This window comes from Podarcis erhardii (genome assembly GCF_964252035.2).
Source record: "Podarcis erhardii genome assembly, chromosome: 18".
Taxonomy (NCBI): Eukaryota; Metazoa; Chordata; class Lepidosauria; order Squamata; family Lacertidae; genus Podarcis; species Podarcis erhardii.
In genome coordinates this window covers 1,366,507-1,427,454 of record NC_138516.1, presented here as the reverse complement: position 1 = coordinate 1,427,454, position 60,948 = coordinate 1,366,507, and the positions used below count along the sequence as shown (strand labels likewise).

At 49.4% G+C, this 60,948-nt stretch overlaps 4 protein-coding genes across 8 annotated transcripts in view; 1 reads left to right on the top strand and 3 right to left on the bottom strand.

The window, feature by feature from the left end:
- Positions 1-287: 287 nt before the first annotated feature.
- Positions 288-26,045, bottom strand: TMEM259 (transmembrane protein 259). 3 transcript variants are annotated; one of them, XM_081846139.1, is made up of 12 exons: positions 25,797-26,045; positions 24,285-24,630; positions 20,162-20,434; positions 16,168-16,339; positions 15,147-15,257; positions 13,851-13,973; positions 13,526-13,626; positions 11,534-11,591; positions 10,175-10,258; positions 8,803-8,935; positions 7,042-7,141; positions 288-3,314 (listed from the first exon to the last, which is right to left on the bottom strand). In XM_081846139.1, the coding sequence occupies exons 2-12, from the start codon at positions 24,507-24,509 to the stop codon at positions 2,538-2,540; spliced, it is 2,157 nt and encodes a 718-aa protein (XP_081702265.1). In that variant the 5' UTR covers positions 24,510-24,630; positions 25,797-26,045; the 3' UTR covers positions 288-2,537. The 3 variants fall into 3 exon arrangements, with proteins under 3 accessions (XP_081702265.1, XP_081702264.1, XP_081702266.1); XM_081846138.1 differs by having other exon boundaries at positions 24,285-26,044; XM_081846140.1 differs by having other exon boundaries at positions 16,222-16,339; positions 24,285-26,043.
- Positions 26,046-29,750: 3,705 nt separating this feature from the next.
- Positions 29,751-33,145, top strand: LOC309332973 (uncharacterized protein). The gene is made up of 4 exons (XM_081846379.1): positions 29,751-30,707; positions 30,979-31,640; positions 32,351-32,504; positions 32,636-33,145. The coding sequence occupies exons 1-4, from the start codon at positions 30,605-30,607 to the stop codon at positions 32,707-32,709; spliced, it is 993 nt and encodes a 330-aa protein (XP_081702505.1). The 5' UTR covers positions 29,751-30,604; the 3' UTR covers positions 32,710-33,145.
- Positions 33,146-34,165: 1,020 nt separating this feature from the next.
- NDUFA13 (NADH:ubiquinone oxidoreductase subunit A13) lies at positions 34,166-42,543 on the bottom strand. Its single transcript, XM_081846495.1, has 5 exons — positions 42,385-42,543; positions 40,008-40,086; positions 38,748-38,819; positions 35,092-35,161; positions 34,166-34,372 (listed from the first exon to the last, which is right to left on the bottom strand). Exons 1-5 carry the CDS (start codon positions 42,482-42,484, stop codon positions 34,253-34,255), a joined length of 441 nt encoding a protein of 146 aa, XP_081702621.1. The 5' UTR covers positions 42,485-42,543; the 3' UTR covers positions 34,166-34,252.
- Positions 42,544-49,658: 7,115 nt separating this feature from the next.
- The window catches only part of GATAD2A (GATA zinc finger domain containing 2A), an 18,383-nt gene continuing 7,093 nt past the window's right edge, over positions 49,659-60,948 (bottom strand). The window contains exons 5-9 of one of the 3 annotated variants that reach the window (XM_081846274.1): positions 60,597-60,764; positions 56,970-57,255; positions 55,502-55,794; positions 52,660-52,846; positions 49,659-51,420 (exon numbers count right to left, since the gene is read on the bottom strand). In XM_081846274.1, coding sequence (XP_081702400.1) covers positions 51,287-51,420; positions 52,660-52,846; positions 55,502-55,794; positions 56,970-57,255; positions 60,597-60,764 — 1,068 coding nt within the window. In that variant the 3' untranslated portion in view covers positions 49,659-51,286. Of the gene's footprint in view, positions 51,421-52,659; positions 52,847-55,501; positions 55,795-56,969; positions 57,256-60,596; positions 60,786-60,948 lie in introns of all 3 variants that reach the window. The other 2 variants (XM_081846272.1, XM_081846273.1) reach the window with 2 other exon arrangements.

Here is a 60,948-nt window from a genome sequence, read left to right as displayed (position 1 = left end):
AGCATCACATTTGTTTAATTCTGGGATTTTGCGGGGTGCAGAGCAAGTATTTGTGGAGCAGAAGACAACTGGTTTGATTTTGGGACTATTGTGGTGTGTAAAATGGAGATTTGGTTTTTCAGCCCTCCCTGAACGGAGTGTTTCTCTGGAACAGAAGCTGCTTTGCAGACATGACTGGATTTTGCACAGCTTGGGGGGCGGGCAAAGTTCTCCCTCTCTGCCCCGGCCCCAAATCGTACTCTGTTCCACCCCAAAGTTAAGGGAAAAAAGGAGCACGGAAGCAATGCTGTTAGATATAGTATTTATTATATATATAATATATATAATATATACATACTTTTTTGTACATTAAATAGAATGAACTCTACTCTTCATTCCTGGTATAGTTTGGTGTGATTCTTCTCTTTTTCTCAACCCCTCAATCCTTTCTGCCTGACGACTACAACATAAAAACCCTAATGTCCGGTTATCTACAAGCACTCCGTTGCCAAGCAGAGGTGGGCGGGCGGGCAGCGAATGATCCCACCAACATATTGCACATGAATGGGGGTCGGGGGGGGGGAATACCACCACTATGCTTGTTGTCGGCCAACCCACCCTCCACCCCAAACTACTTACACGTCACCCATCTAAGGGATTCTCCCTTCCCTGGCTTTAGGGTAGAGCACAGCAGCCAAAGGTGATTTTGACTGCAAAATCAGAGCATCTCACAGGCGCTCCTGGGCTCCAGTCTTGAAAAAGGCTGCTGCTTGCTTAAGGGGGTACCTGCCTACTGCACTTTGCACCTCATGGCAGAACTAAAAAAATAAGAATTAAGATTCCCAGGGTCCTTGGCTCCTGCCTGCTCCCAAGGACCATGTGGCAGGGTTTCCTTAGGTCCAGCCGCGCTACCCCCTGAACCTTCCAGCCTCGGAATTCCCCTTGCTATTGCTAGATCACCCGAGTACAAAGGCACTCAAAAGTTTGGAGCCAGCTGCGTTCTACGATGCTTCCTATTCCCAGCTAGTGCACACACACATACACCCCACAATTTAAGGGGTACAGCTCTGCTCCAGAAAGGGATGGGCAAAGACTCCTTTTTGGGGAGGGGTGCCCCCTGCCCCCACCCCACTCTCTTCCTTATGTTTCCAGGAAATTAGGTGGCATTTTTTGACGTGCACACTCTTCAAAACACATCCTGCTTACGAGATAAGGCACTGGGCTGGGAAACTTTTTAGGGTGGGGGAGTGGAGAATAATCCTAAATGACCCCACTGCATAAAACAAGAACTGAGTTCACCTGTCAACATCTGTGCAAGGGCATAAGAGAGAGGGAGCTGCAAGGGTTCTCACCAAATGACAGCTTAAAAAAAACACACCACCCAATTTTTAAAGCCCCCCCAAACCCCCCTCATTTAAGAAAGGGTGTTGCGAGCGACCCGGTCCTCTGTCATCAAGCCCATGTCAGACTGAAAATCAGGACCTGCTCCCTCTCACAGTCGCTAAGGCTGCACCGTTAAGATGCAACTTGCTAGAACCTAGGAGCTCTGGGAACAAAATAACCGCTGGGCTTTCCTATGTAGAGGTTAAAAACAGGGAGGTGGGGGGACGACGACACACAGTCCAGCGACCAGGCAAGCCACTGCAAAGTCAGCCAAACCTTTGGGGGGGGTGGCTTTCTGAGGACCCCCTTCCCCAGTGGCCAAAAAGGGCTTCCTTGTCAAGAAATAGAATCCACCTCCAGATCTTCCCATTCACGTTAATTTTTAAAAGCACCCTTCTAACAAAAAAGATCTATTGCTGTTTTACTCTGAAAGAGGCTGCGTATATGCATCTATAAACGCGGCTTCTTTCAGAGTTAAATGCAGTCTGTCCCCCATGCTAAAAAGAAAAAAAGGAAAGGAAAAAGCCAGGCAGACGTTTCTATGACTCCAGCGCTTCTGGGGTGACAGATCTTCGAGAGCGGTGGCTGCCAGGAACCCCAAATTTAAAGGGGGTTTGTCTCAGGGCCCCCTTCCGTACAAGGGTCTCAAGTCCTTCTCCAGCAGCCACCAGTTTCCGCCCCTCCCCGGACGCAGAGTTCGCCATGATACCCGTTTCGTTCACCTCCCCAGTGCCCCCTCCTGACAAAAGCAGAGAAGCACACGCAGAAAAACAGCAGTAATTCCAGGGCAAAATTAAGTCCACATCTCCGGCAGACACCAAAGGCGGAGGGGCAAGGAGTCCCATGATTTGAAAAAAGCTTGGTGGGGTGGGGAGCAGAGAGACTGGCGGGGGGGCGGTGGCTCCATACGCCCAACAGGAAGGAACCAGAGGACTCTCTTCAGATGTGGGGGGCTAACTGGCTATGGGTGTGAGCCCCTTTTTTTTTATTCACATTTTTCCCTTCCTTTCCTGGCTTTGGCGGAAGAAGGGGTGGGAGAGAGAGAGAAGGGGGGGGCAGGTTCTCTCCCTCTCCCTCTGGCCTTTCAAGCTCTGCACCTCCTCAACGGAGGAATTGCAGGTGAGCCCAGGGAGAATGGACGGTCGAACTGACAAGCATCCCGTCCGCCAGGAAGCTCAGGAGAGGCGGTGGGAATCTGGGCCTGCATCAGCCGCGCTGTCCAAAGGCGCCGGCGCCGAGGAGTCCGCATGCGCGAGTCCCTCCTCGGAGACCTCGCCCGGGGCCCCGCTTGCAGCAGAGCCGAGTGGACAGCGGCCTGCGAGGCAGTCTGTGTCCGGGGGTTTGCCGCGGCCAGCTGAGCTCTCTGGAGACTGTGGGATGTCCTCGCAGGCTGGACTGAGGGGGGTAGTGGCAGCAGCAGCAGCAGCAGCAAAGGCCGATCCGCCTGGTGAGGGAACCCCAGCGGTGGACGTGACCTCGATGGCAATGGACCCTACAGGAGCCTCTGCGCGGTCGCTGCTGACCAGAAGGCGGGTCATGACGCTCGAAGCAGATGCCACGTCCTGGAGGTCCCTGCTGGGCCCGGCGGCTTCTGGCGCGACGCTGGGGTCCAGGAGGGAGCCGCTCAGGTTGGACATGAAGGAGGCTTCCGCGATGACGGCGGTCTCCGCCACCCAGTTGAAGTTGTCGCCCAGAGAGGCCACCGTGGCGGCTACGACGGCTGCTGTGTGGGCATCCTCCGGTGCCAGGGGGCCGTCCCCAGCGGGGCCCCCGTCCAGGTGGGGCCGCGGGCCGGCTGGGTCAGCGGGGGCAACGGTGTTGTTGTTGTTGAGGTTGTCCTGCAGGGTGGTCTGGGCCCCACCCTGCTGGTTCTGGAGCAACATCTCCTGGATCCGGATTTGCTGCAGGATGGCCGGCAGCTCGTAGTGGTGGAAAAAGTAGATCATGGAATGCTGTGGGAAAGGCAAGGGGCAGAGGGGGTGAGCTGGGGGCAAAGACAGCTGACATCCACACTGGCCAAGCCTTCTGAATCGTGGCCCATTCCGCTGCCTGCTTCCCCCTCCCAGCCCCTTGGGCAAAACTGGGTGTTTTAAAAAGAAAGCTTACACACCAAAATAACCCAGGCCCAGCACTGAAGAATGCAGAATTCTGTGCCCCTTTTTTGAACTTTTTTATTGATGTTTTCACAACACAGTAAAAGAAACTAACTGAACTACATCTGAAGGTAGCATGTTCATCATGATTGATGTTTTACTGTGTTTTTATTATTTTGTTGGGAGCCAACCAAAGTGGCTGGCGAAACCCAGTCAAATGAACAGCACATGAATAATAAAATGATGATGATGATGATGATGAAACATTTTTATGTCTAGGCTCCAAATGGCTCCTTAAACTAAGGTTACAGTTGCCGAAAAGGGAACGCCTAGTTGCCATTTTTGAGCCAGATGGCTCAAATTTTTCAACACGGCTTTTCAGTTCCTGAAATTTGTTTTATCTGATCGTGCAGATAAAATAGAACGGACAGAATTCCGCAGTGTGTGAAAACAGTCAATATAATAATAATAATAATAATAATAATAATTTATTATTTGTACCCCGTCCATCTGGCTGGGTTTCCCCAGCCACTCTGGGCGGCTTCCAACAAAGATGAAAAATACACTAAAATGTCACAAATTAAAAACTTCCCTGAACAGGGCTGCCTTCAGATGTCTTCTGAATGTCAGGTAGTTGTTTATCGCTTTGACATCTGATGGGAGGGCATTCCACAGGGCGGGCGCCACTACCGAGAAGGCCCTCTGCCTGGTTCCCTGTAACTTGGCCTCTCGCAGTGAGGGAACCGCCAGAAGGCCCTCGGAGCTGGACCTCAGTGTCTGGGCAGAACGATGGGGGAGGAGACGCTCCTTCAGATATACTGGACCGAGGCCATTTAGGGCTTTAAAGGTCAACACCAACACTTTGAATTGTGCTCGGAAACGTACTGGGAGCCAATGTAGGTCTTTCAAGACCGGTGTTATATGGTCTCGGCAGCCGCTCCCAGTCACCAGTCTAGCTGCCGCATTCTGGATTAGTTGTAGTTTCCGGGTCACCTTCAAAGGTAGCCCCACGTAGAGCGCATTGCAGTAGTCCAAGCGGGAGATAACCAGAGCATGCACCACTCTGGCGAGACAGTCCGCAGGCAGATAGGGTCTCAGCCTACGTACCAGATGGAGCTGGTAAACAGCTGCCCTGGACACAGATTTGACCTGTGCCTCCATGGACAGCTGTGAGTCCAAAATGACTCCCAGGCTGCGCACCTGGTCCTTCAGGGGCACAGTTACCCCATTCAGGACCAGGGAATCCTCCACACCTGCCCGCCTCCTGTCCCCCAAAAACAGTACTTCTGTCTTGTCAGGATTCAACCTCAATCTGTTAGCCGCCATCCATCCTCCAACCGCTTCCAGGCACTCACACAGGACCTTCACCGCCTTCACTGGTTCTGATTTGAAAGAGAGGTAGAGCTGGGTATCATCTGCATATTGATGGACACCCAGTCCAAACCCCCTGATGATCTCTCCCAGCGGCTTCATATAGATGTTAAAAAGCATGGGGGAGAGGATGGAACCCTGAGGCACCCCACAAGTGAGGGCCCAGGGGTCTGAACACTCATCCCCCACCACCACTTTCTGAACACGGCCCAGGAGGAAGGAGCGGAACCACTGTATAACAGTGCCCCCAGCTCCCAGCCCCTCTAGACGGTCCAGAAGGATGTTATGGTCGATGGTATCAAAGGCCGCTGAGAGATCCAGCAGAACTAGGAAACAGCTCTCACCTTTGTCCCTAGCCCGCCGGAGATCATCAACCAGTGCGACCAAGGCAGTTTCAGTCCCATGATGAGGCCTGAATCCCAACTGGAAGGGATCCAAATGGTCCGCTTCTTCCAGGCGTGCCTGGAGTTGTTCAGCAACCACTCGCTCAATCACCTTGCCCAAGAATGGAAGGTTTGAGACTGGGCGATAATTGGCCATCGTGGCCGCATCTAAAGATGGTTTTTTAAGAAGCGGTTTAATAACCGCCTCTTTCAGCGGGTCTGGGAAGGCTCCCTCACGGAGGGAAGCATTCACCACCCCACGAAGCCCATCGCCCAGTCCTTCCCGGCTAGCTTTTATAAGCCAGGATGGGCAAGGATCCAGAAGGCAGGTGGTTGGCTTCACTCGTCCAAGCAGCCTGTCCACATCCTCGGAGGTAACAGATTGGAATTGATCCCACACAACTTGACCAGACAGGACTCTAGCACTCTCCCACCCCGGCCCTGCTCCCACGGTGGAGTCTACTTCTTCCCGAATCTGAGCGATTTTATCTGCAAAAAAATTTGCAAAATCATTGCAGGAGAACATGTGGCCCGTACTGGGCCCCGATGTTACAGGTGGTTCCGCTAAATTGTGAACCACCTGAAAGAGTCTCCTGCTGCTGTTTTCTGCAGATGCAATAGAGGCGGTGAAGAAAGTCTTCTTCGCCGTCGCTATCGCCACTTGGTAGGCTCGACGTTGAGCTCTAACCTGTGTCCGGTCAGATTCGGAATGAGTTATCCGCCACCGGCGCTCTAGCCGTCTCAACGATTGTTTCATTGCCCTCAGATCCGTGGAAAACCACGGGGCTCTCCGGGCTCCATGCAATCGGAGAGGGCGCTTCGGAGCCAAACAGTCAATAGCCCTGGTTAACTCCACATTCCAGCGGGCCACCAGGGAATCGGCTGAAAGGCCATCAACATGGGATAAAGCATCCCCTACCACTCTCTGGAAACCATTTGGATCCATTAAGTGGCGGGGGCGGACCATCCGAATCGGTCCCACCTCCCTGCAGAGGGGATGGGTCACAGAGAAGTCCAGTTGCACCAGGAAGTGATCTGACCATGGCACTTCTTTCGTTTCACTTTTACTTAGTGTCAGATCACCAACATCCATAGAGGTAAACACCAGGTCCAAGGCATGTCCGCGGCTATGGGTTGGGCCAGACTTATTCAGGGACAGCCCCATGGAGGCCATGCTTTCCACGAAGTCCCGAGCGGCCCCTTATAAGGTCGTGTCGGCATGGATGTTAAAATCCCCTAGGACAACTAAGCTAGGTGTCTCCAGGAGAACATCCGCCACGACCTGAAGCAGCTCGGGCAGGGAATCCTTGGTGCAGCGGGGAGGTCGGTACACCAAGAGGAATCCTGTACTGCCCCTATTGCCCAACTTCCAGAACATGCACTCGGAAAATTGGGTCTTCCCAATAGGACGCCTGGTGCAAACTAATGACTTCCTAAAAATCACTGCAACCCCCCCTCCCCGCCCACATGACCTGGGTTGCTGTGCGTAAGAGAAACCTGGTGGACAAGCAGCGGCAAGGACAGGCCCATCTGCTTCATCCAACCAAGTCTCTGTTACACATGCCAGGTCAAGTCCTCCATCCATGATCAAGTCAAGGATCCAAGGATCTCCAGGCAAATACCTCCAGATGGTGGAGATTTCAGAGGCCATCCTGGTGGTCAATAGCCGCTGGTTCCAGGCTAAAAGCACCCAGCTCCCCCTACTGTTCCACAAAGTCCTGCTGAGTTCTACATCATCCTGCTTCCTTGCTATGGCTAGTTCTACATCCTGAACGGTTAACCCTGTGGATTTTCCTGCACTCCAGACAAACATGGTGAAACTGCCAACGTACCTGTATGAAAAGCCACGATGTGACCAATGCCAAGCTGCTGTATTGCCCATTGAAGCGGTAATGGTAGGCATAAAAGGCAAAATGGTACAAGTAGAAAAACCTGGAGAGGAACAGAGACATGGGGGAAAGGGGGTCAAAGCACATATATCAATACTGGATTGCGGCAGCACACACTCCGTAGGGCTTCAATCACACTTGATCTGAAGCTGCAGTTAGTGCAGAATAATGGGTACTGACCTCTTGGATCAGCTGAACTAGCCCTGTTACAGACTCCACATAAAGACCGTTTCCACATTTATAAGAACTCGGCCTTTTATCATGGCAGCACCTGTGGAACTCCCGGTCTACTGATGCCAGGTGCCTTCGCTGTGCTCTTTCCGGTGCTTGCTAAAAACATGCCTGTTTAAAAAGGGCCTTCTGAACATGCTGTGGAGGGAAGGGAGCCCACCTGGGAGAAGGAATCTGATCCTAAACCTCCACTGCCTCGAGGAATATATTTGGGAGAAGAAAAGGCTCAGGAATAAACCCTACACAAATCCAGAGTCCCTAAAGCAGTTGGAGGGTGCCTTGCATGCCTCCTTCTGGCAACTCCTGCAGTCAAGCTGGTGCCAAAGGTCTTGCTCTGCTTTCCTTTGGACACCAGCAAGGCTGAAAGGCAGGTCTTGCCTTCTGGGCAGCCCAGGACCTCCAGACACATGGCCCAGGCCTGCGCCCCAGGGAGGTCACATTGGTGCTGCAAACACAGGAGTTTGGCTTCACCCCCAGAGGCACGCTCCGTTGTCTCTCGAGACAGACAGATGCCAACAAACCAGAAAGTTGATGTGTGTTTCTAGTCTATTGCTATTTTAACTTTCTGAAAGTTTTAAGTTATTGTTGCTAGTTCTTTTCTTACAATCGAACAGTGTAAATACAGTGAAATAAATAAATTCTCTCTCTCTCTCTCTCTCAAATCCATTCTCTCCCCTGCCATACAACTGAAAGATGAGAATGGAAACATTGTGGAAGAAGGGTGGGAAGTCAACCAAATAAGGACCATTGGAAACAGACAGGGCTGAGTTCAGTGGTCAGATCTGGCACAGAAGAGAGCCAATGTGGTGCAGCCGTTACTGAGCTGTGAGTGGCGTTAGAAACTCAGAAATAAAAGCTGGGTTCCAAATGGCTTCTTAAACCAGGGTTACAGTTGCCGAAACAGAATGCCTAGTTGCCATTTTGGTGCGGGAAAGCTGGAAAATCATATTTTTCAGTAAGACTTTTTGGTTCCTGAAATTCATTCTGATTTTGCAGTTAAAATAAAACGGATAGAATTCCACAGGATGTGTTGCTAGTGTGTGAAAACAGACAGATCCAGGGACCCCCCAGGCAGGCACCTCCAGATAGTGGAGACATCAGGCGCCATCCTGGCACCCAGGCATCTTCACGTGGTCACAAGTGGACAACAGGCAGGTGCAAAATGTTCCTGGTTCCTGGCTAATTTTGACCGGGAGACCATGCTTCAAGTCCCACACTTGGCGATGAAGCTCACTGCGTGTGACCCTGGGGCCTGTCCCTTGCCTCTCATAGAATCAAAGAATTGCAGAGCTGCAACGGACCCCAGGGTCACTCAGCCCAACCCCACCGCAATGCAGGAACCACAACCTATCTCACAGAGCCATTGCATGAATAAAGCAGGGATGGAAGGAGGACGTCACAGGCCACCTCAAGCGGGCTGGGAGAAAAGGAGGCCCATAAACACCAGGAATGAGAAGCTCTGTGTGCCCTTACCTCAGCCAATGCCTCTTGCTGGTGTTGGTGTGGCAGCAGATGGCGTCGTACTGGTCTGCCAGCCACACGATGAGGATGATGTAGAAGGCTGTGGTGGTGTCGTTGAAGAACTCCGACATGATCGCCTCCATGCCTGCCGCAGGATGGGGGAGAGGAGGGGAGAGAGAAGGGCAGCAAGTCATCAGGGAGCTCAGCACCCCAAGAGAGATGTATGAAGAGCCGGCTGGATCAGGCCAAGGGCCTCCTAGTCCAGCACCCTCTCCTCACAGTGGCCAATCAGATGCCCCAGATGAGAATTATTATCCTTATTATATACATGATGCCCATCTGACCGGGCTGCCCCATCCACTCTGAGCGGCTCCCAACAAAATACTAAAAACACAGTAAAACAACAACCATGAAAATCTTTCCCATACAGGGTTGCCTCCAGATATCTTTGGAAAGTTGTACAGTTCTTTATCTCCATGGCATCTGACGGGAGGGCGTTCCACAGGGTGGGCGCCACCACTGAGAAGGCCCTCTGCCTGGTTCCCCGTAGCCTTCCTTCTCACAAGGAGGGAATGAGGGAACTGCCAGAAGGCCCTTGGAGCTGGACCTCAGTGTCTGGGCTGAATGATGGGGAGATGCTCCTTTGGGTCTACAGGGCCGAGGCCATTTACGCCTTTCAAGGTCAGCAGCAACACTGTGAATTGTGCTCGGAAACATACTGGGAGCCAATGCAGGTCTTTAGGACCAGTGTTATATAGTCCCGGCAGCCACATTCTGGATTAGTTGTAGTTTCTGAGTCACCTTCAAAGGTAGCCCCACAGACAGCACATTGCAGTAGTCCAAGCAGGAAATAACCAGAGAATGGACCACCCTAGCGAGACAGTGTGCAGGCAGGGTGGGTCTCAGATAGAGCTGGCAGACAGTCGCCCTGGATGCAGAATTGACCTGCGCCTCCACAGACAGCTGTGAGTCAAAAATGACCCCCAAGCTGCATACCTGGTCCTTCAGGGGCACAGTTACCCCATTCAGGACCAGGGAATCCCCCACACCCACCCGCCCCTGAGGGCCTGAGCACAACAGAAGCAACTCTCCCCCCTTGTGATTCCCAGGAACTGGTGCTCAGGACCTAAGGTTGAGCTATGACCCGGTTCAGATCCCCACTGAAGCTCACCGGGTGACCAGGGGCCAGTAGCCACTGACTCTTTTCCAGCCTAGCCTCCCTCACAGGGCTGCTGGGGGGATAAAACGGGGAGGGGAAAGAATCGTGCCCATCACCTTGAGCTCTTTGGGAGGAAAAGGTGGTGTGCAAGATGTAAGAGACAGAATGAATGGGCCTGGTACATCAAAGGCAGTTCCTGGCATTCCTGCGAGGCGGTCTCCTTACCCACGAGAGCCAGGATGACGGTCAGCAGCGGGGCTGCCGGGAAGGCAATGGTCATGTTCATCTCCAGCATTTGCAGAAGGTCCACTGTGAGAGGGAGGAGGAAAAAACATTCAAGAGGAGAGGAGGCAGTTGCAGCCCAGGGTGGGGGAAGAGGAACCCCTCAACACAGATGACCCCAGGTTTGGTCTCCAATTAGAAGGAATGCGAAAAGCAGAGGCAAGAGAGAGGCTGCAAATTTTGCCAAATTTTGTTTAGCACATCTTGGTCGACAAACTGTAGTTAGTGCTAACTACAACTTGGCTTCAAAATATTATTTTCAACTTTGTAAATAAATTAAGTTAAATTAGCATTCCACTGCATCTCTCTCTCTCTCTTTTCAAAAAAAGTATCAAAGCAGTTTCAGCAATGAAACCATTAAAAAGTTAGACACCAATTAACCATTCTTAATCGCCTGTATAGGCTGGGCGGAATAGAAAAGTTTCCAGCAGGTGTTTAAAAACTGGCACAGAAGGCACCTGCTAAATCTCTAGTGCAGTGGTTGTCAAACTTTTTTTCTCTGAGTCACACTTTCAGAATAAAAATTTGCTCACACCACACGCAATTTTTTTATTGATAAGAAATACATTGGAAAACAAAAAGAAACAACTAGCAGTGCTTGTTTTATAATATAGAACACATCGACTTTCTAATATGATCCAGAAAGTATAAAACAACACAGTTACATAAAAACTGTTCAAAATTTATTCGACTGCCCTTCAATCTTCCTGCCACACTTGCCATCCTCTCTTCTGACACCCTTTGACAACCATGCTCTAGTGGGTGGGAGTTCCACAGGACTGGGCCAGTTGCAACAATGGCTCTGTTTCTTGTTGTTGTCAAACCAGCCTCACCGACTTGGGGAATGACCAGCGACACTCCTGCAGGTGGTGTCAGTGATGGAAGGGCTCAGGAGGCCCCTGAGGAACCCTGGGCCTAAGTTGTTCAGGGCTTTTAAAATTAAGACAAGAACCCTGAACCTGGATTGGCAGTAAAGTGGGCAGCCAGAGCAGCCGCTTCAACAATGGCCTCACATTCTCTAACTGTTATATACAAGGTCTCTCTCAGGAGGTTGTCAAGGTTTTTAAGCAGAGGTTGGGCTGTCATGGATGCTTTAGTTGAGATTCCTGCATTGCAAGAATGATGACCCTCGGGTTCCCTTCAAACTGCGGACCTTCTGATGCTGACTGATCCGAAGTGGCAAGTTTTGTTTGAACCCTCTACCCAGGGGGTTGGGGAAAGAAGAAAACTGCTGTCTTTGTCCTCCAGCAAACAGACCATTTGGGCTCTCGGAAAGCCAGCAAGACCGGATGAAATACTTACCGATAAAAACGAAGATCTGGTGGTGCGAGTATCGCAGAAGCATGGAGACAGAGAGAGTCTGGAAAAGAGAAGGGGTGGGCAAGTGTTAGAGCCCCAGCTCCCTATGAATGTAGGGCAGTGTCACCCCCCCCAAAAAAACACCCCCAACCAACCAAAATTCTAATAGTTGCAGACACCTGCCCTTTTGCCTGAATTAAATACCGAAGGCACTGTACACATGAGCTCCCAAATAATTAGCTTTTAATAATCTTATCTCCAGTGCTATTTAATAGTCAGTGCTTATTTAATCATCTTCTTCCTTGGAGGTTTCTAAGCAGAGGATGGATGGACACCTGACATGGATGCTTGAGCCGAGATTCCTGCCTTGCAGGGGGTTGGACTAGATGACCCTTGGGGTCCCCTTCCGACTCTGTGATCCAGGGGTGGCTCAACTAGGAAACTAATGAACCTTAAGCTTCAGCGCCTCCAATTCCAGAGGGACCGCAGAAGCGAATTTAGTCCACACTGCCTAAAATTTTTGAAATCGCACGACTCAGATCGATTAATTTGTTGTTGTATATACAATATTTCAACATTCCCAAAGTTTGAATGTCAGTAGTGCAGATGTTTTAAAGGTGTGGTGATCTGTCATGGAACAACCCTCTCCCCTTGAAGAAGATGATTTCAGTAATTATCCAGGCCTCATTACTGGTTGTGAAGGCCTCTGAGCTGAATCCCTCAATATCACCCAGCCAGGAACTTCACTGGGTTCTCAGTCAATTATTTTAACAACAGACCACTCAGGGAGCTTTGGCTGGCTTCTTCATTATACACCTTTAGGCACCTGGTGAAGTTGTTCGTCTTCAACCAGGCCTTTGGCTGATGATATTACTATTATTATTATTATTATTATTATTATTATTATTATTATTATTATTATTATTCTGCTGTCCATCTGACTGGGTTGTCCCAGTCACTCTGGGTAGTTCCCAGCAGAATAAAACATTAAGCATTGAAAACTTCCCTGAACAGGGCTGCTTTCAGATTTCTTCTGAAAGTCAGATACTTGTTTATTTCCATTATTTCCTTGACATTTGATGGGAGGGCATTCCACAGGGTGGGTGCCACTACCGAGAAGGCCCTCTGCCTGGTTCCCTGTAACCTCACTTCTCGCAGTGAGGGAATTGCCAGAAGACCCTCGGAGCTGGACCTCAGTGTCCTGGATGGACAATGTGGGTGGAGACGCTCCTTCAGGTCTACAGGCCCGAGGCTGTTAAAAGGGTATTCACTTCCAATATCCTTTTAAATGTGTTGTGGGAGGGGGGGTTATTGATTTGTTGTTGCTTTTATTTTTATTATTTTTATTTTATTATTTTTATCATGTAACACCGGTCTTGAAAGACCTACATTGGCTCCCAGTACGTTTCCGAGCACAATTCAAAGTGTTGGTGTTGACCTTTAAAGCCCTAAATGGCCTCGGTCCAGTATATCTGAAGGAGCGTCTCCACCCCCATCGTTTTACCCGGACACTGAGGTCCAGCACCGAGGGCCTTCTGGCGTTTCCCTTACTGCGAGAAGCCAAGTTACAGGGAACCAGGCAGAGGGCCTTCTCGGTAGTGGCACCCTCCCTGTGGAACACCCTCCCACCAGATGTCAAAGAGAAAAATAACTACCAGACTTTTAGAAGACATCTGAAGGCAGCCCTGCTTAGGGAAGCTTTTAATGTTTGATGTATTACAGTATTTTAATATTTTTTGGAAGCCGCCCAGAGTGGCTGGGGAAGCCCAGCCAGATGGGTGGGGTATAAATAATAAATTATTATTATTAATTATTATTACTATTATTATTATTGCAATTTTATGTTGTGGACTGCCCCGAGATCTAAGGGTGAATGGTGGGATACAAATTTAATAGAAAATATAATAATAATAATGATAATAATAATTGTTCAAGAACTCTCCTGGGATCTACTGGGGCTGAAAAGCAGCCCACGAGCTGACACAGAATACTCACGAATATGACCATGATGACGAATGCTGCCAGGTACGAGGTCCGCGCCATCCACATGCTGATGAATCGGTAGTGTTCCCCAGATACCACATTGCGGAGGAATCCTGAGCAAGGACAGAAGGGAAGGGAAGGTAGCAGTGGTGGGGATGGACAGGAGGAAAAAACAAGGACATTTCAGCAACAAAGATCTCCCAAAGTGGACTTAGTCCAATTAGCTGGCTCTGGCACCATCTAGTGTTGGACTTCTGCCCCACCAGAGATTGCAACAGCCCAGTCCAGATCTGTAACTGAGTGAGAACAGAGACCAATTATATACATAAGCTTAAACCTTTGTTCTCTTCGTTCTCAGCCAAGGCTTTCACGCTGGACATGAGGATGTCGTCGTAGCCAAGGAACTCATCCAGGAGCAGGCGGCTGAACCGGTCTCCAAAGCACTGGTCTCGAGTGGGGTCTGGGGAGGATATGGAGAAGAGGGATTGTGAAAAACCAGAAAACTGGCTGTGCTGACAGCAGCAGAAAGAAGCAAGCCGAGGGGTGTCATGGGATGCTCAGAAATATTCCAACTTCTGGAGGGGAAGGAGTGGGCGTTTTGTGATTTGGGAGGGAGGCACCATGGCACAGGGAAAAGAAAAAGCGGGGTCAAGTAGTGGCCAACGCAGGCCTAAATGCAACAAGGAGCAACCCCGGGTTCAAATCTTGCCACCACCCCTTCACTAGGTGGAGTTTAGAGCAAGGCAGTTTCCCGTCTGCAACATGGGAATCAATCTTTCAGGGTGGCAACACATCCCCTTTGCTGCACCTTTGTACTTTTGTACCTCCAGGCTGTGATACTTAATTATTTACCGTATTTTTCGCTCTATAAGACGCACCAGACCACAAAACGCGCCTAGTTTTTGGAGGAGGAAAACAAGAAAAAAAATATTCTGAATCTCAGAAGCCAGAACGGCAAGAGGGATCACTGCGCAGCGAAAGCAGCAATCCCTCTTGCTGTTCTGGCTTCTGGGATAGCTGCGCAGCCTGCATTCACTCCATAAGACGCACACACATTTCCCCTTACTTTTTAGGAGGGAAAAAGTGAGTCTTATAGAGCAAAAAATACGGTAAATTGTTGATTCTTTCTTTCATTATGTTTGCCGCTATTTTTTCCGTTAACAAATCATATAGATGATAGATAGATTAAAGATAATAACAACATAAGAAGGATGCTAGATTATAAAAAATTGGCCACCACTAAATTAGATTTTGAATTTGATGATAAGTGAGATTAAAGAAAACATAAATTTTATGGAGAATTGTTAGATTATACTTGATTGAGTGGATATAAGATCGTAAACAAGTTGATAATTTGCTTGGAAAAATCTTTTAACGATGTAAATGGGAGCGGGAGACGTGAGGGAGTCCAAAGAAGTGATGAAACTACGTTGTGATAGAAGTAAGATTGTTTATTATTGGTGCATTTGTATTTAAAAACTCTAATAAATATTTATATATATATATAAAAATAAAGATAATAACAACAACATTTGTACCCTGCTGCTCAACCCCCCTCCGCCCCCACCCCAACCAGGCTCAGCAAATGAACAAACCTCCACCCTGAGCTGAACGGAAAAGCAACCCTTCTTACCCAGCGTCACAACCATGACAGGGATGCTGAGGCGCTGGCGGGTGCTGTGCGACAAGCGAAGGAACCCGTATTCAAAGGAGTATTCCACGATGTACTCTTCCTGGGGCCAGACTGGAAGAAAATGGTATTTTTGAAAAGGCCAAGAGGATGGAAAACCAGAGGTGCCCCCAGGGGTACTGCCTCAGCCTAGTTCACCACAGCACGACCGTCGATTAAAAGAAGCCTCGCTGGGTGCTCCAAGGAGCTGGGGAAAGTTCCGAAAAGGACAGGGAAAATGACTCTGCTATGAGGAAAGCTTGCAGTGTTTGGGTGTTCTTAGTTAAGGAAATAAGAGGCGACATGCTAGAAGCCTGTAAAATTAATGCAGGGCATGGAAAAAGAGAAAGGTTTTCCTCGCTCTCTCATAACATTAGGAGTTGTGGACGTCCAATGAAACTGAACGTTGAGAGATTCAGCACACTCCCCCGCCCCCCAATAATTTTTTTACTGAATTTCCAATTTTTTACAAATTGACTTTAAATCAAATGCTTACATTCGTTTCCTGATAGACTTCCCACTTCCACCTCCCGTGTTTTTGTATATATATCAAACTCTCGCCTATTTCAAAAATACCTCTAATACAATTACTTTATCATTTTCCTTCTGCTGCTCCTTTCCTGCCTGCAATTTAACTTGTTTGTAGTGCTTTTCCAACTAGTCCCCACCCCCCAATGCCTCCATTCTTCTATAAAAAGTGCATTTTTTTGACCTCTTAATATCGCTGCCCGCCCCTCTCCATGGCATTAAGGTCATTGAGAGCGGGTCAGTTTCAAAGGCTGCATGCCCCGAGAGTGCGCAGGCAGCGGGGCCTTCTCTGCTGTGGCCCCACTCCCATCAAAAAGGAACCTCTCCCACACACAAGGAGAGGAGGCAAACACAAGGAGAGGAAGAAAAGAAGTGGCAGGTGCAAAGGGAAGGGTGTGGCAAAGGTGAGGAGTGGGAAGGAGGGTTATTTAAAGGGTCTGCAATGTCGTCTCTTTACCTGCTTTGGCTAGCATCTCAAACTGGGACACCGTCTCGCTGAGGGGCTGCATACCTTTAGACGCCGGCTCGCGGCTGAAGGAGAACTCTTGGCTCTCGTTGGGGGCTGGCACCTTGGCGCCGCCCAGGCGGGAGGGCTTGAGGAAGACCTTGGGCTCGATATCCAGCTCAAACTGGGATCAGCGGAAACAGAGGAGAAGAGTTCAGGGAAACGCAGAAGCTGCCTTCTACCAAGCATCAGATCCACTGGTCCTTCTAACTCAGCGGTTTCCAAAGTGGGCATTACCTGCGGGGATGCTAAGGGGCAAGGGGGCAGCAGGGGGGCAGCGGGAGGTGTAAATGGCCACCAGACTGTGAAAAGCTGGCATCACTGGATCAAGTTCATCCATTGTGTTGAATTAATTCAGCTAAATAATAGGACTGGGCAATATATTGATGTACTGTATTGTCCAAAACTGGTCTGAAGTCCCAATCACGATGTTGGTTGCATAGTTTTTGACCTGGCAATATATCATGAATCATGATGTGTGTGGGGGGTGCTATGCAAAAATTACAACATGAAGCCAGCCAATGCCTCTACATAGCTCCATCCTCATTTCAGACACTGTGAAATATCAGTAGATTGCAATGTTTAGCTGGCGATATATCACAATGTTGAAACCAGGTATCGCCCAGTCCTATTAAATAGCTTAAACAGGATTGGGGGGGGGGGCCGAAACGTGCAATTAACTGTTACTGTTTTGAATTTTAGGGTTTTTTATAGGGTAGGGTAAGGGATGCGAGTGGTGCTGTGGGATAAACCACTGAGCCTTGGGCTTGCCGATCAGAAGGTTGGAGGTTCGAATCTCCGCGACGGGGTGAGCTCCCATTGCTCGGTCCCTGCTCCTGCCCACCTAGCAGTTCGAAAGCACGTCAAAGTGGAAGTAGATAAATAGGTACCGCTCCGGCGAGAAGGTAACCGGCGTTTCGTGCGCTGCTCTGGTTCGCCAGAAGCGGCTTAGTCATGCTGTACGCCGGCTCCCTTGGCCAGTAAAGCGAGATGAGCGCCGCAACCCCAGAGTCGGCCACAACTGGACCTAATGGTCAGGGGCCCCTTTACCTTTTTATAGGGTAGGAGGCACTGGGGATGGAACCAAGGGGGCAGTGACCCAGTATTTTTGGGAACCACCGATCTAACTCATTGGCTTCTATTATTATTATTTGTCCGCCATAAGGTTGCAGGACACATGGCAGCAATTTAAAAGAAGCAACATCCAAAACCATTAAAACCATTTACAGTCTGAAGAAGAGGGTGAGTCCTGACACACACACACACACACACACACGCCTTCATCTCCCCCGGATGCAATAAAGTGCGTCTCTCCCGCTTCAGTCTCTGCAGCCACAGCAGGTTGATTCCACCCGCTAAGGCACACTCTTCCATTGTCTCCCAAGACTGACGGATGCCAACCAACCACATATATCAGGTGTCAAAGATCATGTGCACTATAAGCAACAAGGCATTTCTCTCAGGGGGCGATAAAGAATCTAGTTGTTTATGCTGCGTTTGACAGCTCCTCTCAGGAAAAACATTTGTTGTGGCACAGAGAAATAGCGCGTCATCGTTAAGGATCCAAAATTACTTTTATAACATGCAGCAACCTTTAAACAGCCATACGGAGGAGCTAGACACACACACAAGCCCCCGCAGCCTCCTGCCAACCTCCCCCAAGGCAAAATAATCTCTAAACAGAGAAATGAAATAGTCCCCCAGCCCTGAAAGGCTAGATGAGGTCTAATACGAAGCACAACTGCGGTGGCAGACAGCAAATGGTAGCTTTCAGCTGGTTTATTTAATCCCCGTTCTGGGTTGCACTCAACGCAAATGGAAATATATATATATGTAAAAGAGGAGCCATATTGGAGAAAATTAAATGAAATTAAGGAGTAAATTGAGTGAGTTAAATCAGCTGCGTTGCCACCCGGGGACTCCTGGCAATTTGTTCACACAAGGCATTAATTTGGTTTAACAAACCTTTAATGTACTACATGCTGGTTCGATCGCAAGGGAGGAAAGGAAATTACTGTTTGGTGGGTGGGGAAGAGGACCCGTTAATTATTGCCGGCTCTGTAGGGCTTGGAAGAAATGAAACAAAAACCCAGCCCAGCAAGACCACATAATGTTTTTCTGCACTAGTGAGAAACAGACCTTTCAATGTGGCAGCAGCTGCCCTCTGGAACTCACTGCCTCTTGATATGAGGCAGGCGCCTTCACTGTACTGTTTCAGACACCTGCCAAAAACTTGCATACATTTACTATATGGGCTGGCGCTGTGGGTTAGGACTTGCCGACCAGAAGGTTGGCGGTTCGAATCCCTGCGACGGGGTGAGCTCCCATTGCTCGGTCCCTGCTCCTGCCAACCTAGCAGTTCGAAAGCTCCTCAAAGTGCAAGTAGATAAATAGGTACCCGGCGGGAAGGTAAACGGCATTTCCGTGCGCTGCTCTGGTTCGCCAGAAGCGGCTTAGTCCTGCTGGCCACATGACCCGGAAGCTGGACGCCGGCTCCCTCGGCCAGTAAAGCGAGATGAGTGCCGTAACCCCAGAGTCAGCCACGACTGGACCTAATGGTCAGGGGTCCCTTTACCTTACTATATGGGCTTCATCCAACAAAGTTCTACTCAAGGGTACACCCACTAAAATTAATAGGCTGTAATGTCACACCTTTTAATTTCAATGAGTCTACTCTGAGTAGGACTAAAGGCAGAGACAAACCCTATGTATTTTTGGAAAGCTGTTTGTTCGCAATGTTATTTGGAACCTCTTTATAATATCGAACCATATTTTGCATGAAGGTTCCCAAGATCAAGAAGCATGTTTTCGTCCAAGTAGGGATACAACTGGACCCAATTCTGAATCAAGAATATAGGGCTGAACCTTTCAAAGCTGTGCTGATAGATCATTCATTACTCGACGGCTTCCTAGAAGCAACTGTCTAGCTCTGGGACTAGATGGGAGTGAAATCTGACGGTTTTAAAAGACAATGAGCATCTTGGAGGCTGAGTTTTGTCAGAATCAAGTACACACTTCCGGAGTTGGCACAAAATACATTACCTCTAGTAGATGAGCCACCAGAGTCAGTGGAGGGCTGTGAAAATTTGTGCCCAGGGATTTTTAGACTGGTTTACTCATGTACTAACTGAAACCAAAGGGGCGCATGGGTTGCCAGATGTGAAATATATTGGCATTATTTTCAGCTCTCCTGCTCCACTATCTAGGGAAGTAAGAGTCACGATCATAGTGCAAGGACACATAATGCTCAAGGAGGGTGTGGAGCAGGGCTGGTGAGGATGCGTGGCCTAGGGAAAAAGTCCCCAATGCTAAACAGAGAGGCCCAGAAGGTCCACATTTAGGGTTTTCCAGCTGTTGGTGTTGCTTACGCAGTGCCTTGTAACTGAGGCTGCTCTCAAACAGTTCCTTGGGGCCTCGATTAGCCACTGAGAAGCCCTCTCTCTAAAAAGCATCCAGATTTTGCATTTCCAGCAGGGAGAAGCAGTGATGACGGATCGTACCCAAGAGGATCTCCACAGCAAGGAGATGGAAAAAGAATGCAGAACTCTGGAGTTGGAAGAGACCCCTTTAGGCTCATACATCCCAACCCCCTGAAATGAAAGAATCAAAGCTAAAGAATCCCTTGCAGGCGGCTGTCCAACAGGTGACACAAACTGAGACATGAAAGCTAGGAGCCAAAGGCACCTTAAACCTAGGTCATGGGCGCTGCAACCGAGCGTCTAAGCAGGCTTTTTTTATAACAAGAATACAAAGCTTAAAATGAATGAACGGCAGCTAAAATCTTATGTTCGTTTTTCACATGTTCTAGTCCTCATCTGAAGACTGCAAAAAGCAAAGCCATACTTCCCATGCACCAAGAACAATGGGAGTTTTGAAAGCTGCGTCCAACCTCTGTTTAGAAACTGCTAATGAAGGAGAGAGTCCACCCTGCTGTGCTCCACCCTACCTTGATGGAGCTGTTCTCAAACATCTCCACGCTCATTTCCTCCTCTTCTTCTTCCTCCTCCTCCTCCCCGCCAGCTGCCTCAACCACCATACCCGGGAAGCGGTCGCTCTCGCAGAACTGGAGGAAGATGGGGGCGCGGCTGGAGTTGCGCTGGATCTCCACCCGCAGGATCCCGTCGCGCGGCCACTTGTCTCGGACGTGCTCCAGGCAGTTGATGGGGGAGCGGGAGAAGGCGATGTGGATATACGCCAGGATGAAGAGCACAAACAGGGCCTGGAAGAGGGAGGAGAGAGGCGGAAAAATTAGAAGCAGGAGAAACAGGAATCAAGGACCGCATTCCCTTCTTAGAGTAGTGCCACAGGCTAGTTTCTGCACACTCGCACCCGTCTCTCTCTCCTCCATCTAAACAAGCAAGTGGCATTATCAGAGGTCAACCTTCCTGGGGTCACATGACTGTGCTGGCTGGGGCCAGATGCAAAAGTGGGCGGGGCAATAGAGGCAGATGCCAATAGAGGCAATAGATGGCAAGCTGGTTTCTAGACATACTGACAGGAGCTTGTTGTTGTTGTTGTTTAGTCGTTTAGTTGTGTCCGACTCTTCGTGACCCCCTGGACCAGAGCACGCCAGGCACTCCTGTCTTCCACTGCCTCCCGCAGTTTGGTCAGACTCATGTTTGTAGCTTCGAAAACACTGTCCAACGATCTCGTCCTCTGTTGTCCCCTTCTCCTTGTGCCCTCCATCTTTCCCAACATCAGGGTCTTTTCCAGGGAGTCTTCTCTTCTCATGAGGTGGCCAAAGTCTTGGAGCCTCAGCTTCAGGATCTGTCCTTCCAGTGAGCACTCAGGGCTGATTTCCTTCAGAATGGAGAGGTTTGATCTTCTTGCAGTCCATGGGACTCTCAAGAGTCTCCTCCAGCACCATAATTCAAAAGCATCCATTCTTCGGCGATCAGCCTTCTTTATGGTCCAGCTCTCACTTCCATACATCACTACTGGGACAGGAGCTAGCCAGCAATAAATCACACCCTGCACACTGGAGTTAACTCTTTATTAGAACAGGATCTGCACAGACCTGGTGGAGGGTCAGGTGCAATGGGCACAGGAACTCATGCCCAATAGGCACCCATGGATCAGTTGCCAAGACTGAAAGTCCCTGCCTCCCCACAGCCATTTAAGTCCCCTCCTCTCCAAGCAATCAGAAACTGCAACAGAGAGAAGGCAACCTCTCCTCCACCCTTTCATGCCTCTCCTGGTTCTGGGAGACAAGGGGGAAGGGGAGACTGTCACAGCAGGAGGGGGAGACACCCGTGACTTCACCAGCTGGACTCATAATCTTGGCCTCCCTCCTCTCCTGCTGCAGCTTCCACCTCTGATTCTGGACTGCTCTCTGCCACATTCTCTCCCTGCTCACTAAGCCCTATTACCCCTTCAGCTTCCGACTCTAACTCTTCTCATTCTTCTCCCTCTGAACAAGGTTGGAGTTGGTTAGAGTGCAGGGCTGATAACGCCAAGGTTACAGGTTCAATCCCCATAAGGGACAGCTGTATATGTCTGTATTGCAGGGGGTTGGACTAGATGATCCTCAGGGTCCCTTCCAACGCTATGATTCTACGAGAATCACTGTCCCACCACCAATCCCCAGGCTCTGAGCCTTCTTCCTTTGGGGGTTCCTCTGCTGGTACCTCCCACCATCCCTCTGCATCCAACCAATGCCTGACGTCCACACACTTACACACCCCACTCTGTCCTATAGAGGCATTAGCAGAGTTCATGGACACATACCAGACCACACAAAGATGAGAGAACATTTCTTGGACACCCCCCCCCAAAAAAAAGCTGTTGACTGAGAATTTTTGTAGGCTAGTTAGCTTCTGTGTATTGATTTGCAAGGCTGAATGAACAGGAAACTTCCTCAAATGTTTACAATAGGGATAGGGACCCCCGGGGCCTCCCAGAAGTCATTGCACTCTAACTCTGGTCATCCTTGAGTCTTGGCCAAGTGGGTTGAGTAGAGCCAAAGGAGTTACAGGATGGTAGACTTTGGCTGACTGTTTGGAGGAGCTTCCAGAGAATGTTCTCTCCCGAGTCATCACCACCCTAAAACTCTGAGGGCAGTGGAACTACCAAGAGGGACCCCTCCAGTGAGAGACCCCTCCTGAGAGTGTCTGAAGGGAAGCGGCCAAAGTCAACTTAGATATTTGATACCTGAGTCATGAATACTAATATCAGCACCACCTTGAACTGGACCCAGGAATGAACCATCAACCAATGTAGCTGTTATATAACAAGGGTCACGAGAGTCCAAAACGGAGGCCAGCCAGTCAACAGGCAGCTGCATTTTGGATGAGTTGACGTTTTTTAGGTAGTCTTCAAGGGCAGCCCCACACAAAGTGACGTAGCACCTGTCAGGATTTCGTGCCTGAAGCGAGAAGCTTGAATAAATAACCTACAAGATCCCCTCTGCAATTCTATGAGCCTGGATTTGCAAAACTGTCCATGCAAGTTGACAGCTCTCAGTAAGTTCTGCTAGGGGGGCTGTTTTTGTGGGGTTAACAGAGAAGAAACTTCCTTTCACCTGGCCTGACCATCCAAACCCAGAACTGCAACGCAATGACAGGCACAGGATCTCCAGCCAAGAGCCTTTCTCAGCTCTATCCAAAGATGCCAGAGATCAAACGAGGAGCTTTTGCAAGCTCAACAACCAAGCTACAGCCTATATCAACATTAGCATTCCTAACACTTCTGTGTGTGTGTGCTTAAGCCACGGAAAAACCCCACCTTCCTATTTCTTAAGAGCTGTAATGTTGCAAGGTACCCCAGGGGTCATCCTGTTAAACCCCCTGCAATGCAGCAGGCTACTTCCAATGATAAAAACTGGAATAGAAAAGCTAGGAGCCAAATGGCTCCTGCGACCTGGGCTGTGGGCGCCAAAACAGAATGTCTAGTCGCCATTTTGGGGGGGTCGGCAACACGTTTTATTTGTTATTTTGATAAGCATGAACTAATACGTATTTCACATGAGACACATTGCTAATATCACGTTTTTATCAGAAATTGTTAATACACGTTAATTTGTTGTTTACAATAAAAATATTGGTACCATACTTCAGTTTTCAAAACTACTCTTTATTATTAAACTCCTTAACATATTGCCTATCTTTAACATGTACTTTGAGGCTTCAAAGCACATACATTACAGTAATCCTTGAGCATCAGCTAGGCGCAAGAAATGGCACCCAGACTTTTTGAGGTGCTTGCAAATGGATAATATTTCGGCGCAAAATGCACCTGACACCCTGCTAATTTCGAACCCTGCTAGTCGCCTGTGGCGATTAAATGTTGCAACCGGCCAACCAGGAAGAATCCTGTAAAAGCTTAAGAGAGGAGTGAGGAGGGAAAGTGTTTCCAACTCAAAATTTAATGTGCAACAAATTATTTCCATGTGACGGTGCGCAAATGCTGTGTTAAATGTATGTTTGAAGCTGGAAGTATTTAGGATTCAGCAGGTGGAAAGTAAAGGCTTCCTTGATATATAAGGGGAGCCTTTCTCAGGCAGAGGAGCACATTGAGAAACCTTCAGGAGGGACCAGTGCTGGGTGGGGCCAGGGGCAAAAGTGGGCAGAGCAAGAAATGTATTTTTTACTTTGCGTAGACTAGTTCCTACACACCTTGTCTCTGCTCCGCCCAGGCAAGGAGGAGGCCTGATCTGAGTTAAAGGTCCCTGCAGCACAACGTATTTGACTTTTATTTATCCATTTATTTAATCTATATACCACCCTTCCTCAAAAGATCTCAGTGCAGTTCACATAACAAAATACAAGATAACTGAACCAAATAATTGAACCCAAACAACCCCCACCCCTTCCCACAGATACATTTAAAAGGCTGAGGATATTAATCAGCCAAATGCCTAGTTGAAGAGGAGTGTTTTCATATGGTGCCTAAAAATATATAGTGAAGGCACCAGGCAAACTTCCTTGGGGAGAGTATTCCACAAACAAGGAGCCACTGCAGAAAAGGCCCTGTTCTCATGTTGCCACCCTCATGTGGAGGAGGTACACAAAGAAGGGCCTCAGATGTTGAACACAGTCAACCTCCCCCCCCCCAAAAAAAAACCACTTTACCTTGAGAAGTACAAAGAATTCAAATATACGACGGAAGGAAGGTGGGAAGAGGCGGGCGTAGGTGACGGCCATCTTGAAGAAAAGGGCATGGAACAAGCGGTCACGTACGTTGATGAGGGGGTTCTGGTTGAGGTTGCGGACCCCACGGTTGTTTCCGGCAGGGGCCCTACCACCCACATTATTGTTCATTGGGTGGTGGTGGTGGTTGGCTTGGTTCTCTGACATCCTTTTCCAAGACAGGTGTTAGCTTTCCACGGGTGAATTCAGATTTGGTGAGCAGCCCAACTTTGCATGGATAAGAGAAAGTGCTCAGGAAGCGGCCTGTGGGGTCGTCTTGGTAAGGTTTCTCCAGGGGGTGGGGGAAAGCGGCCGAGGGGGAGGCGAAAAACAAACAAACAAACAAAAACAAATAAGAGTCACTCCTTCCCCACAAGGGAAAAAGAAAAATCCACGCACAGCAGGATAAAGAGAAATTGTCTTTTAAATGGGCTGATGCAAAAGTTTCAGTAACTTTGTAAACCGGTGGGAAATTTTTTGGGGGGGCGGAGAGGCATCTCAGATACTGGTTTGAAAAGTCACCCAAAGAAAGTAAGGGAGGGGGAATGTTAAGCTTCGTAGGTTGCAATTTATATAATGTTGGAAGGTAGCAGGCGGGGGGGGGGGGAGGAGAGACTGAATCCTATGGGACTTTTGGGTCGGAGGGGTGCAACACCAATAGTCCCCAGAAAAAAGAGGGGCTACCCCAAGACAACAGAGCAAAAGGGAGTCTGGGGGGTCCAACACGGTAGGGTTCCGAGGGGGGAGGCAGAGAGAGATCCTAAAGAGTTCAAGTTGTGGGTTTTCTTAAGGGGGGAGAGCCAAATCTGCGTGGTGAGGAGAGGTGGTGAAGCCCTTCTTTAAATTGGGGAAAGGGGTCAGACAAAGAAGAGACTATGCTAGAAAAATAATTAGGGGGGGATGCCTAAGTTTAGAACACCCCAAGTCGGGCTGGGGAGAGGAAAAGAAAAAGGGGTTGGGGGTGTTAAAACCTTTGATTTAGATGTTGAGGGCTGCCAAATCCCACCGTTGTGGGAAGAGGATCAGGTTGAATTGGGGGGGGGGAGGAAATGCCAGCCTCAAAAAGGGGAGAAAGAGAAAAGGAGTCTTAAAGCCTCTTCCTTTTTTTGGGGGGGGGGTTGGCTGGAATGCTAAGCAGACCCCAAAATCGAAGGGTGGGGGTGAAAGATAGTTATAAGGAAGATATTAAAGGGAGGAGGAATATGCCTATTTTAAAACACCCCAATCTAAGGGGGGGGGAGGAAGATGGATGTGGGGCGATTGCGGGGGACCCCAAACCCTTCAGAACTCGGGGGTGGGGGAACAGACACCTTTCCCCCCCAAAAAGAAATACAAGGGAGGGGGCGAGGGAGGAAGGAGGACTAACTCCCCCCCAAAAAATGGGCCCACCCCCCCAAAAAAGAGAGAGCCGCCCCACAGATGTCAATAGGAGTGGGGAGGGGGGTGACAGGATACCAGGCTGGGGTGGGAGCGAGGCCCTACGGGGAGGGAGGCTCGAGCTGGGCCGGCTTCTCCCCTCCTTTTCGGGGCGCCTCCTCTGAGGGGGGGCCGGCGAAGAAGCGCCCCGCCGCCGAGCTGCCTCCTCTCAGTCCCCCTTCGCGTCCGCGCCGGCCGCCGCCATCTTGTTTGGTTCTCTTCCCTCCCATCTCCTCTTCCTCCTCCTCCTCCTCCTCCTCGCCCCGCCCACCACGCCGGGCGCGGTGACGTCAGCGGGAAGAGGAGGCGGGGCGAGAGAGAAGCGCCGAGCCGGGAGAATGGGAGGGACGGAGAGGATTCTGGGAAAGCACGCAAGGACGCAAACCCTCTAGTAGAACGTCATGTCTAAACTGCGGAAGAGGAGGAGGAGGAACTCCAAAGGGGATGCGGTGAAGATGGAGAGGCTGTAACACAACGCTTCCGGCTCTGAATTAACATGTGGCCTAGAGGGTGGAGATGAGATGAGCTTGAGACTTGACTGATCAATTTTTTTTTTTTTAAAGCACTTTTATTTTTCCCTGAATGTGATTGGGTACGTTGGGGGAAAATGTTCAAAAAATGAATTTTTTCTTTTACTTCCTCCACTCACCCACACAATACTTTCCATGAATGCACCTCCACCTGTTGAATTTCTACCTGCGTCGTGAAGAAAGCTTACTGGGTCGAGGAGAAGGGTGGTGCTGGGAGTGTTTAAGGCAGCTGATTGTTTTCCAAGTATTGCAGATGCCGAAGGAGAACTCCCCCTCCCCCTCCCCCGTCATTTGACCTCTTTGATTCCCTAGCACCTATGAATACCGGAAGCTGCGGTCGAAAACCGGAAATGATGCCCCATCGCAGAAACACTTTTCCTACCTCTTTGTCCCAAGGTTCACCCGCCGCGTCAATCTCATTATGAAGACCCCGCCTCCTTTCCCCATCATGCATCGCCAGATCAATGCCAAGTTTCCTTTTATGTTTCTCCGATTCTTTTGCTACTTTCCTTTAAAAAACTTCACTCCAGAGGAGAAGAGTCGCAGAATCATTTCCCTTGATTAAAAAATGTGAGAAAAATTCTAAAGGGAAATAATGGCTTTCCATTTGTGATCACCATGACCTTATAATGTTTCCACCATCTGAGGTTTATATAGCAACGGCGCGCATGTAGCATACGTGCTCGCTTCGGCAGCACATATACTAAAATTGTAACGATACAGAGAAGATTAGCATGGCCCCTGCGCAAGGATGACACGCAAATTCGTGAAGCGTTCCATATTTTGCAATTATTGCGAAGTGATATTTTGCAATTCTAGCTAAGCGATCCACACGCAAAATATATACATACATGTGTATGTGGTGTTTTTTTAATAAATGCATCCTCCCTCCTCTCTTTCCTCCACTTTGCAAACCTCATAACCACTTTTGCAATGTCTTGCTTTCAATGGGGGGAAGAAGGGCTCTGCGTAGTATTTGCATAGGAGGCCCATTTAAATCAGTTACCTGCTTATTTGGTTCTCTTTTTCCCTATTCCCATCTTCTTCCCTCCTCCAAACTCAATTAATTTCCCCTGCCTTTCTCCAAGTTTGTCCCTGCACAACAGCCCTGCCAGGTAGGCTACATCATCATCATCATCATCATCATCATAATTTATTATTTATACCCCGCCCAACTGGGCGGCTCCCAATCAAATGTTAAAAACAGTACAGCATTGAATATTAAAAACTTCCCTGAACAGGGCTGCCTTCAGATGTCTTTTAATGATAGGAAAGCTGCTTATTTCCTTCACATCTGAAGGGAGGGCATTCCACAGGGCGGGCGCCACCACCGAGAAGGCCCTCTGTCTGGTTCCCTGTTACTTGGCTTCTCGCAGGGAGGGAACCGCCAGAAGGCCCTCGGAGCTGGATCTTAGTGTCCAGGCAGAACCATGGGAGTGGAGACGCTCCTTCAGGTATACTGGACCGAGACCGTTTAGGGCTTTCAAGGTCAGAACCAACTGTGAATTGTGCTCAGAAATGGACTGGGAGCCAATGCAGATCTCTCAGGACCGGTGTTATGTGGTCTTGGCAGCCGCTCCCAGTCTAGCTGCCACATTCTGTTTCTGGGTCACCTTCAAAGGTAGCCCCATGTAGAGTGCATTGCAGTAGTCCAAGCGAGAGATAACCAGAGCATGCACCACTCTGGCCAGACAGGGCGCAGGCAAGGAGAGTCTCAGATGGAGCTGGTAGACAGCCGCCCTGGATACAGAATTGACCTGCGCCTCCATGGACAGCTGTGAGTCCAAAATGACTCCCAGGCTGCGCACCTGGTCATTTGGGGGGCACAGTGACCCCATTCAGGAGCAGGGAATCCCCCACACCTGCCTGCCCCCTGTCCCCCAAAAACAGTACTTCTGTCTTGTCAGGATTGAACCTCAATCTGTTAGCCGCCATCCATCCTCCAACTGCCTCCAGGCACTCGCACAGGACATTCACCACCTTCACTGGTTCTGATTTAAAGGAGGGGTAGAGCTGGGTGTCATCTGGAGCTAGGCCTCGAGCTCCAGGCTAGACTGTCAGGCAGTAGGGATCCTGGGATGGGGCCCCTCAGGCAGGCAGTCACAGTCCCCCAAGGGGGAGCATGGGATGGGGCCGGCTGGTTGGGGTTAGCCTGCCATGGGGAGAGAACATGCCACGTTTTGGGCTTGCTGCTTGATGTTCTGTAGCTGGTGCCAGAGAAGCCAATAAAGCCCCAGAACCCCTTTGGTTTCTGTGTGTGTGATGCATAGCTGTCAACTGTCCCTTATTTGGCGGGAAAGTCCCTTATCCCAGCGCCGTGTCCCGCTGCTGTCCCTTATTGATGATGTCCCTTCAATTTCCTGGGTTTCAAAGGAAGCAGCTCCTCTCCCTCCCTCCCTCCCTGCCGGCCAGGGAGAAGGGAGGCTCCAGCTGTGTTGCTTGGCTGCGTTGCTCACCCAATAAGGAGTTTTAAGAATGACTGGGGGGTGGAGCTTGCATGCCTTGTGCCGATCAAATCGGCCGCGTTGCCTGGGGACTCGCCTTTGCTCAGCGCTTCCCAGCGGAGAGGGGACGGTGGTTTTCCTTGCTGCGTCCCCTTTGCCGGGTTGCTGCGCTGTGGGAACCACCGCTTGAGGCTTCGTTGGGCTGCTGGCTGGGCTTTCTGCCTTTGGCTCGGAGGGGCTCAGAAGTTGAACATACCTGTGCCCAGAAAATCCCTTATTTTGGCTGCTGATCCAAAAGAAAAAATACAAATAAAAAAAGCAGCCGCTCAGCTGCAAGCTTCCCCAGAAGTGAGATTCCAATCCTCATCATTCTGAATATATACAAATTTTGTTATCTGGGCTCTAGTGGCCACGTCAGCCGTGCAGAATTCAGCGGCCAGGTTGCAAGACGATTTGAGCATATTGCACTGATCCTGGTCCGGCTGCATTGGCAGCCAATTACTGTACTTTCCGGGCCCAATTCAAAGTGCTGCTTTTGACCTATGAAGCCTTAAATAGTTCAGGACCACAATACTCTTTCCATATGAACCTACCCGGACCCTGAGATTGTCATCTGAGACCCCTCTTTGTATGTGTCCCTTCTGAGGGGCACGAGAACGGGGTCTTTTCTATGGTGGCTCCCTGTTTGTGGAATGCTCTCCCCAGAGGTGCCATTGCTACATGATCTTCAGGCACCAGGAAAAAACATTCCTTTTAAACCGACCTTTGGCATTTACCTGTCTATGGGTAGGATGTTTTAATCTGGGTTTTTAAAAAATAGAATTGTCTTTTAGATTGGCTTTTTCATGCTTGCGTGCGTTTGGTTTTGCTGATTAAAGTATTGTAAGTGCTGTGGCAAAAAAAAAAAAAAAAAGAAGCAACTAATAAATTTATTTAACACTTAATAATATTTTCCCCAAATTATATTTTATTAAATTTCAACTTTTTAAACCTATACAATCCAAACACGGTTAATCTTTTCTCTTATTTTTGTTGACTTCCCACCCCGTTTTCCAGAGTTGCTCTTTCTCTCTACTGTATTATAATCTAATTCCTCCTGTTGCTCAGTGCTCAAATCCTGTTTGCAAGTTCATCATACCATAACATTTCTTTATATAGTCCGAAAAAGGCAACCATTATTCCATAAGAACACACACCATTAGCTTCTCTTAATCCTGCTGTTAATTTTGCACAGGCAAATAATGTATCATAAGGAGCAGAATGAAATTCAATAGCTCTTGTCCGTCCCGACTCGCACCTTAATCCTTGGTAACCTTGCCAATTCTTGCAGGAAGAAAAAACAAATATTGTTCCACGGGGCGGCCAAGCTATTATTTAAGCATTATTTCCTTTGTGTGTTTTGTGAGCAGAGTGTTTTGAAGCACTCCAGCCCTCATTGCTTAGATACTAGCTGGGTCTGAACACAGCAGAGAAAATCTCTGTGAAAAAGGGACACTGAATGGAGCCCCGGAAAGCAGGAAATCTGCCACACAATACGGATTTGGTGGGGCCACACAAGCTGAAGGGTCCCAGCCCCAATACCATCCTCCCAAAAAATTATCCGAAAGGCAGACTATCTTTCAGAGGTGGGCAACGCCATCCTTGCATCTTTCCTGGTCTCCCTTATCGCCTCCTTTCCCATCATCTCATGCACAGAAATCAGCTAAGCAGTGGTCACTGAAATCAGCTGTGCTAGAGGTCAGCTGCGTGGAGGAGCAGGAGGAAAGAAGCATCTCTCCAGAGCTCAGCTGCTTCGCTGGTGAAGGAACACGGATGCTTGTTGCGCTCAGCTCCCACCAGTCGCTGCGTTGCTCCCTGGAAGAAGACGACAGCCATGATGCCAGCCGGCTGGGGCCCCCATGAGACAACGAGGCCGCCGCACATCGTTTGGGCTGATCTCGTGATCCGGGTCCCTCTGCACCAGGGCCGGTCCAAAGGTAACCCCTGTGCAACTGTACATGTGCTTGTTTTTGTTTCGTTTTTTCCCTGTTTTAATTTTCATCTGTCATTACAGCTGTTCTCTCTGCAGCCCTGCAGAGGGAAAAATGTTTAATGTTTAATTTTTGTTATGTTTTTATATATGCTGGAAGCTGCCCAGAATGGCTGAGGAAACCAAGGCAGATGGGTGGGGTGAAAATAATAAATTAATAAACCATTTTTTACTACATTGCAAAATGAAATGGAAAAGGATATTATCTGCCATTTCAGTGGCACCGAAAGAGATGCAAGACGCGACCTTTGCGGCAGTCATGAAGCAGCACCCAGGAAGCGAGGGTCACAATTTGGGCCAAAGGAGCAGGAGGACACATCTGCCCCAGCGCTGCCAGGATTGCACCCGAGGAGCCGAGGCGGAAGACAGAAAGGAGCCCATTGCCCCCGCCTGCCATGCAGTGCCTGCCTCGTCCGCTCCAGATAATGGAGACTCTCGAGAAAAACGTGCCGTCCGAACGATCCTCGTCGACCTGAGACCCATCCTGGAGAAAGCGTTGGACCTCTCGGACTCTTCTCCAGAGATGTCGGAGAGAGACTCCCAAAACGATGAAGAACATCTGCAGATGGAGAGTGGAGATCTCCCCACTGAAGGAGGAGGACACAGCTCAGAGATGGCCACTGCTGCTTCCATAGATACCAGCATCCCTGAGGACACCTTGCCGCCGCTCCCCAGGGATCCCTTCCGAGCACCCAGTGCCCACGCTGAGAGCACCCACAAGGCCCCAGAGATCTGTCCTCAGTTGGACGACTTGACTGAGCTTGAGGAAACCACGCTGCTGGCCGCGTTGACCCATGAACCGAAACTCAGAACAGCCGTTTCCTTGCCTAAGATTACGCCGCAAGAGCTAGGAGAAGATCATCTATTGCAATCGATCAAGGTAAATTCACACACGCAATATGGGTGCTGCTGTGACCCAGGTCTGTCCGTGCGTGAGGATGGGGATAGGTTTTCAACCAGGGATGAGCAGATTTCTTCTTGGTACCCTCACCGTCCAAGGCCTGGTTGCTTAGTGCAACCGGAATGCACTTTAAACATGCTCAAGGGAAGACCCTTGCAGCTGTCCCTATTTTCCAGGTACAGTCACACGTTTACAGAAACCGTCCTGGTTTCTGATTTGATCCTGGAATGTCCCGCTTTTCCTTAGGGTGTCCCTATTTTCATCAGAGAAATGTGGGAGGATATGGAGGTTATGCGACCCTTAAAGCAAGGAGATAAGTCAGTAGACAAGCCACATCTGAAGGCAGCCCTGGAGAGGGAAGTTTTTTAACCTTTAAAGTTTTATTATGTTTTCATATATGTTGGAAGCTGCCCAGTGTGGCTGGGGCAACCCAGTCAGATGGGCAGGGTATAAATAATAAAATTATTATTATTATTATTATTATTATTATTATTATTATTATTATTATTATGGAATAGGCATTCCTATTTTCATCGGGGAAATATGGGAGGGTATGCCCTCGTCACTGCAAAGTCATGCCTCTCTTCCTACCTTCTTGGGTCAAGCGTTGAACGTTCCCCCAATTTAAAACAATACCTTGCCTCTTTCTCTTCCTGCCCCACTCCGCTCGCCTGCCCCGCTTTCCCCAGCCTCCCGCCTCCCCCCCAGACTTCCATCTCCCCACACAGCTGCTGCTGCAGAGGCTGCAGGAGACGACCACCAGCCGGCATCACTCGCTGATCGCGCAAGTCCTGAGTTCGCTGCGGGAGGAACTCTTGATGGAAGAGCAGCTGCCTCCGGATGGTGGGCAAGGAGACTTCTTTCTCCCAGGCACACAAATGTAAGATGGGGCACACCTGGCTTGCAAAGGATCTAGGGTCTCAGTGGACCACAAGGTGAAGAGATTCATCCTCTCTCTCTCTCTGCACTTCCAGGGACAAGGCAACCCCCCTCCTGCAGCTGCCTAGCATCAAAGCTCCAGAAAGGAAGATGGGAGGCCAGAAGGTGAAGCATTTCAAGCCCAGCCAAGTGGCCACTGAAAGGATGCTTGGCAAGTTCACCTGGCGCAGGTGCCACAGGTCTGTCTATGGGGCCGGCTCAGCCCCACAAGCCACAGACCTTTGAGTTGCTGCAAGGTCTTTTATTAAAGATGATGTTGCTGTTGTTACAAAACAAACAACTTAAGATCATTGGTTTCTATGGGTCCATTCTGACCCATAGAAGTTTTGCTGATAACAGGGGTTTGAACTGAATTTAACTCTGCTCAGAATAGAACCCACTAAAATTTATCGACCCAAGCCAGTCAGTGTCTTTGGATTTCAACAGCTCTACTACTGAAGCTGAACCAATTATTTTGCAAGGTTATATATATATAGACATAGATATATATTCATGATTGTGGGGGTCTGTTTTTTTCTTAAATAAATAAAATAAAGTCCAGTGTGCTGGCTTTAATTTTTTGCTTTTTGGACCTTTGACTGTGACTGTTCATAGAACTGGAAGGGGCCCCCAAGGGTCTTCTAGCCCAAGCCCCTGCGACGCGGGCTTCGAAGCCAAAGAGAGAATCCCAAGCAGACAGCCATCCAACTGGTTTAAAAACCTCCAAGGAAGCAGAGTCCACCATCTTTAGACAGGTTTCCTAACCACACAATCCTATCCACATCTACTCAGGCAAAGGCTGAGCAGTTACTCCTGGAATAAGTGTGTACAGGATCAGGGCCTGAGCAGCTGCATAATTTCTGGATGCAAGTCTGTAAACACACACATACAACATTTCATTATTCTAGTGGTGAAAGCACACCAGATAGCATTCTTTCCAATTTCAGTCCCTCTGTATGTTTTTCTCTTTGGGGGGCATTCATATTCTGCCTAGTCCGCCAAGGAGTTCAAGATGGTTCTCCTCAACAACCCTTAACCGTATCCACAGAACATTAAATCTGATGTAATTTCACACTGATCTGTTAAAAATTTGGAGATACCAATAAATATTAATTGGCAAATAAGAAAAAGAGAGAATCTTATCTGCAGAACAACAGTCCTGTGAGGTAGGCTAGGCTGAAAGGCGGTGATCGTCCCCCAAGGTCCCACCCACGGAGCTTCATGGCTCAGCTGGAATTTGAACCGTGGCCTCCCATATCAGAGTCTGATGCTCTAAGCCAGGCATAGGCAAACTCCAGCCCTCCAGATGTTGGGGACTACAATTTCCATCATCCCTGACCACTGGTCCTGTTAGCTAGGGGTGATGGGCATTGTAGTCCCAAACATCTGGAGGGCCAGAGTTTGCCTATGCCTGCTCTAAGCACTAAACCTTGCTGCCTCTCTCTTGGACTCTCAGCTGCTCACCCATCACCTTTATCCGTGGAGCCCCTGTCAAGATCTTGCCCGCTCCCAACACCTCTGTGATTCTATGATATAAGAGGGAGGATAGTTAAAGGAGCACAACAGAAACACACAACGAAAATGTGTTCCCTTCCAGATTTGTTTATTGAGAAATATATCGTGAGAAACGGGCTGCCCACCCCACAGCCCTCTCTCCCCGCCTCCTGGGCAGCTCACACGTAGAACTGGCACCCAAATTTCATTTCTTCCTGCTTGCTCTGTGGGTGCAGGAAGTAGAGCTCGTCTAGCGTGGGGTTCGTCCAGCGGGTGGTGTGGTAGCGGGACTCGCCCACCTGCAGGGAGGAAGAGGAGAAGCTATTGGCAATCTGTCAGCCTCACCTGGGTCAGGCAACAAGGAACTTAAAAGAACACCCCCCCCCCAATATCCTTATGATAAGTGATACCACCTCTGACCACTTATTGTGGGGGCACTGCAGCTCAGTCTGGCAGCTTCCTTCTTTGGTCGCTTGGGAGAGCCCCTAAGCTCGCCATAGTAAAGGTAAAGGTACCCCTGCCCGTACGGGCCAGTCTTGACAGACTCTGGGGTTGGTGCGCCCATCTCACTCAAGAGGCCGGGGGCCAGCGCTGTCCGGAGACACTTCCGGGTCACGTGGCCAGTGTGACAAAGCTGCATCTGGCGAGCCAGCGCAGCACACGGAAACGCCGTTTACCTTCCCGCCCGTAAGCGGTCCCTATTTATCTACTTGCACCCAGGGGTGCTTTCGAACTGCTAGGTTGGCAGGCGCTGGGACCGAGCAGCGGGAGCACACCCCGCCGCGGGGATTCGAACCGCCGACCTTTCGATCGGCAAGCCCTAGGCACTGAGGCTTTTACCCACAGCGCCACCCACGTCCCTAAGCTCGCCATAGGTGAGTGCTAATTCAAAAGAGGACGCTCTCATTCCACTGTACAAGGGACTTTGCTCTTTTAAGGCCATGGGGGTGGGAAAGCGCTGGAGCAACCCCATTTTTTTAACACTGCACCGCAGAAGCAACCCCAGGTTGGTCCTCACCTGCCAGTCAGGGACATCCTTCATGATCTTGGCTTCCTCGTCCAAATTCTGCCGCAAGAGGCGCAGGGTCCTTTAAGAGGGAAGATGAGAGACGGACAAGAAAGTGAGGCACAAAATGAAAACAGCCGAGTTGCACAAGTCTGTTGATTTCAATGGTGTCAGCGGGTTATTTCTGCGTGTTGGAGGCTGGCGTATCTGCATTTTTATTTGATCCATTGCTAATTATCACAGCAACACCTGCTTGGAGAAGGACCTGGGTATAACTCAAGGATTTTGCAGGCTACTGGCCACTAAGCAGAGGTTGGGTGACAGAACTGGAGTACTGTGTCCAGTTCTGGGCACCACAGTTCAAGAAGGACACTGACAAACTGGAACGTGTCCAGAGGAGGGCAACCAAAATGGTCAAAGGCCTGGAAACGATGCCTTATGAGGAACGGCTAAGGGAGCTGGGCATGTTTAGCCTGGAGAAGAGGAGGTTAAGGGGTGATATGATAGCCATGTTCAAATATATAAAAGGATGTCACATAGAGGAGGGAGAAAGGTTGTTTTCTGCTGCTCCAGAGAAGCGGACACGGAGCAATGGCTCCAAACTACAAGAAAGAAGATTCCACCTAAACATTAGGAAGAACTTCCTGACAGTAAGAGCTGTTTGACAGTGGAATTTGCTGCCAAGGAGTGTGGTGGAGTCTCCTTCTTTGGAGGTCTTTAAGCAGAGGCTTGACAACCATATGTCAGGAGTGCTCTGATGGTGTTTCCTGCTTGGCAGGGGGTTGGACTCAATGGCCCTTGTGGTCTCTTCCAACTCTATGATTCTATGATTTGTCATGGATGCTTCAGCTGAGATTTCTGCATTGCAGAGGGTTGGACTAGAGCAGTGTTTCCCAACCGGTGTTCCGCGGCACCCATCGCCCCGTGCTCCGCGCTGTTGTAGGCCAGCCCTGCGCACCCGGGGGACCTCCCCCCGAGAGCGCAAGGCTTGCGGGCAGCAGCCTGCAGCGCGGAGCACGGGGCGCCCTCCAGAGGACGCCCCGTGCTCCACGCAGGTGTCCGCAAGCCTTGCGCACCCGGGGGATCTCCCCCCGGGAGCGCAAGGCTTGCGGGCGTCAGCTGGCAGCGCGGAGCACGGGGCGCCCTTCGGAGGCCACCCCGTGCTCCGCGCTGGTGTTGGCAAGTCTTGCGCACCGGGGGATCTCCCCCCGGGAGCGCAAGGCTTGCGGGCAGCAGCCTGCAGCGCGGAGCACGGGGCGCCCTCCAGAGGACGCCCCGTGCTCCGCGCTGGTGTTGGCCAGCCTTGCGCACCCGGGGGATCTCCCCCCGGGAGCGCAAGGCTTGCGGGCGGCAGCTGGCAGCGCGGAGCACGGGGCGCCCTCCAGAGGACGCCCCGTGCTCCGCGCTGGTGTTGGCCAGCCTTGCGCACCCGGGGGATCTCCCCCCGGGAGCGCAAGGCTTGCGGGCGTCAGCTGGCAGCGCGGAGCACGGGGCGCCCTTCGGAGGACGCCCCGTGCTCCACGCAGGTGTCCGCAAGCCTTGCGCACCCGGGGGATCTCCCCCCGGGAGCGCAAGGCTTGCGGGCGTCAGCTGGCAGCGCGGAGCACGGGGCGCCCTTCGGAGGACGCCCCGTGCGCCGCGCTGGTGTCGGCCAGCCTTGCGCACCCGGGGGATCTCCCCCCGGGAGCGCAAGGCTTGCGGGCAGCAGCCTGCAGCGCGGAGCACGGGGCGCCCTCCAGAGGACGCCCCGTGCTCCACGCAGGTGTCCGCAAGCCTTGCGCACCCGGGGGATCTCCCCCCGGGAGCGCAAGGCTTGCGGGCGTCAGCTGGCAGCGCGGAGCACGGGGCGCCCTTCGGAGGCCACCCCGTGCTCCGCGCTGGTGTTGGCAAGTCTTGCGCACTGGGGGATCTCCCCCCGGGAGCGCAAGGCTTGCGGGCAGCACCCTGCAGCGCGGAGCATGGGGCGCCCTCCAGAGGACGCCCCGTGCTCCGCGCTGGTGTTGGCCAGCCTTGCGCACCCGGGGGATCTCCCCCCGGGAGCGCAAGGCTTGCGGGCGGCAGCTGGCAGCGCGGAGCACGGGGCACCCTTCGGAGGACGCCCCGTGCTCCGCGCTGGTGTTGGCCAGCCTTGCGCACCCGGGGGATCTCCCCCCAGGAGTGCAAGGCTTGCGGGCGGCAGCTGGCAGCGCGGAGCACGGGGCGCCCTTCGGAGGACGCCCCGTGCTCGTGTTGGCAAGCCTTGCACACCCGGGGGGCGCATGGGGCGCCCTGAAACAGAGGGTTCCCCATGCTGCGGACTGTAGCCTGCCGCTGGACGCGCGGGGCGCCCTGAAGCAGAGCGCCCCTTGCGCCAGGCAGACATGGGCCAGCCCCACAAGCTCGGGGGACAGCGGGGAGGCGCAGCACCGCCATCCCACTGTTCCCCGACCTGGTTTTTTTGGGGGGAAATAAAGGAAAAATTTTTTTCCTTTATTTCCCCCCTCAAAAAAGTAGGTGCGTCCTATGGGACGGAGCGTCCTATGGGACGAAAAATACGGTACTTACTATTTCATAATAAAGTAATTATAAAATACTTTCTTTGTGTTTATTTGATTCCTATTAAAGAGAGTTACTTTATATATAGTCAATATAGGCACAGAGTTAATTTTTTAAACATTTTCTAATGGTGGTGTGCCTCGAGATTTTTTTCATGAAACAAGTGTGCCTTTGCCCAAAAAAGGTTGGGAAACACTGGACTAGAGGACCCTTGGGTCCCTTCCAACTCTACAATTCTATGGGGAAAAAACCTAAAACGCTGGCAGAGCCAGTGCTTTGACTCCCAGACTATAAATATTTCTGAGGAGAGCCTGGGCCCCCGCTCTTTTGATGGAACGTGGGTACTGTCATGCGCAACATTGATAAGACTCTCCCAGCTCAAACAAGCGAATGAAGCAATAATGAGGCTTTCAAGTTCGCTTGCAAAAGATGAGGACAGAAAGAGACAGCCAGGTAATGTCGAAAAGCATGGAGCAAGAGGCTGGGCACATCTTTCCTTTCCTTTGATAGGGTCCCTGCTAATCACTGGCAGTTTAAATATGGACACACTTGCATTAAGAGCTGAAGGTTGCATCTTCGGCTAAACCTCTTCATGTTTTAGAAACTGAACGAGGGCATTTGCACGTGAACGCTGGTGAGCTGAACGAAGCTTACTCCCAGGAAGCTGTGCAAAGGATCACAGTCCTACTGACCCAAATAACACAGCAACACATGATTATTATTAATAATAACAACAATAATAATCCAATTTCTTACCTACCCTGCACCTTCAGGTCCCAATCGCAACAATTTAAAATCCAATATTTAAAACACTTTAATGGTTTTAATGATGCAAACCACTTTGATATATATTTTTTAATTGATGTAGCAATATACAGATTTTTTAAAAAAGAAATAAGTACACACTGCCCCCTGGTTTGTTTATGGGTGTGCTTACTGGATCAAGACAAATACCTGCGTTTGGGGCTCTCCTCGGGGAGGGGCGGTGCCACAGCGGCTATCACAACAAGCCCCCTGGACTTCTAAACCCACCACAACTTCACAATTTTTAAGGTCTATGTCCATAGAGAAAGGAAGGACCCAGGAGGGGCGGGTCACTTGCTTCAGAGGAATCCCGTGGGATCCACACATACCTCCGGTCGTTCTCCGCTAATAGAAGAGGATAGATGGCAATCCGTGTCTCCAGATCCTCAATGTTCAGACGTCTGGTGAAGGGAGAAACACAACAATAACAACATCCTGCCCATCTGATTGGTCCAGCTTCAGATGGGGAGGTGGGAATCCTGTTGCGTTCTGCGTATGCAACAACAGGTGAATGCTGCCCCTTGTTTCTCTTTTCCAGTGGTACTCTTTAACCAGGGTTTTTCAACCTTGGGTCTCCAGCTGTTTTTGGACTACAACTCCCATCAACCCTGGCAGTGATCAGGGATGATGGGAACTGTAGTCCGAAAACAGCTGGACACCCGAACTTGAGAAACCCTGCTTTTAACATATTGGTGGAGTGTTATATCCCCATGACACTTGGCCACTAAAGTTGACAAGTCTGTAGCTGCTTAGTGTGTGTGAACATGCACTACAGTAAAACACAGAGGAAGGCATCTGTAAGGAAGTTGGGAATGGACAGAAGGCTGTCTCGCTAGGGTGGTCCATGCCCTGGTTATCTCCTGCTTGGACTACTGCCATGCGCTCTGTGTGGAGCTACCTTTGAAGGTGACTTAGAAACAGTCCTGTTTAGGGAAGTTTTTAATGTCTGATGTTTTATTCTGTTTTTAATCTGTTTGGAGTTGCCCAGAGTGGCTGGGAAAACCCAGCCAGATACGTGTAACATAAATAATAGAAGATTAATAGCAATAATAATAATAATAATAATAATAATAATAATAATAATATACCAGTCCTGAAAGATCTTCACTGGCTCCCAGTCCGTTTCAGAGTTCAATTCCAAGTGTTGGTGCTGACCTTTAAAGCCCTAAACAGCCTTGGTCCTGTATACCTGAAGGAACATCTCCACCCCCATCGCTCAGCCCAGACACAGAGGTCCAGCTCCGAGGGCCTTCCGACGGTTCCTTCCCTGTGAGAAGTGAGGTTGCAGGGAATCGGTGGCTCAATTTCCAACCCTCGTTGTACAGCATGAGACTCTTAAATCTGAGGGTCATGGGTTCGAGCCCCTTGCTGGGCAAAAGACTCCTGCATTGCAGGTGGTGGACAGGATGACCCTTGGGTTCCCCTCCAACCCTACGATTCTCTGATTCTCTGACCGCTGACTGCTGGGAGTCCAATGGAAGGTGGGCAAGTCTGATGTGGAGGCTTAAATTTTGCAAGATTAAGGATCGTTTCAGCTTCTTTCATCTCCCACGCAGCACCTGCTTAGCAGAAAGGCTAGAGAAACTCACCTCCTCTCTCGGTTCCACTTCACTATATTGTAATAGCCGACGATGAGGGTCCCCAATCCAATTGCAAAGAGGCTGTAGCCTGGGGAAGGAGAAACACAAAACAAAAGAGTGATAGCATTCAGCAATTGCCTATACGAAGATCCCTTGAATTAAGGTTAAAGGTAAAGGTACCCCTGCCCGTATGGGCCAGTTGTGTCCGACTCTAGGGTTGTGCGCCCATCTCACTTAAGAGGCCAGGGGCCAGCGCTGTCCGGAGACACTTCCGGGTCACGTGGCCAGTGTGACGAAGCTGCTCTGGCGAGCCAGCACCAGCGCAGCACACGGAAACGCCATTTACCTTCCCACTAGAAAGCGGTACCTATTTATCTACTTGCACTTAAGGGTGCTTTCGAACTGCTAGGTGGGCAGGAGCTGGGACCGAAAGACGGGAGCTCACCCCGTCGCGGGGATTCGAACCGCCGACCATGCGATCGGCAAGCCCTAGGCGCTGAGGTTTTACCCACAGCGCCACCAGCGTCCCTGAATTAAGGTTACTAGTCCACATTGAGGTTCTGGCTGCTTTGACAGCTATTCCCTTTTAGATGCCCTGAGAAGCTGTCCCAATGGCCAGTTCTAGTACTATAATGCTTGACCGAGTAAAGATTGTTGTCTTTGTACCCGAGAACAGATTCTGAGCACTCCCTATCATTTGTGAATTGTATATGCATATCCTTGATTTACTGAACTGGCATGTGCTGTCTTAACAAAATGTTTGTTTATAGGTTTTTCCTTGTACTTTTAGGGGCTTTTTCATTGTTATTTGGTTGGCTTTTGATGAAGCCCTGTCTGGGCTTCGTTTGCAGAATGAGCAAACAAATGATAGATGATAAAGAAAGAGAGGACACATGTGAGCCCCTGAACATTTTGTCTCCCCCAACCCTTTGGAGAAGAAAAAGAGAGCGGGACTTGACATCTATGCAGCGGTACCTTGCTTCTCAAACTTAATCCGTTCCAGAAGTCCATTCCAAAACCAAGGCATTCCAAAACCAAGGCGCGCTTTCCCATAGAAAGTAATGCAAAATGGATTAATCCATTCCAGACTTTTAAAAACAACCCCCAAAACAGCAATTTAACATGGATTTTCCTATCTAATGAGACCATTGATCCATAAAATGAAAGCAATAAAAAATGTACTGTAGTCATACAATCAATCAATCAATCAATCAGTAGCTGAACTGGATTCCACAGTCACAAAAAGAAAAAGAGAGAGCCGTAAAAACAAAAACATAAAATAAATAGCAAAAATAAACAGACTTCAGCGTAACACTCCAAATGAAAGTGTGGCACTCAAATCGGAAGCGTAACACTCCAAATGGAGCATGTTTGGCTTCCGAAAAAACTTCGCAAACCGGAACACTTCCTTCCAGGTTTGCAGTGTTTGGGTCCCAAGTTTTTCTTTCTTTCCATGTTAAATCTTTATTGGTTTAAAATACAGAGGTAAATGATCATTTACAATGAAGGCAAGTATAGAAAAATTCAATACAGAAGAAAAAACATCATGACATAAGAGTAAGAAAAAAGTTAAAAAGACCAAAAAAAAGAAAGAAAAAAAAGCCCCAAAATTTATACAAAATCATGTTCATCAAATAAAAATTTCTGCTTAAAACTTCCAATCGTTCTCATTATACTATTTCTATTACCATGGTTTTGTCGCACAAAAATGAATGAAACGAATACCTTAGTGGAATATATGAAAAAGGATATACAGTGGCACCTCGGGTTAAGTACTTAATTCGTTCCGGAGGTCCGTTCTTAACCTGAAACTGTTCTTAACCTGAAGCACCACTTTAGCTAATGGGGCCTCCTGTTGCCACCGGAGCACGATTTCTGTTCTCATCCTGAAGCAAAGTTCTTAACCTGAAGCACTATTTCTGGGTTAGCGGAGTCTGTAACCTGAAGCGTATGTAACCTGAAGCGTATGCAACCTGAAGCGTATGCAACCTGAAGCGTATGCAACCTGAGGTACCACTGTAAAGCAAAGCTGGCTTCCAAGTTGTTTGAGAACCAAGGTCCCACTGTATTCCCACGACATGCGGGGCCACTGACTGTGCTCCCCCTTTCAGAGGAATCCTGGCCCCCAGGCGACCCTCAGAGGTGTCCCCCCCCCCATGCAGGGGGCCAACTGAGAGTGGACCCCCCCCCACTGGGGGAGCCAGGCAGCCAGGACACTTCGTTAGGTGGTATTTCTCTTGTTTTACTTGATGGGGGGCAGCTACGCCCGGGTCTCCCCCCCCTGCCCCTTTCTGCCCCAGCTGCCCGAGCCCCCCTCCCCCCCCTCCGAGGGACCCAGGCGTCCGGGCGCCTCCCGGGGAGGGGCGGGGGGGGCCCGACTCCTCACCCGAGAGCCCCCTCCGGGGCAGGTTCCTCTTGTAGTCGATGGGGCCGTATCCGCCCGGCGGCGGCATGTCCTGCTTCACCTTCCCGGCTCCCGCCGCCATCTTGGAAGCGGGACGAGCGCTCCGGGCAGCGGCGCCCTCTGACGTCAGAGCCGGCGGCGGGCGCCTAGGCGTGACGTCGCCCCCGGCCGCCCTCTCCCTGCTACCGTAACCACACGAGCAGAGGCGCACGCCATTCCGGGGAGCAGGGCGCATCCCAGCCCGCATGGCTCTTAGCCAAGGGTTGCAACTGCAATACAAAGACGTTGCTCGGCAGGGAAAGAGCTTTTTCCCCGCCCTCAGCTGATTTCCCTGGATAGTTGGCCTTGGTGAAGATTTGACTTTTTCATCCCCCAAAAGCTCTTGATTTGAGTTTCTACTGAAATGAGGCTGCATTTTAATTTGTATTTTCACCTTGTTTTTAAGTTGTATTTTAATCAATTGTTTTTATACTTGGTGTTAGCCGCCCTGAGCCTGGTCTTGGCTGGGGAGGGCGGGGTATAAATAAAATAATAATAATAATAATAATAATTATTATTATTATTTCTGGAGGCAGTGCTCTGTCTGGTCCAGGGGGTCACCCGAAGAGTCCAACACTACTAATTGACTAAGCAACAAGCTGATTTCTGCATCGCAGGGCGTCGGACTCCGTGCCGGATATACGCAGAAGCTCAATAAGCTCTCTTGGAGGCCCCCCAAAAATTGAAAGAAAAAAACCACTGGATGTACATTTCCAAAATATAAGGCAAAAAACAAATAAAACCTAAATGCAGCAACCGTGTTTTGTGTTGTGTAGGGTCCTAGGATGTAAGTCATGGGCCCCGCCTGCTTCCTAAAATATCACTGGTTTGCTCATTTCTATATAGTGGTACCTTGGTTCTCAAACTTTAATCCTTTCCAGAAGTCTGTTCCAAAACCAAAGCATTCCAAAACGAAGCTTAATAATTATTTCACTATAAATATACTGTACTTCTTCTTAATTGTATTTCAGTTCAACAATTATTTTGATAAAATACATATTTTGCTATGTGAAAATGGCTTGAGATACCTAATAAAGGGACCCCTGACCATTAGGTTCAGTCGTGACCAACTCTGGGGTTGCGCGCTCATCTCACTCTATAGGCCGAGGGAGTCGGCGTACCATATAGCATATATTCAACAGAAAAAACAGCAACAATTTGTTGTTTACAAAGGTCAGCTGGACATATAAAGGGCCCATTACCTTCAGGAGCTCAGGGCCTTATCAAACCTAAATCTGGCCCTGATTGTAATTGAAATAGAAAGAGAGGGGACTTCCGGGTTGGCGCCATCGCCGAATGGCGGACTCCCTCCGAGCTCCGGAGGGAGCCTGCTCGGCAGGGGCTGGGTTCTACCGCGCCGGCGACGCGGGGACCCTCAAAAACCATGGGCGCTGAAACCCATGGGCATGGTGACTCGGCGGGCACCGTTTGCGCCCCCCTGACCACGCGAAGGAGCCTTTTTAAAGGCTACGGAGCGGGTGACAGGGGGGTGGTGGTGCTGTGAGTCCTCCGCTTCCCCTGCCGAGTGAAGCCGCATGCCATTTGGCGGAGAGCGCTGACTTCTTCCATTGAAAATCTGGACTTAAAAGAATAACCCGTGAGTAATTGGAACTTGGATTAAAAAGGGGAACAAATTTTTTCTTAAATTCGGAGCGAGCGGGGGAGGTGCTAAAAGGAAGTCAGCCTCCCCCCTGTTGTAGAGGAGCTAAAGCAAAGGACCTGACAACTAAGATCGAGTGCAACCTTTTTTTTTTGATAAAGTTATTAATTTCGCGATGGAAAATTATAAGCTGGGCTGGAGGAGAAAAGTGGAATGTGAATTAAAATACAACCCCCCCCCGAAAAACCCCGGGAGCGATCCGTGAGAGCGCCGGGAGAGGAGAAATAGAGGTTTTGACAGCTGTCAAAGGAGCTGCCAAAACTGAAGAACAAAAAGAGAACTTTGTTACGAGGACTTTGCTGGTTACATTTGTTATAAATTGGATATAAACTGTTTAAAACAAGGAATAATAAGTTACTTTGACTGGTGGGTGTGATCGGGAAGGAAACTGAGTTATTATAATCCCTCTAGAGGAGCTGTGGGTCATTACAAGTACTGCTGGCATGGAATTTGAATCGGACTTTTTATCTCCTGGGAAACTGCAGAAATGGAACACTATTTTGTCTACGGAGGTCTACACACTAAAGGAGACAATAGATTTATCTATTGAAGAATGGAAGGGACTTGACGTAATGTTTTGTTCCTGAATAACAAAGCCTCTGTAGAGGAATTACAAGCTTTTTGGAATTAGAACATTTGTGCAGGAGAGCAGGGAAAAAAAAGAAAAAAAAGAGGAGAAGAGAGAACAACAAGAACAACAAGAATAACAAGAACTGGACAAAGTTGGAAGATAGACCCCTTCCAAGATTGGACATTCGAAATAAAAGATGACCAAAAGACGGCAAAGACTATTAAAAAGACGGCAAAGCGGACTGGTGAAGGACTATGGCTTAGATGTGGGAGCTCCAGGACGACAGTAGACATTGACGGACATTGGGAACGCAACCGGGAAAGGGTGGAGGGAAATTTGGAATCCAAAGGGTGTTAAATTACATTTTATTCTTTTTTCTATTTTTTTATGTTAATCTGTATTGTATACTAAAGAGGGGAACTCATGGAAGGGAACAGGTCGATTTTAGGGGATGGGAAAATATTTTTTAAATTGGGTTAATGATAATAACTTTAAAACTTGGGGTAAGAATTTGCTGAATCTATTTGAAAGAACTGGAATACAAGAGGGGGAGGGGAGGGGAAGTCCTGGAAAGATGATATTGAAAATAAGGCCTTAAATTTGGATGTTTTTCTTTTCTGTTATATTTGAAAATTTTTAATAAATATTATTTAAAAAAAAATGAAATAGAAAGAGAGGAAGTTGCTTTTTTATTTAGCGCATCAAGCCATTCTGCAGCTCTGCAGGGCTCCATGCAGAGAAAGGGCTTTTCCCCGCCCTCAGCTGATTTCTGCATTGCAGGGGGTCGGACTAGATGACCCCTGGGGTCCCTTCCAACTCTCCCATTCTGTGATTCTCTTTACGCGAGGAGACCATCAGCAGGGATTGAACCCGGGAGCTTCTGCATGCCAAGCAGGTGGGCAGCGGTCTCCCTCTACCAGCCACGCCACCCTGGCCAGCCTTCAGAGGGCTTGCTTTCCAGGAGAAAAGGATAAATTTGCCCATGTGCAAAAAAAGTCTTAACAGGTTCAGGCAGAATATTGTACATTTGGTAATGTTTTGGAACAAGTTCAATGATAATTTTTTTTTTTTTTAAAAAAATTTAATATCCCTGAATTAAGTTGTGTGTCCTTGTTTCGCAATCTGACCCTTTTCCATGGTTTTGTATGTTTTGTGGTATTTCATGCATTGTTATTTGCTGTTATTTTATTGATTAGTTTAGTAATTTTTAAAAACTATTTAATGCTCTGGTTCATGGGGTCACGGAGAGTCGAACATGAGTAAGACAACTAAACAACATTTAATGATTATTTGCTGATAAAGGTAAAGGTAAAGGGACCCCTGACCATTAGGTCCAGTTGTGGCCGACTCTGGGGTTGCAGCGCTCATCTTGCTTTATTGGCCGAGGGAGCCGGCGTACAGCTTCTGGGTCATGTGGCCAACATGACCAAGCCGCTTCTGGCGAACCAGAGCAGCGCACGGAAACGCCGTTTACCTTCCTACCGGAGTGGTACCTATTTATCTACTTGCACTTTGACATGCTTTCGAACTGCTAGGTTGGCAGGAGCAGGGACCGAGCAACGGGAGCTCACCCCGTCATTGCGGGGATTTGAACTGCCAACCTTCTGATCGGCAAGCCCTAGGCTCTGTGGTTTAACCCAAAGAGCCACCCGCGTCCCTTTATTTGATATTTCGCTGTTTATTACATTCTAATGAATTACTGAATACTGCTCTAGTTGATACAAATTGTTGCATTTAAAAATTATTTTTTTTCATCACTTTTTTGTATTGGGTCAGATTGTCTATTAAGTGTCTTATATTTGCTGTCTATTTTGTTGTTTCTTCAGCTCGTTATTCACCTCTCTATAGAAATATAGAAAGGCGGGATACAAATTAAAAGTGAAATGAAAATGAAATAATGTCTAACTTTATGCTGCCTTCAACCTGCTGTAACAGTATTCCTTTATTATGCCCTTCAGTTTGTTTTGAACACACGCACAAACACATATTTGTTTTTTTTAAAATCCAGGTATTCCCATCAGCATCAGGCAGCATGGCCAGGGATTCAGGGATGATGGGAGTTGGAGTCCAACAATGTGAGGCAGTGTGGTGTAGTGGTTAGGGACTAGGGTCCAAATCCCCCTTCGCAGCCATGAAGTTCACTGGGTGGGGCTTTGCCTCTCCCCACCTAAGCCTACCTCACAGGATTGTTGTGAGGATGAACTGGGTAGGAGTAGAACCAAACACACGACCTTGAGCTCCTTGGAAAATAAGGGCAATATATAAATGTAAATAATAGTAATGATTAATAAATAGCCTAAATAGTAATAATTAATAAAAACCTTAAACCTCACAGGGTTTAAATGACTCCTCAAAACGGCTAATGTGGAGACAGAAATTGGAAGCAGCCAGTCAGATCATCAAAATTTCCGATGTTATCAGAGAGGGACAAAGGGCAGATGAAATGAAACTGGGCTAAGGTACTGGATGCTTTTTTTTGGGTGCATGTGTGTTCATTTGCTCCCAATTAATAGTGTTCTCGAGGCTACCAGCATGAGTTTCACCCAACTGCGGGAGGCAGTGGAAGACAGGAGTGCCTGGCGTGCTCTGGTCCAGGGGGTCACGGAGAGTCGGACATGACTAAACAACAATTTTTAAATAACTTCTAAAACTTGCCCTGCTTAGTTAGAAGTCCTGTTAGAGTTGGGAGAAGCCCTCTAATCCAACGCCCTGTAGCGCAGGAATAAACAGTTTAAGGATGTTCTTACTTATTGCCGGTTCTTAAGATTTTTAATGCACTCTGTGCATGTTCAGAAATACACTCCCTCTCCTTGGAGGTTTCCTAAACAGAGGTTGGCTTGCCATATGCCAAGGATTCTTGAGCTGCGGTCCCTACATTGCAGAGGGTTGGGCTGGATGACCCTCAGAGCCCCCTTCCAACTCTGCTGAGTTGAACGGAAACTAGTAAGGTTCCAGACTAATAAACCCACCGAAATGAATAGGCAAAAATAAGCCATGCTCTTTTAATTTCTATGGGTCTGCTCGGAGTGGGACGATCTGCAGTTGAAAAATAGGTTAATTGGCTGGATGGAAATCAACCGACCCTGCTGGGCAATCCTGTCTTTTAGGCCCAGTATCCCTGAAGGAGCGTTTCCACACCCATCATTCAGCCCAGACACGGAGGTCCAGCTCCGAGGGTCTTCTGGCGGTTCCCTCCCTGTGAGAAGTGAGGTTACAGGGAACCAGGCAGAGGGCCTTCTTGGTGGTGGCACCCACCCTGTGAAACGCCATCCTGTCTGATGTCAAGGAAATAAGCAAGCATTTCTGACTTTTAGAAGACATCTGAAGGCGGGGAAACTTTTAATATTTGATGCTGTATTTTGTTGGAAGCTGGGGCGGGGTATGAGAAATTTATTATTATTAGTACTATTAGATCCGAGGAGGTGCCCCCCCCTCGAGTCTGGGAACCACTGTTCTAGTCCTTAAGAGCAAATTGATAGGGCATGAGCAATGCCAGTCTCTGATGACATTTCTCCAGTATGCAACGAGTTTAACCCCCCCCCAATTTTCACCAAGTGCCTTCTAGTTATGTCACCCCCCCACCCTGTGTCATTCTTCATGTTTGCAAACACCCCCCAATAAATTGTGCTAGTGATTTTGCTGTGGCTGAGGAGGAAGGCATGGCGATCAGAGCATGCCAAAGAATGTTTGATCCAGACTTGGGAATGGGGAGTTCAGAGATATCTGGACGGCTCTGCAGAATGCTGGCTAATTCCCAACGCTGGGTCCAGTTCTTGGCTACCTGGGCAACACAGATTTTCTGTAAAGAAAAGGCCCAGGACAGAAGGTGCTGCCTTATACTGAATAAAAACAAGCACCTCCTCAGTGGCTCTCTGGGATTTTTGGCACGGAATCCTTTGCAGCTCTATGTAGAGATGTCAGGGATGGAGGACAGCCGAGGTCGGATACAAGCTAATGGTTTCAAGTGGTCTGTTCCATGTGTGACACCACTGGACCCTTTAGACAGCAGTGCCAGATATCGTGTGTGTGTGTGTGTCTGTTGGGTGTTGAGCTAGGACCCGAGAGAGACCAGGGTTCGAATGCTCCCGTTCAGCCACCAAGCTTGCTGGGGTGACCTTGCATCAGAAGCGATCACCCTCAGCCCTGGCCGACCTCGCAGGGGTCTTACGAAGGTGAAGGTGGGGAGGACTCCCTCCCTTGAACTCCATGGGGCGGGGGGAGAGGTGGGATATTATAACATATAGACAGGTCCACGTAGACTAGTTAAAACCCAAATATCCACACTTGTGGGAAGGGGAAGAAGAAAGAAAGAAAGAGGAATTATAAGGAGCTTTTTATTACAATGCAACAGTCATAATCTGAAGAGGGGACCCCCCCTCCTCACTCCCCCCCACCCCTGTACAGCAATGGTTGTTTTGTAATTTTTTTTTTTGTATTTTTAAAAATTTATTTTAAATTAAGTATCTAACTTGCTGCTAACAAAATACCAGACTGGCTCCCCACTGCCCCACCCGCCTGAAAAAAAGAGAGAGGTTCAACTGCATTAACCCTTCCCCACCCCCTTCCTCTTTATATATAGATATATATATTTATATATTTATATAATTTTTATTTTTTATTTTGCAACAAACCCCTCTCCTATCAGCACTAGTTCTAGTACCAACATGTTGTTAGGAATAAGTCATTTTAAAAACTGGGGGCTGTAATTTCACCTCTAGAAAATAAAAGCTTTTTTTAAAACAACCTTAAAAACACAAAGAGGGAACAAACTGTAGGTGCTCCTTTGATTTTAAAGCTTGGAGTATTCTGGGTTTTTTTTGTGTGGGGTTAGGGGTGGGGAACGCAATTTAAAGCAAAAATAAAGGTTACCCAAGGTGCTACTAGAAATTAAACATTTGGGGGGCAGGGGGAGAGAATTTGCTTGTTGGGAGGAGGAGAATGAAGTCTGGGGCACTGTGAGCAGGGTCTGGGGGTTGGTGCTTTGAGGACAGTGACCAGCCCTGCGGAAAACTCTTCAAAGAGTACGAAGGCCGTTTTGCACCCCCCAAAATAATCTGGTAGCAAACAGCGGCTGAGGGAGGCTCTATCTCGTGGCACAGCTGAATCAATTTTCTCTCCCACCCCCTTTTCTTAAAAAAAAACCAGCCTCCCCACAAAATTTCCTTTTCCAAAATCCACTGGACCTTTTCTTTACTCCAGGTTGCCTAAAACTGCATATGGCTTCTGGAGAACCAAAGTACAACCCCCCCCCCGGCCACAGAAAGCGCGCAGCGGAAGGAGGAGAGGGGGTGGGAGGGACCCAGTAGAGATTTTAAAATAAAAATTTAAAAAAATTATACATCTCTTCTTCCTTGATCCCTGTTGGGATGTTTGAGGTGGGGAAGGGGGAAGAGAGGCTCAGCCCCCCTCCCCACAGTTCATTCTCTCCAGATGAAGGGAACTCCTTTTAAACTGTCCGGTAAAGTTTTCGGGCTATCAAATGTCCGGGGCAAAACATCTATCTGAGACAGGATCCTGTTTATTTCAAAGAAAGACAAGACAGGTGCGCCTCCGACCCCCCCTTGACGCAACCCCCCCTCCCCGCTGAGTCCTGTCGCTCCACATCTTCGGGGGGGGGGGCGGAGAGTCCGTTTTGCATTTGTTCACAACATAAGTTATCAGCGGGTTTGTCTTTAATTAAAAAATAAAACCAACAACCCTAAGAAGCCACTCATGCCCCCTCCACCGCAACAACCCCCTCGCTGCCCCCTCCGTTTATCACGTTGCCACACGGGAATTGCAAGGGGGGGGGGAGCAAAAACGAAAAAGGCAGGGCTGGAGCCAGTCCGTCCCCTTTGCGGATTTCTCTCTCCACAAGCGCTGGGTCCCAGTTCCACTTTCCGTGAGCGGGAAATAGTACATCCTTGATCGCTAACGACCGTTGTACGATCGCTCAGAAACGGAAATAATAATAATAATAATAATAATAACGACAATGATAAAATCTAAAAAGGAACTAAAAAAAAAAGCGGCTTTTTTTTTCTTTAAAGGGGAGGATGGGATGAAAGCAGGCGAGAAAGACAGAGAGAGAGAGAGAGAGAGCAAGTTTCTTGCACAATTATTCCTCGTTCTGTACTACTGCTGGCTGGGGGGGGAAGAATGACATGTAACTCCCCCCCCCAAAAAAAATGCTAATAAGAGAGACAAAATAAGTTTCAGGGTGTGTGTGGCCAGCAGGAAAGAATGATAAAAGGGCGACTCTCCTCTCGAAGACAGCAGAACAAAAATGATAATAATGAAAATGCGAAAGTCTGGTTGCCTAATGTCCGTTGCAACCTCCCCGAGTGTCCGTTCCACCCTGCAGGGAAGTGTCGTTGCCCCCCTCTGCCGCCATTCCTTGCTGAGAGCGGCGCTGGTGGGAGCAAGCTTTTCCCTCCTGCGACCTTTGCAGGCGTGATCCGGGCGAGGCTTGAAAGCAGGATTGCTGTTGTTGTTGTTGTCGTTTTCCCCACCGGGTGGTGGGATGCTGGGCAGGCGGCGGAATCAAAGGTTGGGTTGGGGAGGGTGGGGAAACGGGGGGGGAAAAACAAGAAGAAAAAGGGAGAAGTCTTCCACTCTAGGCGGAGGTTTCTGCGTTATTTCCACGTGGCAGACTGAGAGATGGATCGCGGGGGGATCATGTCTAGGAGGTACTCACGCTGGCGGTCCACAGCCGAGGCGGCAGTTTTATGCACAGCGAGACTGGGGTTGACAAAGTTCAGCGTCCCACCTGGAGGGAGGGAAGAAAGAAAGAAAGAAAGGCAAGAGGGGGTCAGGGTGTGTGTGTGTGGCACAGCACACGTCTGCACATACAGGGTACATGGTAACTGACAATCGTTCCCGCTAATGGCAAACTCTGCCGGAGCGTGCAGATGGTTTGGGAGGTAGAGCACGAGACTCTTAACCTCACGGTCGGAGATTTGGGCCCCCCCCCCTTGAGAAAGATTCCTGCATTGCAGGGGTTGGACAAGATGACCCTTTTCAGCTCTACAATTCCACTATTCTATAAAAAAACAAGGGGGGGGAATGCAAGGTATCAAAAAGATCAGTTACTGAATCATATGTTCATTTATGCTGGCAATGTGAAAAAGCCCAAACCTTTTGAGTCTTTGGTTTTTAAAGAAACCACTAACATGAAGGAGCGTCTCCACCCCCATCTTTCTGCCCGGAAACTGAGGTCCAGCTGCGAGGGCCTTCTGGCGGTTCCCTCACTGCGAGAAGCGAGCTTGCAGGGAACCAGGCAGAGGGCCTTCTTGGTGGTGGCACCCGCCATGTAGAACGCCCTCCCATCAGATGTCAAAGAGATAAACAACTACCAGACTTTTAAAAAACATCTGAAGGCAGCCCTGTTTAGGGAAGTTTTTAATGTTTGATGCATTACTGTATTTTAATATTTTGTTGGAAGCTGCCTAGAGTGGCTGGGGAAACCCAGCCAGATGGGCGGGGTATAAATAAATATAAATAAATAAATAAATAATAATGATGAATTGTCGTATTATCCCTTTGCCTCTCCCCCCACCACAAGCCTCCCAAAAGACAATGAGATTCTTTTCATCCATATGCAAATGTGAACCAATCAATTAAAAATTGCATTCCTGCACTGCAGGGGTTTGGGCTGCATGACCCTTTGGGCCCCCTCCCAACTCTACAAAAAACACAAACAATCATAAATCAAAGTTTTAAAAGCAGGGCCCTGAGAAGCCACCGGAAGAGAGAGAAAGCGTCCCAGGAGGGAAATTCTGCAAGGCGGTTTGGAGTCCCAGAATACTTTGCAAAAGGCACCAAAGAGGAGCGAGAGGAAGAACTAATAATTCTAATTAAAGGAATAGAGAAGCACCCTTTTCACCCAGGAGAAGAAAAGAGAAGAGAAAAGAGCCAGCCTTGCTCCGTTTGCTGGCTGGGCAAGGGAGCTCAGCCAGCGACGGCAAATATTTGTTTTTAAGAGTGTTCTCGAGAGCGAGTGGTCTACCTGCGTTGACGAGAGTCTTCTTCCAAGTGCAAGCACTTCCTTTGCCGACGGGTCTCTGAGCACGCTTACCTTGCCTGCCGCCAAGCACGGCCACACTGGAGGCGGCGTTCTGCAACTTGGGCGACGGGCTAAATGCATGCAACACTCCGCGGGGGGTGCTGGCGCTGCGGGGAAGCTGGCTGGAGGCCTGGGTGAGGGAAAACGGGGAAAGAGGAGGAAGGTGAGAGAGGCCTGAGCAAAAGTCCCGCTCTGTTCCCAAGTGAGAACTCTGGGAAACATTCGGCGTTTCCCAAACTTGGGTCTCTGGCTGTTTTTGGACTACAACCCCCATCACCCTAGTGCTCAGGGATGATGGGAATTGTAGTCCAAAACCAGCCAGAGACTGAAGTTTGGGAAACACTGTTCTAGATCCGTAAGGATGATGGAAGTTGGCCTCATACTGGAGATGCAGGCGGCTGGCTAGTGGAGTATTTCCTGCACGGGCCGGCAGCATCTCTCCAGGGTGTCAGACTCAGGTGTCCCTCCACCCTACTGTGGATCAGACCTGGGACCTTCTGCATGCGTAACAGGTGGTCCAGCCCTGAGTGGTGGTGCTCCAGGCAACACTCAGCCTACCCAAGTCCTACAAGCGCGGAGTCATGGTCGGCCCCTTAAAATCAAAGCTAAGATCCCAGCCCTCATTGTTTTAAACAGGCACAGAGGAAGCTGCCTGACACCAAACCAAGCGGCCGGTCCATTTTACAGAGGTGCACTTAGCACTTCCACCGCATGCTGGAAGACACAGCTCTTTCCCCTGGTCCTTGGCACCCAAGAGAGGTATGCGCGTGTGGATTATATTGTAGCTGGCATTGTCATGAGAGACAATGACGGGCATCTTCGGCGGTGAAACCAAACCAGTGGTGAGCAGCAGCTCCCTGGGGTGCAAGCCTGGGCAGTGTATCTGAAAGTCCTGGGCTGCCCAGACGACAAGACCCCCCTCTTGACCTCTCCGATGGGGTCCAAAGGAAATCAGAGCAAGATGTTGGACACCAGCTGGGCTGCAGGTGTTGCCAGAAGGAGGCAGACAAGACGCCATCCAACTGTTTTAGGGACTCTACTCCGGAATTGTGTAGGGTTTACTCCCGAGCCTTTTCTTCTCCCAAAGATACCCCGCGAGGCAGCAAAGGTTTAGGATCTTCCTTCTATTTAATGGGCTCCCTTCCCAGGTGGACAAACCCCACCTGCCCCTCACTTCCCTCCACAGCATGCGCAGAAATCGCCTTCTTGACCACTGGACCCCCCTCTTGGTCTTGTCTGCTCCATCCTCTGGAGCCGATCTTCGTTTGCAGGAGAAACCCCTAACTCACTGTGGGTTTGAGATCCATTGACTCCCCTCACCTGGTTTAGCCAGCCAGTCGTTACACCCACCCACCCCTCCCTATTTTTGGACCCACCCCTGTTCATCTGATTGCAAATTGTATAAAATTATTTTATTATTATTTATTTTATTACATTTGGAACATAGGAAGCTACTCGGTAGGAGTCAGACCACTGCTCCATCAAGCTCAGTACTGTCTGTACAGTGGTATCTCGAGTTGAGAACTTTGCCCCAGGATGAGAACGGAAATCATGTGCCGTCGGTGCAGCAGCAGCAAGAGGCCCCATTAGTGAAAGCACACCTCTAGTTTCAGGTTTCAGGTTAAGAACGGACCTCCAGAACAAATTAAGTTCGTAACTAGAGGTTACTGTACTGACTGGTAGCAGCACTCCTGGGTTTCAGGCATAAAGTCCTTCTCAACCCTGTTTGGAAGCGCCAAAGATTGAACCTGCGATCTTTTGCTTGCAAGGCAGGTGGTTCTACCACTGAGTAGGGCTGGGCAATATCTGGTTTGCAACATCGTGATATATTACCAGCTAATCATATACGATACATCACAATGTCTGAAATATTGTGGAGCTAGGTAGCGGCATTGGCTGGCTTCATGGTTTTTCCCACATTGTGATTTTGGCATAGCGCACACACCCCATGATTTGTGATATATTGCCAAGTCACAAATTATGAAACCACTATCATATGGACTTCAAACCAGTTTTGGACGATCTACCAATATACCAAAAGGGATCTGCCAAAATGGACGCGGGTGGCGCTGTGGGTTAAACCACAGAGCCTAGGGTTTGCTGATCAGAAGGTCAGCAGTTTGAATCCCCGCAATGGGGTGAGCTCTCCTTGCTCGGTCCCTGCTCCTGCCAACCTAGCAGTTCAAAAGCACGTCAAAGTGCAAGTAGATAAATACTTCCGGCGGGAAGGTAAACGGCGTTTCTGTGCGCTGCTCTGGTTCGCCAGAAGAGGCTTAGTCCTGCTGGCCACATGACCCGGAAGCTGTACGCCGGCTCCCTCAGCCAGTAAAGCGGGACGAGCGCAGCAGCCCCAGAGTCGGCCACGACTGGACCTAATGGTCAGGGGCCCCTTTACCTTTACCAATCTATTGCCCAGCCCGACCACGGAGCGATATATCCCAGCTTTTCCTCCAAGGACAGCTCCAAGTACACGGCTCTCCTCCTCCAGGCCTCACCCTCCACAACAACCCGGTGAGGTCGGCCAATGATCTTGTATATTTATACCACTGTCACCTGGCACAGTTGGGGAAATGGCTCTCCCCTTGGGCCTGCAGACCAAACTAAATGGAAAGCTAAGTTGGATACAGCATGCTGCTGACAACGCCAAGGTTGCAGGTTCAGTTCCTGTAAGGAACAGCTGCCTGTTCCCGCATTGCAGGGGGTTGGGCTAGATGACCCTCAGGGCCCCTTCCAATGCTAGGGTTCTTATGAACTAAAAGCAAGAGAAAGTGCCGTGTCCCCCCACCTGCTTGAGCGAGTGATGCTGCTGTGCGATCGGCTCGGGTTTGGTCTGGACGGGGGAGGCCGCCTGCTGCAGTATCCGCTGCTCGATCTCCTGCTCCTGCTGGAGGGCCTTGACGAAGGCGGCCTTCAGCCGGCTGGTGTGCTCGGCTTTCAGCGCCTTCTTCTGGTTTGAGGACATGCATGTCTCGCACATGATGGAGCCGCTCTTCTCCTCCCGCCACCGGCAGGTGAAGTCCGTCTTGCACTGGACGCATGTGTAGGGGTCCTGAGAGGAAGGGGCAGCAGAAACCTTGCCTGCAGGGGGAGGGAGAAACGGAGTAAGTCAGCCCAGAAGAAGAAAAAACGAAACAGGACAGCCTTTCCCCACCCCCAACCCATCAATTGCCCAAAGTTGTGGAATGCATGCAGGTCGCAGAATTGCAGAGCTGGAAAGATCACTCAAGCCCTGTTGGAAATTCGCCAGCTTGCGATGCCCAGGCACTAAGATGGCACCTGACTCTCCAACATCTGGAAGTGCATGCCTGGGGATCCTTGGACCTGGACGGTTTTCGCACACTGATACCACATCCTGCAGAAGTCTATCTGTTAAACTTTATTTGCACAATCAGAATGCATTTCGGGAACCATAATGCTTTCATTGCGCAGGAGCAGTCAGGATGGAATGGGCCAATAAATATGCGGGCAGCCCCTGGATCAAGTGTCTTTTCTTCTTTAAGTTCTCAAAGTTCTTAACCAGGCTCAAGGTTGTCATCTGCCCTAGCCAGACGTTTAACTAAGAATCAATCATGGTCAGTCCAACATTTGAAAAAGAAGACTTTAGAGCCGTCTTGCCCCCCAGTGGTAACTGGACATTCCTTTCTGGCAACTGCAACCTTGGTTCAAGGAGACATTTGGTGCCTAGGTGACAGAAACCTCTGCTTGACAGCCTCAAGGAAGGAGAGCCCGCTACCTTCTGAGAAAGACTGTTCCACTGTTGAACAGCTCTTGCTCTCAGAAAGTTCTTCCTAATGTTCAGTTGGACTCTCCTTTATTGTCATTTGTCCAGGAAAACCCAGACAGACACGTCCTCTTTTTGGAGGCCCAACATGTCAGATGGGCCTGTTTTACATTTTAAAGGAAATGTCTGGGTTTCTTTGGGCTCAGGCTGTTCTGCCTGCATTTCTAGTCACCTGAATCCATTGGTTCAGGTCCTACCCTTATTCTTACTAAATAAATGAAGTGGATTAGCAACCCTTCCATCTCCGCAGGGAATTCTGGGAGGGGAATGGGGGCGGGGTCCTCCCAACAACTCTCAGCGCCCTTATCAAACTACAGCTCCCAGAATCCTTTGGGGGACACCACAGCTGCTTAAAGGGATATCACCCTGCTTTAAACGTATGCTGTGAAGGTAGCCTTGGATTCCGGTTTAAGGAGGACTTTGGAGTATTTTTTACGGAGGAGAGAATGTGTGTGCACTTCCCTCTTCTTACCTTGAGCTTCTAGGAGGTTCTGCACCACCTCCTCCAAGCCCACCAGGTAGATGAACTCGTTGTTGGCCGCGCTGGGCAGGAAGTTCATCTCGGGGGCCGGCGGCTTGGGCGGAGGGATCTCCAGCAGCGTCTTCTCCAGCTGCTTCCGCAGTGCCAGCTTGGCGGCCGCTTGGCGGCTGGCAGGGGAGTCATTGGAGTTGACGATGGAGGCTACACTGGTGGCAGTGGCTGCAGCGTTCACCTGGGCCGCCGTCACGGCCGCACCTTTGAGCGAAGTTGGCGAGGCCTGAGGGAGCGGGAAGGAAAGAAAAGGGGTGGTGTTGAGCTGAGATTCCTGCATGGCCCTCGGGTCCCTTTCCAACCCCTATGATTCTGGGACTCTTATGATTCATGCAGACTGCGCTGCCCTGGTGCCGTCACACTGAAATAACAGCTCATTGCTTGCTTGCTTGCTTGTTTTTAAAAGTTTTGACAGTTGCTACCAGTACAGTGGTGCCTCGCAAGACGAAATTAATTCGTTCTGCAAGTTTTTTCGTCTTGCGAGTTTTTCGTCTTGCGAAGCACGGTTTCCCATAGGAAGGCATTGAAAATCAATTAATGCGTTCCTAGGGAGACCGCCTTCAGACCAGCACTTCTGAAGGCTGGTGGGGGGGGGAGGAGAAGGACTTTTCTTCCCCTTCTGAAGGCTGGCGGTGGGAAGAAAAGCCCTTCTCCCGCCGCCAGCCTTCAGAAGAGTTCCTGCAGGGCTGCCTAGGCTGTGGATAGCAGCCTGCTGCCTGGCGCGAGGGGCGCTCTGCTTCAGGGGCGCGGGGCAGACATTCGCAGCCTGGAGAGCCCTGCGGGGAACTCTTCTGAAGGCTGGCGGGGGAGGAGGGCTTTCCTCCCCACCGCCAACATTCAGAATGCTGTTCTGAATGTTGGCGGTGGGGAGGAAAAACCCTCCTCCCACCGCAAGCCCCGGGAAGAGAGGAGAAGCTGTGCGCCTTCTCCTCTGTTCCCGGACCTCCCACCGCAAGCCTTCAGGACAGGTCCGGGAACAGAGGGGAAGGCGCGCAGCTTCTCCTCTGTTCCCGGGGCTTGCGGTGGGAGGAGGGTTTTTCCTCCCCACCGCCAACATTCAGAACAGCATTCTGAATGTTGGCGGTGGGGAGGAAAGCCCTCCTCCCGCTGCAAGCCTTCAGGACAGGTCCGGGAACAGAGGGGAAGGCGCGCAGCTTCTCCTCTGTTCCCGGGGCTTGCGGTGGGAGGAGGGTTTTTCCTCCCCACCGCCAACATTCAGAACAGCATTCTGAATGTTGGCGGTGGGGAGGAAAGCCCTCCTCCCGCTGCAAGCCTTCAGGACAGGTCCGGGAACAGAGGGGAAGGCACGCAGCTTCTCCTCTCTTCCCGGGGCTAGCTGAGTATAAATTCTACGAAATAATGATATATTAATTATCATAATCACCACCCTAGTTTATTGCCTACCATTCACCCTAAGGTCCTACGGCAGGTTACAAGATCAAAAACACTTTTTATATTTTCTATTTATTCCGTTTATATACTGCACTTTATCCAAAGATCCTATGGTGGTGTACAACGTTATATAGCATAGTAGAATTAAAAAATCACAGAAAAAACCCGTAATAACAGACCTCCCCCCCAACTTTTAAAAGGCCATAGATTGTTTAATGGTCAAAGACCTGGCTTAAGACTTTAAAACAGGCTTTGCGGTCACAAAAATAAGGCAGGTTCTGAAAATATACCCCTCGGAATTCAGTAGCCAGTTTTCTCATCAGGGCAAGACGGTCTGAGCATATTGAAGGAGCGTCTCCACCCCCATCGTTCAGCCCGGGCACTGAGGTCCACCTCCCTGCCAGAAGTGAGGTTACAGGGAACCAGGCAAAGGGCCTTCTCAGTGGTGGTGCCCATCCTGTGGAATGCCCTCTCATCAGATTTCAAGGAGATAAACAACTATCTGACTTTTAGAAGATATCTGAAGGCAGCCGTGTTTAGGGAAGTTTTTAATGTCTGATGTTTTATTGCTTTTTTATTGTCATAATCCTTAATTCTGTGGTGAGCCGCCCAGAGTGGTTGTGGAAACCCAGCCAGATGGGTGGGGTATAAATAATTTATTATTATTATTATTATTATTATTATTATTATTATTATTATTATTATCCTGGTCTGACTGCACTCACTACCAATTAGTTTCCAGGCCCAATTCAAAGTGCTGGTTTTGACCTATAAAGCCTTAAACGACTCAGGACCGCAATACCTCAAGGACCGCCTCTTTCCATATGAACCTGCCTGGACCCTGAGATCATCTTCTGAGACCTCCTACATGTGCCTCCTCCTCAGGAGGGTCCAGAGGGTGGCAACACGATAATGGGGCCTTTTCTGCAGTGGCTCCCTGTCTGTGGAATGCTCTCCCCCCAGGGAGGTTCACCTGGGGCCTTCATTATACACTTTTAGGCTCCAGGCAAAAACATTTCCCTTTAATCAGGCCTTTAGCTGACTGACATCCAATGCCCCTTTAAAATGCATCGGGGGGGGAGGGGGATTATTGTGTGGTTCCTGTTTTTGTTTTTATTATGCATTTTGTGTTTATATTGTGGTTTTGTCTCATGAACTGGCCTGAGACCTGCGGGTATAGGGCGGCATACAAATTTAAATAAACACCGACGTGTCTTCACCATTTGTCAAAATCTGTTTAGCGAAGGTGCCTGACGTATTTCTGGGGGGAGTTTCAAGGCTTAGGATCTGCTGCACAGAAGACCCTCTCCCTCCCCCTGTGCCACCCCCACTCCGAAAGCATCTGAAGTCAGAGAAATCGCCACTCTGCTGATCTCAGCACCCAGGAGGGTCTGCGGAGAAGGAGCCTGCCTTTCAGACTTTGGGGGCCTGAGTTGTTCAGGGCTTTGAACACCAACATGTGCAACTTCAAACTGGACACGGAAGGCGGCCAGAATTTTAGTAGCAAGAAACTGGAAAAACCCAACACGGAAGATTGGCAAATCCTAATGGTAGGATATCCGCAGCTAGCGAAAGCGACAGGAAGAGCAAGAGGCCAACCAAAACAAAAAGCCTTTAACGATTGGAGAATCTTTAAAGAATATTTAGAAAACTATGGAATAAAAGGAAACATCTTGGCAGAATTAGACTGATCCCTGTACTGTATAAATGTAAGTTTGTAGGGAGGTAAAAAGAAATTATATAAGAAATATATAACTGTGTGGTATAAAGTAATGGATAGACAAAGTACTGTGAGATAAATTGGAAGTCAGTTTTAAATTTCTTTTCTACAAATTTTATACTTGTGTTCAATACCAGGAGTATATATGATGATAATTATATTAATCTTCTTATATCTTATAGTGTGGTGGTTTGTTTGATTTTTCTGTTACATGTTTGTTTGTTTGATTGTATGTTTGTTTACTTGTATGTACGTCTGTTTTTCATAAATGTATTTATTTTAAATTAATAAAGATATATTTTTTAAAAAAAACTGGAGACGGAAGTGAGCTGGCAACCACTGCAGCTGTGTTAAAACACGAGTTATATAACATATTAATGGGACTCCAGCCAGTACCACCTGGCTGCTGCCTCTTGGGTGGCGCCTGCCCGCCCCCCGCTCTTGCAGCTCCTCACCTGTGGGATGTTGACCAGGAGGCTTGCGTTGGGGACGTTGGCGACACGGATGAGGCCCTGCTGAATGATGCGCTGGCCCTGGATCTGCACGCTGGGGACGGAGGCCCGTGGGGCCAGGAGCAGGGGAGGGGGCCCCGAGCTGGAGTGCTGGCGGATGTTGTGGATTTGCTGGGGAGACACAGAGATGGGCTGATATAGATGGGATCCGAGGGGGGATGGAAGAGAAATTTTAGAAGAGGGGGAGCAGAGGATGACAGCCAAGGGGGAAGAAGGCAGAGAGGAAGATGGCGCAATGGGGGAGATGCAGAAAGGAGGGGGGAATAAGAGAGCAAGAATATTAACTTCTTTTTCC

Bases quoted from the DNA above. Each gene is read 5' to 3' on its own strand.
- TMEM259 (XM_081846139.1), bottom strand. From the start codon at position 24,509: ATGTCAGAGAACCAAGCCAACCACCACCACCACCCAATGAACAATAAT. The intron at 13,627-13,850 runs GTTTAAGCTTAT...GTCCTTGCTCAG, and splicing joins TGAGAACGAAGAGAACAAAG to GATTCCTCCGCAATGTGGTA. The intron at 8,936-10,174 runs GTAAGGAGACCG...ATCCTGCGGCAG, and splicing joins CGTCATCCTGGCTCTCGTGG to GCATGGAGGCGATCATGTCG.
- LOC309332973 (XM_081846379.1), top strand. From the start codon at position 30,605: ATGATGCCAGCCGGCTGGGGCCCCCATGAGACAACGAGGCCGCCGCAC. The intron at 31,641-32,350 runs GTAAATTCACAC...CGCTTTCCCCAG, and splicing joins ATCTATTGCAATCGATCAAG to CCTCCCGCCTCCCCCCCAGA. The intron at 32,505-32,635 runs GTGGGCAAGGAG...CTGCACTTCCAG, and splicing joins AGAGCAGCTGCCTCCGGATG to GGACAAGGCAACCCCCCTCC.
- NDUFA13 (XM_081846495.1), bottom strand. From the start codon at position 42,484: ATGGCGGCGGGAGCCGGGAAGGTGAAGCAGGACATGCCGCCGCCGGGC. The intron at 38,820-40,007 runs GTGAGTTTCTCT...TCCCTTCACCAG, and splicing joins AAGTGGAACCGAGAGAGGAG to ACGTCTGAACATTGAGGATC. The intron at 35,162-38,747 runs GTATGTGTGGAT...TCCCTCTTAAAG, and splicing joins TTAGCGGAGAACGACCGGAG to GACCCTGCGCCTCTTGCGGC.